Genomic DNA, 71,321 nt, shown 5'->3' on the forward strand with positions numbered 1-71,321 from the left:
AATTATATTTGAGGTCGATGACCTAACTTTGGTGATTGTAGTAACTTTTACCTTTTGGAGATTATGTATGATGTTATTAACTTTGAGATGGGTTTGGTTGAATTTGGGAGCAGGGTGGCTCCAGGAGTTATGGTTGGATGATTAGAAGTGAATTTTGGTTTTCCGCAGGATTTTGGGTTATCCATTTTTAAGGGAGGTTATGCCGAAATTTTTGGTAAATCTCCTTTAAAGGTGGGTCCCGCAGGGCCACTTCGGATTCCAGGGTGGAATTCGGGGTGGGTCTTGTCAACTCGTCATATGGATGATTCGCTCCAGTACGAGTGTATGAATGAAGAAGACTCCAGAAGGCTGTGGGTCTCACTAGAAGAAAGATTTGTCAACGTCCGTGACTCCCTGCTTCCTGACCTAGAAGTGAGATGGCGCGGCATAGCCTCCGCTTTTGTGATTTTAAGTCAGTTATTGACTACAACTCGGAAGCACTTCGCATTAAATCCTTAATGGAATTCTATGGTAAAGAGATCACAAATGCGATGTTGATTGAGAAGACTCTCTCTATCTTCTCCATCTCTGCATTGATGGTTGCTAAGAACTATCAAAACGATGTTACTGCTGGATGAATCACAAGGTTTCATGAGCTCAATAGAACTATAAATATCGCTGAAAAGCATGACAACATCCTTGTGAAGAACTATAATTCGAGATCCGTGGAAATAGAGCATATTCTGGAATCAAATTATAGTCGCGCCCTTAAGAGAGGGCGCCAAGAGTGAAACCCTAATCTTAGGGATACTTCTAGACGTTCGGGTCCATATAATCGCTCTACTTTGGAAGGTAACCGCCAAAATAGAGGGAGGGAGGCAACGCCTCTGGCCATGTTGGTGGCTCCACCAACACTAAGGGTCATCCAAATGACGCTTTTAAAGCGCCTCAATCAATGGAGTTTGATCAAAGTGATGTATATTCTCGATGTGGAGTATCTGGTCATTGGGCACACATTTGTAGAGCTCGTGAAGAAATTGTCACAGCCTACAAAGCATATTGTGAAGCAAGAAAAGCTCACTATGTGGAACAAGAAGATCAAGATGATCTAGAGAGAAGGGTTGATGACTACAAATCTGGCTGGGATCAATAAATCGTCAATTTTGTTTATGTCTTTATTTTTCCAAGAGATGTAATAGGCAATTGCCATATACTTTATAGTAAATTTCGACTTCTTTTCATTATGACTCCATTTTGATTCTCAGCATATTACTTTGTGACTACGATGGCTGGGCCATCAATATTAATTCAAGGACATGGAATAGCCCAAGTTCCCCTGCCAAATGGTACCTTGATTATTGTCACAGAAACTCTCTACGCTCCTAGGGAAAATTGCACCTATGAATAGCCAACTGATTCCATACGAAAAGCGCATATAGAGAACGGAAATAATTTCCTTTGCAATACCTCTAATGATTGCGAATAAAGGTGCATCTTAGAGAAGTTTATGTGTCTCTCTAGTGGACTCTATGTCACTATTCGAGCTATTAAATCTAATAAAGTCATGAGAGAAGATCTCTTGGATTTAGACACATATTGGCTTTGTCACAACAAGATAGGTCATCTTGGTCCTGATATGATGATCCGTCTACTAAAGACTTCGCATGGACATCCATTCTCTCGAGTGAAACGAAGCATAAATTAAAAGTTGATTCTTGAACTAAGTTTGACTGCTGCTGTTGCCTCTGGCGCCGCCGCCGCCTTCCACCACCAGCCTAGGGATGGCACAGTCCCTATCCATGACGCCATGGATGGTGTCCATCATGATGATGGTGCCCTAGGTGATGCTGCAATCACCAACTTTGCTTCAAATAGCGTTTCAAACGCTCAGGCCCAACCAAAATCCTCATTGGTTGCTTTTAAAGCCTCTCGCTCGTTTTACAAAGCCTGTTCCTTAGGGAAATTAGGACAGAGACAGTCCTATGAAAAGGATATGAAAATACTCATTCTGTTCTTACATAGAATCCATGGGGATTCTATGGACTAATTCAACCAACATGCAGATGTTTAAATATCTTATGATGTTGGTTGACACGCAAACACGATGGTCACGTGTTGTGCTATTGTCCACTTGTAATGCTGCTTATGCTACACTCCTAGCACATATCATATGACAACGGGTTCACTCCCCGAATCATCCTATTCAGTCAATTGGATTTGATTATGCTAGATAATTTACATCGAAGACTTTCGATGGTTATTGCAATGGGACTGATGTTGGACATCATATTCTCATGTACACACCCAAATGGTCTCGCGGAAACGACTACGATGGTAGTCAGAACATTGGTAATGCGCATTAATCTCCTTATATCCGCTTGGGATGATGCAATATCGCATGCAACTATGCTAATTCGTCTACGACCCACCGCCACTCAATCTACCTCTGCGTTACAGCTAGTGATTGGGTACAAGTATCGTACTTACGCATATTTGAGTGTGTCATTTATGTGCCAATTGTGCCACCACAACTCTCTGTGATGGGTCCTTAAAGATGAATGGGCAACTACGTTGGATTTGATCAGTAATGGTCCGCCACTTAATGCCCTTGCAAGGCGATCTCCTTACCGCTAGATTTGCAGGCCGGTTGTCACTTTGATGAGATAGTCTTCCCATCATTAGGTAGAGATAAGAATACGAATGTTCAACAGGAACGATAGGAATTGTTATGGTCTGTCCCCACTATGTCTCATCTCAATCCCTATTAAAGTGACGAGATCACACAAATATGCTACAAACATGCCTGCAAGGATGAATGTCCCTACTAGAGGACGTAGCGCCACCCTACACGGAGGTAGGCATGGCGTCAACGCCAAAGAGAGTGGTACTTTGGCGTTATAGGTCATGGCCCCAGCTAGGATGCGTGGGAGGCCCGTGGGTTCGAAGGATACTTTGGCAAATTAAAATTCTTTGATCATCAAGACTCAAAATCTGTCTCATGAGAATCTTCCGGATTATAGTTATCGTTGGGGACGCCTCAACGTCAGAACCTATTCATGAGAATATAGAGCTTTATGAAAATTATACTAGTGTACATGAGACGTGGGATAGAAACTCCATCATAATTGATGATGTAGTCACGTATTTTGTTGCATATGAGTTTGTTGAGTCTGATGACATCGAACCACACTCCGTTGATGAATGAATGCCAACGTAGAGAAATCTGGCCTAAATAGAAAGATGCGATTCAGGTTAAGATGGATTCTCTAACGAAAATGAAGGTTTTTGAGCCAGTGATGCTAACACCTCCTAACATAAAACCTATTGACTAATGGGTCTTTATTAGAAAGCGTGATGATAAAAAGAGATGGTAATCTCGCCTTATGGTGCAAGGCTTCTCACAAAATACCCTGGAATCGACTACAATGAGACTTATTCTCTCATAATGGATGTCATTGCACTCCACTACCCTATCAGTTTGGTAGTTTTCGAATAACTGAACATGCAACTTACAAATGTGGTCACTAAGTATCTCTATGGAGATCTAGATATAGAATATATATATATATATATGAAAGTTCATGGTGAACTTCATTTACCCAAGTCAAGAGGCTCTAGACCACGGAGCGCGTTTACAATAAGGTTGAAACACTCACTAAAGTGACTACTTGATTAGGAAGAGATATGCCCTCACGTTTCCATAACAAGTTCCGGATTCTATCGCTGTTCATGTTGGACATGATCTTCATTAGAAGCCCTTAAAGAGTTAAGGGAAACCGCTGAACACTTGAAATCTGATTTTGAGATGAACGATTTTGGGAGAACACGAGTATGTCTCAGTTTGGAACTTGAGTATCGTGTTGATAGATGCTTAGGCATTTTGACAAGGTCAAAACTTCAAGCACCCCCATGATCGTCTGTAGTCTTGATCCTGAAAATGATCATTTTCGTTTGAAGGATGATGACGAAGATGTGCTAGAGGCAAAAGTGCCTTACTTGAGTACAATAGAAGCATTATTGTACTTAGCTCAATCAATAAGATCGGACATCTCATATGTTGTGAACTTGTTAGCTAGGTATAGCTGTGCACCAATGCGACACCATTGGATTGTTGGAAAAATATATCTTTCGATACTAGAGAGGTACGACTGATAAGGGATGCTTTATCCCTACAGAGAGATGGTGGATTCAGATCCATCACACACTAGGAATGCTGCTAACACTGGCCTCCTTCCTCTATCCCCATCCTAGAAAGACATGTGTTTTAGAAGGTTTTGCTGATATTGGGTATCTTTCTGACCCACACAAAAGTTATTCCCAAACTGGTTAAGTGTTCACCATATATGGGTAAAGACCGTGATATCTTGAAGGTCTATAGAACAGACCCTAGTCGCTATATCTTCTAACAATGCAGAGATCATTGCTCTTCACGCAGTGGTTCGTGAATGTATATGGATTGGATCCATAATTACGCATGTTCGAAAAATTGTGGTTTGAAGTCTGCCACATATGAGCCTACGAGCATTTAGGATAATGCTGCTTGTTTTGAACAAATGAAGCAAGACTATATCAAAAGCGACAACACCAAGGATAATCAGCAACAACAAACTCTCCTCAAGATCAAAGTGAACTAGATTTAATCTGAGGATAGTGTGGCAGGCTTGCTCACTAAGTCATTGCCTAAATTCCACTTTAGAGGAACATGTTGGTAGCATTGTTTGCGGAAGTTATCCGAACTCCCATGACTGTAGTCATCAGGGGGAGATGTCTACATGTATGGTCTCGAAATGTGAAAGGTGTGTTGTGCTCTTTTTCCCCTTCGACCGAGGTTATTTTTGTCCCACAAGGTTTTTGTTACTCAGCAAGGTTTTTAATGAGACAACGAGAGAAGCACCACTTTTAGGCGACGCAAGGGGGAGTGTTTAAGTAAATCCAAATTTTGTCTAGCCCAAACTCTAGGTTACTCGACCTAGTGGTAATAGGGTAATTAACTAGAGATAATCTCGGAGAATCTTAGAGATATTCATTCAATGTATGATTACCTTTCCTTATACGATTCAAATTCTATGCATTGTAATCCTCTACATAAAGAGGCCCCTTTTATCAATGAGAATACACAACAATTTTTCTCTCAATTCTCGTTTTTCTAAAACAAAATTGTTATAATTTCTGCTTTTATATTCAATACATATGGTTGAGGTGAGCAAATACACACACACACAAACACACATACACACACACACTCCTTGGATACTAGAAAATTATGAAAGGTAGTAAAGAGCCAATATGTTCCTTCACGTATGCCGATTTGATCCTGATTGGTGAAATAGCAAGATCCAAGTCAACAAAGGAAATTACTTGGCTAACCAGACTTGATTAGCTTAGGCTGACCTCAGCCAATAAAAGAATGACACATGGCCACTTAAAATATTATATATACATTTTAAGAAAGATCCCCTGTTATGTCTATTGTGTATGGCTCACAACCTTGTTTAAATTGCTGTTAATGCTCAAAGTCCGGCGGTAGCCGAACCTTAGTTCAACGAGGGTCCGGTGGGCGGACCGCTACTCTGAGGACTTGATGATCTTTGCTAGCTATCAAATGAAAGACAGGGTGTCAGAGGGAGACCGCGTTGGGCGGTCTTCACTTCTCCGATGCCTAAGTCAGTCGATGCATATAGACAGCTTAACAATAAATGAGTAGTAAATGCGTAAATAATGAGGAGAGATGAGAGAACCTTTTATAGATGAGGAGAAGGCTGATCTTCTCCTTGTTTTCGATGTGGGATTAATGTGCTTCGATTCCCAGCGTTAGGAGCTTCTGATGCCATCTTGGCATGGCGCGTGGCGGCGCGTCGGCGGTGATCTGGGGGAAATCCGAGGCTCGGGCTGTAGCTTGCTTGGCTGTGTATCCGTAGGTCGCTCCTTTGGTGGGAGTCTATATCTCTAGCGGTACCATGAGCGTAGCTCATTATAGCTAATTATGCTTGCAAATGCACATGTAGGTACAATTGCTATGTGTCAATCCCTTATCCCACAGCCAAAGCTGACCAGACCTGATTAGCCAAGTAATCTTCGTAAACAATAAGAATTGCAGCCTAGAATGATATCAGATTAATCTATTCATAACCTAACTACAAGGCCTCTCACGGTATATCGTCATTTTTCTGAAGACACCCTCCAATTTCTCCATTTTGAAACACTCAATGGACATGCACCGACTCTGTTAGACCAAAGCTCTAAGTCTCACCATTCCCTTTCCGGAATAGTACCATAGAGTCTCTCACGAATACTGTGCATATATCAAATTTCTAATTAAACCTTGTGCACGGCTTTGCATCATTTCAATTGTTCCAAAAACTTCCCACAGTGTTGAGGAAAAATTGCACACAATTTCACTCGTATTCATTTAGTGAACAGAGTTTTAATTATTTCGGGTTGACCCATTCAAGACAGAATGTGTCTCTTAATTACAATCCCTTGTTACAGGGAAACACCCTTTGATTCCATTTTTGAAGAAACCAATTGTGGATGTGTGTTTGTTTGTTTATTTTTGCGGCTGCACCTGGATGTCTGAATGGGTTGCCTATGTACCCTTGGAGAGGGATCAAGCCATTCATAGTTCAAGATTTCCAATGGGTGAATGACCCATTGGAGGGTATGGCTTTTTGGAATAGGAATAGTGTTTGGACGAATTTGGTGTAAGTGAACCAGAGATTCGATTTGTTTGGAAAGGTTGTGACATCCAAACACTATTAGGTCAGGACTGATGAGGTCAGGGATTCGGATGAACCAAGGAGTCATGGATTTTATTTGGAAAGGCTGTGACGTTTCCTGGTGTTTGGCAGAATTTGACTAATGAGGTCAGGGATTCGGATTGGATGAACCAGGGAGTCAGAGATTTTGTTTAGACTTGCGGTTGCATCTAGTGGGTCACTAGATTGCCTACATACCCTCGAGGAGGGATCAAACCGTTGTAGTTCTTGAGAATTTGTATTTCTAGTGTTGGGAGAATTTGACTGGAGTCAGTGATTCTATTTAGGACTGGCTGAATTTGACTGGTGGAGTCAAGGATTCTGTTTGGATTTGTGGTTGCATCTAGTGGGTTGCTAGATTGCCTACGTACCCATTGTGGGATCAAACCGACCGTAGTTCACAAGAATTTGTATTTCTGGTTTTGTACCAACATTTGTGTTCAACGGATGTATGTATTTTTTTTAATCCATCAAATGTATCTCTTTTACAGACATTCAGATTGTGGAGTGTCTGTTGATTTGATCCGAACCCAATGTACTGAGATTTGCAGTGGGCCTTGTGATTTGGAATGGGCTTTCGGCTGCAAATTAATCGGCCTCGAGCTTTCAAAGTAGACGGGCTCATTTTAACAAAGTGATTTGGACACCCACTGCTAAGAGTTAAGCTTTACACCTAGTCATCGCTTGTCATTTTGACGAGTCGGGTTTTCGATTCGGAACTCAAGATCTGAAGTGAACCTTTGTAGACTGGGCTTGCTCCCATTTCTTTTGTAGGAGGCCCAACAGATCGAGGTTTAGAGAATTTCATTTCTTTTTTCCTTTCACCGGGAACTCTTCACTTTTTTAAAATTCTGAGATTAATGATTGTATCAAACCATTGATTTATGTTGGTGTCCACTTTGCCATTAGTCTGCTTCTTTTCAATTTATGAGAAGCCCTGAATCCTAGCTAGTCCTTGTAGCGTCCTCACATTCTTGCCTTTTGTTTGATGAGATTAATAATTGCTACCACATAACCTATGAGTTTGATCTCATTTGTCATGGAAGACGCAATGATGTGTGGTGTATATGGCTAGCAACGTCAATTATTAACGTTTATATGATCATCTTTTGGCTTAGAAGTTCTCATTTTTGTGAAGGCTGTGAGTGAGTGATTTTGGAGTGGTGGCTTCTCAAGGGCATAATTATGCTTCAGGCTGGTTTAGGACAAAACTCATCATCTCCAGCTTGTCTTCTTCCACATGCTTGTTGCATCCACATCTCGGCTTAATTGAAGCATGTTTCGCTCTTAGCCAACAGCTGCTTGCACATGAATTTGGTGGGAGGCCATAATATTGTTTGAGCAAAACTGAGGTCGTGTCATTGGGAATATCAAATGGCAAAACCAACCACCATGTCAACGGACTTTCTAGCATTAAACGTAGCTGTTCGTGAACAACCATTGTTCAATGCAATGAGTTTCGGATCATTGAGGATGTTGGCTGTTCATGAACAACCTCCACTCTATTAATTTTGTTTTCTTGTTTGGAAAACGACCACAACAGCCCCATTGTCAAGGTAATTTTAGCATTGAAACGAGGTTGTTCATGAACAACCGTTTTGTTTCGATGCGTCAAGCATTGGAGCATTTGAGAGCAGCAGCGTCATTTTGACAGGTTTGGGAGGACTCTAATAATTGTGGTCATTCATGAACGACCTATTAGAGTCTTGGAGAAGGCCACTACAAGACATATGAGAATTAATTGGAGAGGCTCATATCATGGGGAAGGCAAACATATGCCTACAGCTTTCTGGTAGTGAAGCTTGGACCTTCCTTCTCTGTTTTCTTTTTCTTCTCTCTTTTTCTCTCTATGTGTCTCTCTCCCTCTCTCTATGTGCTGCATGTGCTCTCTGTATTTTTTTTTTCTCCCCTCTGTAGACTTTTTTTTGCTCGGTGTTTTCTGCCCCTCCTCTGCTTCGTTGCTATAGGGAGCCTTTTATAGGCTTTGAGAGGCTAACGATCATATCATAGCCTTTAGTTCAAATTTCAAAAGCTTTCTACCACCTCATTCAACAGATAAAGGTTTACTTCAACAGCTACAAATCCCAATTTTTACGTAGGATTGAAAACCGTTTATGACTTTTTCTCCTCACCTCTTTTTGTTTTGAGCTTGGACGCTCGTCCCATGTTCTTTGCTGCATTTTGCAGTGTTTGAACACAGCTAGGACTTTATCCTCTATACCAAACCTATATTTAAGGGTTTGTGTTACAAAACAATTTTTATTATTATTATTATTTAGATAATTAAGCAAACCCAATATTTTGAAAGCTACTGGACTCTCTCAATGTTGCATTGGACCCATTTTTGCATTTTAGGTTTATGAAATTTTTTTATCTCAATACACGGCCTACGTTACATCATCAAGTAAACAACACTTAGAGCAAGTTCACCCGTCACTATGCCAAAAAGGCCTTCAGACGACAGAACTGTTTTGTCGTCTGAACGAACCAAAATATGTCGTTTAGTACGGTGTCGTCTCTTGGGGGCATCAAACGACATAAGTGTTCTATCGTCTGATTTTTCAGACGACATAAAAAAATAAAAGTCTTGTGTTGTCTGATGAGTTTTGCATTTTGGGAACATTGTGATCTGTATCTTTAAAAGCATTCAAACAACAGTTTTGTATTGTCTGATAAACAAAACAACCACAGTCTTTTTTAAATACTATTGTGTGAAGCATATTTGCAAGACTTATTTGTGTGGTCTGAATACCCTTAAATAAGAAATATGAAGACTCGTATGTAGTGTCTTCTCTCATACAACAACAATTAAAGGTTGTGCTAATTTACTTTAAACGACAATTATATGTGGTCTTAAAGAGCATAAGAGGACAATAAGTGTTGTTCTAGAGTAGGTTTGTATGACATTTAAGTGTTGTGTGAAAGGCTTTGAAATTATACGTATGTGTTGTTGGGAAATGGTTTAGACAATAGATATCATATTCTTTCTGTTATGTCAGTCTCATTACGACAACAATTTACTGTCGTTTGAGATTATTTAGACAACAAATATTTGTGGTCTGAATATAAAAAGGACCACAAATATTAGGTCTTTTATATTGTCTGTGATCAAGTCCAACCACACTTATTTGTTGTTATACGCTTTAGCCAACACTTTCATCTAATTTATGTCGTCATTTTTCCATTTAGACTACAATTTTCTGTTGTCCCAATGCCAGAAAGACAATAAACTTCTAATTGATTTTTGTGTTGTTTTTGTGCAGCTGCAACCACACATTTTGGTGTGCTTTTGTTGCAGCTTGCAATTTGAAATAACACATATTAGTAGTCCCCTATTGCAATTGGTATGCATTCATTTGGAAATTAAAATTGCATATTCATGAAACCATAAAATCCACATCCAAAATCATTTATTGTAATTTTCATGAATCCATCATTGTCTCATGTACACAAACCTAATCATGAGCATCAGCCCAAAATGGCCCATATCTACTAATCTGGGTAACCAGTAAAATATATACATGCAGTAGTACAAGCTAATAAACTAGAAGCACTACACAATCCGAGCAACTAAGTAAACAACATAGTAAAATAGCTAGCAGTACTGCAAGTTTGACCCCAAGGTTTTATTGATCTTGAACTTGGGTAAACGGGAAAACTTTGACCCTGAACTGAAGCAAAACAGTAGCAGCGTGACACTACTGTGAGGATACCTTATTTAGCACATGGGTAGAGTTTGGAGCGTGACAAGTACCATGGTTATAGTTTCCATAGCTTCCAGGTGGAGTACTGAAGCTTGAAAATTTAATAGTAGAAATAGACTGCCCGTTTGTACACTCTAGGCTAAGTTTAGGCTTCTTTTGCTCTTTCAGTTTGCCTTGGTTCTTGGTCTGCCATTTCTCAACATGAGGGTGACTTTCAGAATATCAATCTTTGTAACATCACCAGCAACCTAGAATGACTTCATAACACGCTGAGTGATTAGAAGAGCATTTCCACATATGATATTCAATATGAAAACATGAAGTTATTGGTGCAAAGGTTTCTATAACTTAAGGACGTTAATTTTGTACCTGGAATATATCATCACCAAGATAAGCCTGGAACATTCATATAACAGCAGATCCCTTTTTATAGCTGATAGCATCGAATATTTCAAGAACTGAACGTGCGTGGTGTAGACCTGACATTATGTAGAACAGTATATTAATAGATGATGGATCAAAATTATCTATTTACAGGATCTGAAATATATAGGAGTGTTAAGCAGTGTTATAATTCAAGTGAAAATATATATTTTTTCCTTGCAGCATATGTAACGTCCCGAACCTGAATTTACCGGTTTACTAGTCATTTGGACGGTAAACAGCCTTTACTTTCACTTTTACTTTCGGTTTAGTACTTTTTGTGGCCCTAAAAGTTGACCTTTTGTTCGGGTCAAAATTTGAGGAAAGGTTCTTCATGGAAGTTGTAGAGGACGTTAAACCGAGCGCGTGCATATGTGGTGCGTAAAAATCGGACTTAGTATGCGAGAGTTATGGCCAAAAATGTGAAGTTACTGTTCATGGTAATTTTTGATTAAAATAGAAAGTTACCTAGGGTAGGTTTCCATTTCCGGAAACCCACCCTTCCCCTTTCTCTCTCCTCCCCCCCCGAGCTCTCTCTTCTCCGGTTCGACCCTTTCCTTCCTCCCTCCGATTTCCGGCGATTCCGGCCACCAACCGGCGTGCCACCGGTCACCAGAGGAGCGCTTCCTCCCTCCGAGCACCCCAGCAGCCTTGGTTTTCCACGATTTGGCCGGAAAACCACGGATCGAAGCCTAAACCACTCCGGCTGCAGTTTGGGACTTTTGCCGATTCCCGGCGATTCCGGCCACCTCCGGTCCCCATTTCTTCGTCGAAGGTTTGGTTTTTACCACTGATCATTTCCCCTATGGTCTTGTAACGCGATTTGAAGTGTAGAGGCCGGATCGAATTAGGGTTCTTGAAATTTTCTGGGTTTGTGTTCTTGGATTGATTTCGACTGTTTCTAGTTGTTATTTGGGAATGTTGTAGTTGAGAAGTTGAATCAGTGTGTTGAGTAGGTGCTGCTGCCAAAGTTTGGTGGCCATCGGAGCTGGTGGCGGTGGCGGCGGTGCCGCCACTGTGGGCGGCGGTAGCGGCGGCTAGGGAAGCTTTTTAATTTCATTTTCTGGCTAGTTAAATTCTATAATTATCATAGGGCATATATGTGAAGTTTGGTGAATTTTGGAGGAGTTTGGAATTGTTTGTGAATTTTCGAAGTTTGGAGTTTTGTGGTGGAATCATGGGACATCCGGCCGTCGGATTTCCCTCGTTTTCATTATTGGAATATGTAAATTGAGGAATTGGAATTGTGGAAGAGATTTGGGGTGAATTTGAGAAGTATTGGAGATAGAGATTTTCAGGTTTCGTTTAGGTTCGTAATTATTTTATCGAATTGCCGTTTACGGAAATTTAATTGTGTACAGGGCAATGTTGCGAGCTACGGCTAGATAAAGGAACTCGTTTGTGTGGTCACCCAATAGTACTGTGAGTGGACCTTTGATTTTAATTGATGCATGCAAATTAAATTCCGCATGTTTTAAGATATTGATTTATCAACTTATTTATCGAGCATTTTATTTTGTTTGGTTTATGATTGATTTATTGGTTTGAACATTTGAATTAAATTTCGTTATGCTCGATTTGAGGACTTTGACTCATGCGGATCAATTTATACTATTTATTTATTTCTACTCGACGATTTGAGATTATTAATGAGTTTCGAGGAAGTATAATTTTATACTTATTTATACCTTACTTATATTTGAACCTGAGTTGAGCTTGGCGTGCGGGGTCACGTCTTTATACATTTGGATTTTTACTTTGTGAAATAAGTGGGGAAATTATACAGTTTTGCTTGGCTTTCGACTATCTTCTTTTTCACCATACGCGGGTCATGTGTTTAGGTCTCCTCCTCACTTACTTTGTGTTTGTGGGTGGCAGTGACGTAGCTTTCTCCTCCTCACGTGGGTGGTAGTCGAGGTTATATTCTCCTCCTCGCACAATCTATGTGCGAATGGTAGTTGAGGTTATTAGTTCTCCTCCTCGCACAATCTATGTGCGAATGGCAGTCGAGGGTAGGTAGAGCCTGAGGGGCTCCATTCCCGTATGGTGAACCCATTTCCCCTATGTTCTTTGATTGTTGTTCTTAGCTAGCGGGGCTAGCTCGATTTTCATTTAACCAGCGGGGCTGGTCTTGTTTTCCTTGAGTATCGGAGTTCCAACTTTTTCTTTTAAATCATATGGGACTAGCGGGGCTAGTCGGTTTTTATGAGTGGAATTTCTCTTGTTTTGTTTTCGTTAATCATTGCATGCATCGGGAATTTCTAAAAGAAATAAATGTGGGAAAGTATAAAATCCATTTGGTTTATATTTGTTTATTTTTGTCCACTCACGCTAACGTTTTTATGTACTTTCCCCTGGGCCCTTCGTTTTCAAATGCCCAGTTTGCAGGCGTTATTAGTTGAGGTCGGGCGTACGTGGTTCGAGGCATAGTTGACGAATAGCTTCCGCACTTCTTTGTTTGGCTCTGATCTATTGTGGGTTACTGTTTTGGGTAGTCCACTTTAGGGGTGACTCGACCAGTTCTCGGTAGAGTTATCACTAAGGTGGGCCCCGCAGGGCCACCTCGGGTTCCAGGGTGGAATCCGGGGCGGGTCCTGTCAGTTGGTATCAGAGCATTAGGTTGTTAGGTTCTGTAGACTCGTTTCTATTCTGTTACCTTATATGCTTGGTGTTGCCTAGTACCTCTCGAGTGATGGCCCGACTGCAGCGGTTCCCCATCGTGTACTCTTCGGTGCTGTGGTATTCATCAAGTGTGTAAGGTACAAAGTTAGTTGGTTCTCTTCTGGTGCTATGCCTCTTGTACGCCGACCTCCTAGGGTTTTCTTTGCGTATTCGATTGGTTAATTACCTTGCGCCTATCCCCGGTGATGGTAGAGTAAAACTACTCTACAGTTTCGAGTTGTGCTACGAAATGTGATTTGAGGAAAATGTTATGGTTGTCTTTTCCTCGATGTCAACAATTTTGTTGGGGCATGGATTAGGGTGCGGAAACCAGAGTTCGAGTTTGTGTTTGAGTGTCTGTGATGAGTGACAATATTTTTGGGTTGTCTCTGCGTACTATAATTGCTTCGGAAATTGGATTGTTACGTGGCGGGACCACTTTCTGATCCGTGTGTTGTGTGGTTTGATACAAGATATTGGACGAGTGCTATTTGTTCTCCATCATGGATACCCTGGTGAATGGTGTTTTGTCGTCCTAGAAAACTGGTTGTTGTTTGAGTTTAATACGTGTAGAGGATTGCTTTGGAGGAATTGAGTAATCTTACTATTTTGGTGCCATTACTGGTGGTAATAGTTAAGTTATTGAGATATTTGTTCTGACGATGAAACGAGTTTCGAAAGATGTGTTACATGACGTGATCGGCTATGTAAGTGACATTCGGGGACGTGTATAGTTGTTACTTGTCCGTGTTAATTTCGAGGGCGAAATTTTTTTTAAGGAGGGGAGATTGTAACGTCCCGAACCTGAATTTACCGGTTTACTAGTCATTTGGACGGTAAACAGCCTTTACTTTCACTTTTACTTTCGGTTTAGTACTTTTTGTGGCCCTAAAAGTTGACCTTTTGTTCGGGTCAAAATTTGAGGAAAGGTTCTTCATGGAAGTTGTAGAGGACGTTAAACCGAGCGCGTGCATATGTGGTGCGTAAAAATCGGACTTAGTATGCGAGAGTTATGGCCAAAAATGTGAAGTTACTGTTCATGGTAATTTTTGATTAAAATAGAAAGTTACCTAGGGTAGGTTTCCATTTCCGGAAACCCACCCTTCCCCTTTCTCTCTCCTCCCCCCCGAGCTCTCTCTTCTCCGGTTCGACCCTTTCCTTCCTCCCTCCGATTTCCGGCGATTCCGGCCACCAACCGGCGTGCCACCGGTCACCAGAGGAGCGCTTCCTCCCTCCGAGCACCCCAGCAGCCTTGGTTTTCCACGATTTGGCCGGAAAACCACGGATCGAAGCCTAAACCACTCCGGCTGCAGTTTGGGACTTTTGCCGATTCCCGGCGATTCCGGCCACCTCCGGTCCCCATTTCTTCGTCGAAGGTTTGGTTTTTACCACTGATCATTTCCCCTATGGTCTTGTAACGCGATTTGAAGTGTAGAGGCCGGATCGAATTAGGGTTCTTGAAATTTTCTGGGTTTGTGTTCTTGGATTGATTTCGACTGTTTCTAGTTGTTATTTGGGAATGTTGTAGTTGAGAAGTTGAATCAGTGTGTTGAGTAGGTGCTGCTGCCAAAGTTTGGTGGCCATCGGAGCTGGTGGCGGTGGCGGCGGTGCCGCCACTGTGGGCGGCGGTAGCGGCGGCTAGGGAAGCTTTTTAATTTCATTTTCTGGCTAGTTAAATTCTATAATTATCATAGGGCATATATGTGAAGTTTGGTGAATTTTGGAGGAGTTTGGAATTGTTTGTGAATTTTCGAAGTTTGGAGTTTTGTGGTGGAATCATGGGACATCCGGCCGTCGGATTTCCCTCGTTTTCATTATTGGAATATGTAAATTGAGGAATTGGAATTGTGGAAGAGATTTGGGGTGAATTTGAGAAGTATTGGAGATAGAGATTTTCAGGTTTCGTTTAGGTTCGTAATTATTTTATCGAATTGCCGTTTACGGAAATTTAATTGTGTACAGGGCAATGTTGCGAGCTACGGCTAGATAAAGGAACTCGTTTGTGTGGTCACCCAATAGTACTGTGAGTGGACCTTTGATTTTAATTGATGCATGCAAATTAAATTCCGCATGTTTTAAGATATTGATTTATCAACTTATTTATCGAGCATTTTATTTTGTTTGGTTTATGATTGATTTATTGGTTTGAACATTTGAATTAAATTTCGTTATGCTCGATTTGAGGACTTTGACTCATGCGGATCAATTTATACTATTTATTTATTTCTACTCGACGATTTGAGATTATTAATGAGTTTCGAGGAAGTATAATTTTATACTTATTTATACCTTACTTATATTTGAACCTGAGTTGAGCTTGGCGTGCGGGGTCACGTCTTTATACATTTGGATTTTTACTTTGTGAAATAAGTGGGGAAATTATACAGTTTTGCTTGGCTTTCGACTATCTTCTTTTTCACCATACGCGGGTCATGTGTTTAGGTCTCCTCCTCACTTACTTTGTGTTTGTGGGTGGCAGTGACGTAGCTTTCTCCTCCTCACGTGGGTGGTAGTCGAGGTTATATTCTCCTCCTCGCACAATCTATGTGCGAATGGTAGTTGAGGTTATTAGTTCTCCTCCTCGCACAATCTATGTGCGAATGGCAGTCGAGGGTAGGTAGAGCCTGAGGGGCTCCATTCCCGTATGGTGAACCCATTTCCCCTATGTTCTTTGATTGTTGTTCTTAGCTAGCGGGGCTAGCTCGATTTTCATTTAACCAGCGGGGCTGGTCTTGTTTTCCTTGAGTATCGGAGTTCCAACTTTTTCTTTTAAATCATATGGGACTAGCGGGGCTAGTCGGTTTTTATGAGTGGAATTTCTCTTGTTTTGTTTTCGTTAATCATTGCATGCATCGGGAATTTCTAAAAGAAATAAATGTGGGAAAGTATAAAATCCATTTGGTTTATATTTGTTTATTTTTGTCCACTCACGCTAACGTTTTTATGTACTTTCCCCTGGGCCCTTCGTTTTCAAATGCCCAGTTTGCAGGCGTTATTAGTTGAGGTCGGGCGTACGTGGTTCGAGGCATAGTTGACGAATAGCTTCCGCACTTCTTTGTTTGGCTCTGATCTATTGTGGGTTACTGTTTTGGGTAGTCCACTTTAGGGGTGACTCGACCAGTTCTCGGTAGAGTTATCACTAAGGTGGGCCCCGCAGGGCCACCTCGGGTTCCAGGGTGGAATCCGGGGCGGGTCCTGTCAGTTGGTATCAGAGCATTAGGTTGTTAGGTTCTGTAGACTCGTTTCTATTCTGTTACCTTATATGCTTGGTGTTGCCTAGTACCTCTCGAGTGATGGCCCGACTGCAGCGGTTCCCCATCGTGTACTCTTCGGTGCTGTGGTATTCATCAAGTGTGTAAGGTACAAAGTTAGTTGGTTCTCTTCTGGTGCTATGCCTCTTGTACGCCGACCTCCTAGGGTTTTCTTTGCGTATTCGATTGGTTAATTACCTTGCGCCTATCCCCGGTGATGGTAGAGTAAAACTACTCTACAGTTTCGAGTTGTGCTACGAAATGTGATTTGAGGAAAATGTTATGGTTGTCTTTTCCTCGATGTCAACAATTTTGTTGGGGCATGGATTAGGGTGCGGAAACCAGAGTTCGAGTTTGTGTTTGAGTGTCTGTGATGAGTGACAATATTTTTGGGTTGTCTCTGCGTACTATAATTGCTTCGGAAATTGGATTGTTACGTGGCGGGACCACTTTCTGATCCGTGTGTTGTGTGGTTTGATACAAGATATTGGACGAGTGCTATTTGTTCTCCATCATGGATACCCTGGTGAATGGTGTTTTGTCGTCCTAGAAAACTGGTTGTTGTTTGAGTTTAATACGTGTAGAGGATTGCTTTGGAGGAATTGAGTAATCTTACTATTTTGGTGCCATTACTGGTGGTAATAGTTAAGTTATTGAGATATTTGTTCTGACGATGAAACGAGTTTCGAAAGATGTGTTACATGACGTGATCGGCTATGTAAGTGACATTCGGGGACGTGTATAGTTGTTACTTGTCCGTGTTAATTTCGAGGGCGAAATTTTTTTTAAGGAGGGGAGATTGTAACGTCCCGAACCTGAATTTACCGGTTTACTAGTCATTTGGACGGTAAACAGCCTTTACTTTCACTTTTACTTTCGGTTTAGTACTTTTTGTGGCCCTAAAAGTTGACCTTTTGTTCGGGTCAAAATTTGAGGAAAGGTTCTTCATGGAAGTTGTAGAGGACGTTAAACCGAGCGCGTGCATATGTGGTGCGTAAAAATCGGACTTAGTATGCGAGAGTTATGGCCAAAAATGTGAAGTTACTGTTCATGGTAATTTTTGATTAAAATAGAAAGTTACCTAGGGTAGGTTTCCATTTCCGGAAACCCACCCTTCCCCTTTCTCTCTCCTCCCCCCCCGAGCTCTCTCTTCTCCGGTTCGACCCTTTCCTTCCTCCCTCCGATTTCCGGCGATTCCGGCCACCAACCGGCGTGCCACCGGTCACCAGAGGAGCGCTTCCTCCCTCCGAGCACCCCAGCAGCCTTGGTTTTCCACGATTTGGCCGGAAAACCACGGATCGAAGCCTAAACCACTCCGGCTGCAGTTTGGGACTTTTGCCGATTCCCGGCGATTCCGGCCACCTCCGGTCCCCATTTCTTCGTCGAAGGTTTGGTTTTTACCACTGATCATTTCCCCTATGGTCTTGTAACGCGATTTGAAGTGTAGAGGCCGGATCGAATTAGGGTTCTTGAAATTTTCTGGGTTTGTGTTCTTGGATTGATTTCGACTGTTTCTAGTTGTTATTTGGGAATGTTGTAGTTGAGAAGTTGAATCAGTGTGTTGAGTAGGTGCTGCTGCCAAAGTTTGGTGGCCATCGGAGCTGGTGGCGGTGGCGGCGGTGCCGCCACTGTGGGCGGCGGTAGCGGCGGCTAGGGAAGCTTTTTAATTTCATTTTCTGGCTAGTTAAATTCTATAATTATCATAGGGCATATATGTGAAGTTTGGTGAATTTTGGAGGAGTTTGGAATTGTTTGTGAATTTTCGAAGTTTGGAGTTTTGTGGTGGAATCATGGGACATCCGGCCGTCGGATTTCCCTCGTTTTCATTATTGGAATATGTAAATTGAGGAATTGGAATTGTGGAAGAGATTTGGGGTGAATTTGAGAAGTATTGGAGATAGAGATTTTCAGGTTTCGTTTAGGTTCGTAATTATTTTATCGAATTGCCGTTTACGGAAATTTAATTGTGTACAGGGCAATGTTGCGAGCTACGGCTAGATAAAGGAACTCGTTTGTGTGGTCACCCAATAGTACTGTGAGTGGACCTTTGATTTTAATTGATGCATGCAAATTAAATTCCGCATGTTTTAAGATATTGATTTATCAACTTATTTATCGAGCATTTTATTTTGTTTGGTTTATGATTGATTTATTGGTTTGAACATTTGAATTAAATTTCGTTATGCTCGATTTGAGGACTTTGACTCATGCGGATCAATTTATACTATTTATTTATTTCTACTCGACGATTTGAGATTATTAATGAGTTTCGAGGAAGTATAATTTTATACTTATTTATACCTTACTTATATTTGAACCTGAGTTGAGCTTGGCGTGCGGGGTCACGTCTTTATACATTTGGATTTTTACTTTGTGAAATAAGTGGGGAAATTATACAGTTTTGCTTGGCTTTCGACTATCTTCTTTTTCACCATACGCGGGTCATGTGTTTAGGTCTCCTCCTCACTTACTTTGTGTTTGTGGGTGGCAGTGACGTAGCTTTCTCCTCCTCACGTGGGTGGTAGTCGAGGTTATATTCTCCTCCTCGCACAATCTATGTGCGAATGGTAGTTGAGGTTATTAGTTCTCCTCCTCGCACAATCTATGTGCGAATGGCAGTCGAGGGTAGGTAGAGCCTGAGGGGCTCCATTCCCGTATGGTGAACCCATTTCCCCTATGTTCTTTGATTGTTGTTCTTAGCTAGCGGGGCTAGCTCGATTTTCATTTAACCAGCGGGGCTGGTCTTGTTTTCCTTGAGTATCGGAGTTCCAACTTTTTCTTTTAAATCATATGGGACTAGCGGGGCTAGTCGGTTTTTATGAGTGGAATTTCTCTTGTTTTGTTTTCGTTAATCATTGCATGCATCGGGAATTTCTAAAAGAAATAAATGTGGGAAAGTATAAAATCCATTTGGTTTATATTTGTTTATTTTTGTCCACTCACGCTAACGTTTTTATGTACTTTCCCCTGGGCCCTTCGTTTTCAAATGCCCAGTTTGCAGGCGTTATTAGTTGAGGTCGGGCGTACGTGGTTCGAGGCATAGTTGACGAATAGCTTCCGCACTTCTTTGTTTGGCTCTGATCTATTGTGGGTTACTGTTTTGGGTAGTCCACTTTAGGGGTGACTCGACCAGTTCTCGGTAGAGTTATCACTAAGGTGGGCCCCGCAGGGCCACCTCGGGTTCCAGGGTGGAATCCGGGGCGGGTCCTGTCAGCATATGAACAGACAGACAGTCTATCTTTTATGAATTCCAGAGCATTTTTTGCAAATATTAACATTAGTATTTGATTGTTACCTGAATTAGATGTGAATGTTCCAGCGCATCCATAATTAGTCCACCAGTAGTTTGTTGAAGAGAGACCAAACTTTCCACTCAGGAAACAAAAAGCAGTTCATTTTCACGGTATGTGATCAAACCATAATTCTCCATGGCCCCACCAGAAAATTCAGGAACCGCAACCATATCAAGTTTGGGGAGTGAGTAAGGCATTGAGAAGTATCTAGATGACAAAACAAGGTTAGAAAGAGTTTAACACCGCAATGAACAGTGAAAGAAATCTTATCAGTCTGTATGACTACTGAATTGAACACCAACATTTGAGAGTGAAGGAAATTACTTGGAGAAAAGATCGAGGGTCTTAAGAGCAACATTTAAATCAAATTCCCCTTTTATTACTCTTCCCAACAGGGCAATATACAAAAATAGTAGGCACTCTGTTGCATAAAAAGTAAAACCTCAGTATAAAAGCCACAGACATGAATAACTAACCTTTAGAAAGTTAGCATCTATGTTGCTTGCAATTGCTCTGGCTAGCAATGTCTTCCCTGTTCCTGGGGGTCTATAGAGAAGAACACCCTGGAACAATTCAATAAAATAAGAAAGAAAACTTCTTAGCATGATAACATTACTAGGGAAAGCATGATAAAATTATTGAACATGTCACTAATAGTATGAAGTCAGCAAACTGTAAGGAATATAGAACATGCCTGGGGTGGATTGATGCCCACTGTAAGGAAGAGCTTAGGGTTCATTAGAGGCAGCTCCAGCCTTGAAAATGAAAGTTTCGAGTTAAAGTTCACTGTATTTCAAATAGTGTAACATTTTAAACTAGTTGTCATTGGGTAGTGATGTATTCAAAGTTCTCTTGTTTTCCATGAGCAGAAGTATAAAAAGAAAAAAATAACTAAAGGGGAGGGAGGGGGGAGAGGAAATACCTTGTTGGTACAATTATGCGCAGACAAATCAATTGTACTATTGTTGTCTTGACACTAGTCAATCCTGACCTTAAATCCAGCGTCTCCCCAGTAAAGGGCTGATCAAAGTCATGGAGCAACCTTATGTTTTGCCTTTCTTTCCAAAGCTTGCAACAGCAAGGTTGCCAGTATTTTCTAGTTGTGACATTGCACGACACACTATCACCAGAGCTTCAATGGCAACATCCCCACAGCAACTCTCAGACATACTGTGGGAATCATCAACAACAATAACAACTTGACAATCACGTTTGTTAGGCCGGGTCCGTCTTGGCCATATTTTATCTTTCTGGTACTCACTTGCTATGTAGGGTATCACCTAATAAATAAATATAACAGTGCAAGAAAAATCAACAAACACTAAACATTAGACTAAACACTAAACATAAATATAACTATCCTCTCCCCTGTGAAAAAATATAACAGCACAAGAAAAATAAATATAACTGTCCTCTCCCCTGTGAAAAAATAACATTAGACTAAACACTAAACATCTAGAACCATGTTCTCATGCAACATACGGGTTTATATCAGCTACAAGATTCACATTTCAGTAGATTGACTTGATATTACTTTGATTTTAGAAGCACCAGATGAATCTTTTTTGGGAAGCAACAGATAAGAAAATTGGATGTGAATTTTTAGATGCACCTGTTGGATCCACTTCACGAGAGATTTTAATTGCATCAGATGTAACAAGATCTTGATTAGCAGGTGAAATTGCTAAAATTATACTGTTGGGCTGCATAAAATGTTGAACAGATAAGATGATTAAACATAGAAACAACTTCAGGGGAAAAAAGAGAATTATAAAAAATAATAAATAAAAACAAAGAAGAAGAAGAAGAAAGCAGATCAAAATTTCAATGGACTTTACCTTCTCAATGTAGGAGCGAACCATATTTCAAATGTCCTGCACAATACTATCTGGCTGACCTCTACATTTACCAAGGCAGATTGTTAAGAGTCATATTACATATACCATTAATAGAATTCAATAAAAATTAATATGTACAAGGATCCCTAGGAATGTGTTAATACTAGCTATGCATTTATGTTCTACCATTCCTTTTTCTATCCATAGCCCTTCGGCTTCTTTACACTTTTCCACAGGTAGATACAACGACAAAGAAATACATGTAAAAACATGAGAGCCTTGATACTTACATTTGTTCTCAAATCTTTGAAAATTGAAGTAAATCACTAAGACATTCTCCATCTTAAAGCCTGAACCTGGAATTTCTCCCCCTATTGGAACCCATATTAATAAACATCTTCTTCACCTCCTTACAACACAGTTTATTATTAATATATTTCTACTGCATAGAAGAAATCAGATAAAAAGACTTAGAAACAAATTCTGTTAAGAGGAAAGAGACAAATGTTCAATAGAGATGGCAAGGAGTCTTAACAACCTTCTTAATCTTCATCATCATTATAAAGTGATTAAATATAACAGGATTCTAAGGACAATAGCAACAGAAAATACAAACTAGAAAAAAGGAAGGCAGTTCAAACAAATAATAAACAAAGAAGGAGGGTGCACAACTACAATACCTAGGTTCCCAACCCAGTACTTCTGCCATTCCAACAAATGATAAAAACAAATAGAGGTCCGACGTTTGAGGCTCAACTAGCAAGCTCTCGATGACCAATATGAAGGGCATCAAATTTTCCCAGTGCAACTATTCCTCCTAGGTACAATACCAAAATAAAAGAAATAATAAGTGCATGGCTTAAGATAAATATGCTTAACTAAGCAGATGGTTATACCAATTATAAATTTTCAGTACAGAAAGCACATATGCAAAGCCTATACATCTATAAAGAAAACTTAGTGAAAGAATGTTAGGAGTGCAGTGATACAACTTGCTAAGTGACCGAAAAAACTTGGCAATATCAGAATGTTGCAAATGAATCGAAAGGAGAAATTTAGAAGTTCTCTCAATTTCACAATACTCGAGAGTGTTCTATGTCAATAAAAAGGATTTGCATTGCAATTACTTGGGTATGAGAAAGCTTGTCGTATTACACTGATTTTGTATTAGTTTCTACTGCTCAGCAGTTGGTTAATTGATTTTAAATTTGAGCTTAGTAGGGTACTTTGAAAGTGGTGTCTCTAAGTTATCTAGTCATGAAGCTACTAAAAGAAGTGTGATAGAGTACTTGATGAATCAGCTAGGAGTAATTTCACCGGCTACAACACACAAAAGGGTTCTTACAGATAGACTAGTCCTGTACTTGCACGACTTAGCAACAAGTTTCTTTATATAATGTGACGAACATGTTGGTGAACAAATGAAACAGGGAAACAGGTGGAAAGAAAGAAACCTGCCACTGAGGACAACACGTCAGAGGGAAGCTCGCATTCGTCTTCTCGTTGGCTTTGCAAAAGAAAAGGAATCAGAGGTTTGACCACATACAAAATATTTACATACATTGCATGTGTGTGTATCTGAAGGATTAAAAATCAAAACCAAACCATGATAAGCACAACTGAATCAATTGATTAACACTGATCCCTACATTGTATCTCTCCATTGAATCAATAAGACTAGAAAGATGATAATCCATTCTGGGTTACTTGCTGCCCCACAAGTCTTAACAAATACTAGTCTTACATCTAAACAAGTTGTCAATTTCATTATTTGATAGACTATATATATCGAAGAAAGATCAGAATAAATAATAGCAAAGGTTGAATGGGAACAGAAATAGTGGAAAGGGATGGAGGAGTAATTAAGTAGTTGAAACAGTGGGAGAGTGTAGGAATGTCGGGAGGAGACTTGGAATGAATGATAGAGCGAAAGGACGAGATTCTATGAGCAGACAAGGATTTGAGAGAGCGTCATACTCGTAGCCCAGCGATTCGAGTACCCAATCCAAAGCCAAAGACGAACCCAAAACCAAGTTGGGGTTGGTGGCGGCGGCGGAGGTCGCGGTCTCGCAGCTGTAGGTGATTCGAGACATAAGAGCCACCACCACTAAACATTATTTGCAATTCGCTCACTCCCTCAAAACTCAATCCACTCACTCCTAAGTCACAACTCACAACAAAACCTTTTCAACATTCGTCCCCCTCAAATTAGACAGTGGGGAGGGCGTGAGGGTGGCGGAATTGGACAGCGGAGATGATGGGTGGGGAGAATCGGTGGTGGGGAGTGGGGGAGAAGTGAGGGAGCGGAAGAGAGAGGGGAGATGAGAGAAGAAAAGATTGGCTTCTAAGAGATAGACACGAATACAGAGGACTGATTTCACAGGCCAATCTCACGCTCCTTTTCAGTCCTCTGATTTCACTAATGGTGTTATTCCAACTGATTTCACAGTTTCGGGGACTGGATCTGAACAAAATTTCTGAATTGAGATATTCTAGGGATTTTGGGTTTCGGGGAAGCAAACGAGAGGTGGAGAGAGAAAATGGGGATTTTATGTGGCTGAAAGAGTGAACCGAGATGGGAAGGAGTAAATGTGTACAAATGCCAAAAATGACTTGGAAAAAAAAAAAGTGAAACTCACTTCTTCACACAACACAATTGTGTTGTCTGAGTATCACCCCTATTGACTAGTCAGCTAGGGTCTCGGCATTTTGAGAGGGAAAGGACTAGAATTTTTTGGAGGGAATTCTAAATATTCTCTCAGGGTTAGATTTGAAATATCCCCATATTTTACAACAACATATAAGTGTTGTCTGTATCTAACCATATTTTCAAAATGAAACGATCTTTGAGATAGGAAATCATCATCTTTTACAACTACACAAATGTGTCGTTTGAATGCTCACCATTTTTTCAAATTAAACGAGTATGGCTTTAGTCTATATTCAGACAACACAAAAAAAAATTATGTCGTCTGAAAAACTCAGACAACATAAAACAAAACTTATGTCGTCTGAAGCACATTTTGGCATAGTGCGTAGTCAAGAAATGTCAAGGTCGAAAATTTAAGAATTCGACCAATCAAGTTACTGTTCACTGACACTGGACATGGGTTTCCACCCGTTTTTTTTCTTGACCGGTCAAGACTGTTCAGCAGTTGTTTTTTTGTTTAATTTTCACTGTTCTTTTTTTATTTATTTTACTATTCATTGAATTTATATATATATATATATATATATATATTTGATGATAATAATGGAGATTTATGGATAATTATGCAATTTACTTTTTTGAAAAATATTTTCGGTGGACAAATTATGAGCCACCGACAATTTATCTTGAAATGAGTGAAGGCACAACCGACAATTTTCCTTGAAATGAGTGAAGGCACCACCGACAATTTTTTTGAAATGCTTGAAATAACCACCAACATCTTTGAACAGACCAGATCATTTGCATACTATTCAATCTAACAGTTATTGTTGATGTAATCTTATCTAAGATTTTGGATTAGATTACGGATTAGATTACGTCGAACCAGGAGTGGACACGTGTCCTCGAAGTATGATCACTTTTTATGGGAAAATTGTAAATAAATAGAGCAAGAGGCAGCACACCATTCCTCACAAGCTGATATTCACAAATCTCCTTCTTTTTCATATCTCCAGATCCAATACATTTCCTCTCCTTCCCTCATTTCAATGAAGAGATTATGGGCTAAGTATCGAAAATCTCGAGATGAAGATCATGAAGAGCTGTGTACGACTAATGCTCTTGTGGTAGCAGCAGTCGCTGAAGCTGAAGCTTCCTCCAGATCACGACGACGAGGTTCTCAACTATGGCTTGCACCGAATGAGGAGCGATTTAGGGAATCAAGAGGGAAAAACATGATGGAAAATTACTTTGTGGAGCGTCCAGTTTTCAGTGAAGATGTATTCTAGACACGGTACAGGATGAGTCACAATGTGTTCAACCGCATCTCTAGTGACCTTTGTCGCTATGACCAGTACTTTGTCCAGAAATCAGATGCTGCTAAGAAAGTCGAACTACTCCCCCAGCAGAAGCTGACATGTTCCTTAAGAATGCTTGCTTATGGTGCCAGGGCAAATCAATGCGCTGAGTATTGTCGGATGGCGAAATCTACCTCCATTGAGGCTCTGAAACGATTTACAAGAGGAATCATTAATCTGTACTCGGCAGAATACCTCCGGACTCCTACTCCGGCCGACCTCAAAAGACTTCTCACCAAAGCTGAGAGAAAAGGCTTTCCTGGGATGATTTGAAGCATAGACTGTATGCACTGGCAATGGAAGAATTGCCCAACAAGTTGGGCTGGAGAATACTGCGATCAAAAACGTGTGCCCACTATCATCCTCAAAGCAGTCGCTTCTTATGACACATGGATATGGCATGCCTTCTTTGGAATGCCTGGATCATGCAACAATCTCAACGTGCTTGCTAAGTCCCCGTTGTTTGACGAGCTCACTGCTGGTCGAGCCCCTCAGATCTAATTTCAAGTGAATAACAAGATTCACAATTTAGGGTACTATCTCGCTGATGGTATCTATCCACAATGGGTGACTTTCCTGAAATCAATTCCAAGGCCTACACGACCCAAGGATCTAAAGTTTTCCCAGGCTCAGGAGGGGTACAGGAAGGATGTGGAAAGATGTTTCAGCATTTTACAGACGCGCTTTAGTATTGTTCGAGGAGCGGCTCATGGCTGGGATAGAGAAAAGCTTCGATACATCATGTTGACGTGTATTATATTACACAACATGATAATCGAGGATGAAAGACCAGATGACAACGATGAGGATTTGGAGTCCGATGAAGAAGAGGATAACAATATGAGGCCCAGGTTGGCCCGGGTTTGGGAAGGACCGACCGGTGATGACTTCGATCCCGTTGGTAGAGATGGTTATTACTTCAACGGATTCATGGATCGATATGATGCCATTAGAAGTGCAAACAGTCACTCAAACCTTCAAGAAGATCTGATAGAGTATTTTTGGAACGTTCAAGGCAACATGGAGATCTAGATCATAATATAGGTTTTTTGGAATAATTGGCTAATATCTATGTTTTGTTATGTTTGTGTGCTTTGACCAGTACTTGTATTATGTTTTGGGAAGTTGGTGTGCTTTTAATTTGGCTAATATCTATGTTTTTTATGTCAGTGTGATTTTAATTTGGTTTGTATTATGTTTATTATGTGCTATGATTTTGAATATAAGGTGTGTGCTTTAATAAGAGGAATTTTCAAATACAACTTTTATTTCATTAAATTGTCGCTTACATAAATGATAAATGAAAAACTAGGAATAAGTACAATACAATTACACAACATGCATAATCACCTAATTATTCAAATCATGACCTTCATCCTCTCTAGGAATCCAATTTGTGTTTGAAGGTTCATCATTAGGGTTAGGGTTAGGGTTGGTGGAATCACCCGTAGAGAAAGGTGAAAATTGTGGTTGTGTAGGATATCCCCCGGGGTAAGGTGGTTGCGGATAGTATCCACCGAGGTAAGGGGGTTGTGGGAATCCACCGGTGAATGGAGGAGGTGGGAATCCACCAGTGAAGGGAGGTTGTGGGAATCCATCGGGGCAAGGTGGTTGTGGGTATGCACCGAGGTAAGGTGGTTGTGGGTATGCACCGGGGGTAAGGAGGTTGTGGGTATGTACCACCAAAATTTGGTTGTGGGAATGCACCACCAAAATTGGGTTGCGGATAGTATCCACCCATAGAATGTGGCGTCTGCTCGCCAAGTTCTTCTTTCTCCACTATCTTCTTTTACTTTCTTGACCAATAACGCTTTTTATTTGGCGTCATTTGACTTGTATCAATCTCCATAATATGCTATTCCCTCTCTTTATTTCGCTTTTCCCTCTCTTGTAATAGGAGTTGCTCTTTTTGCATTTCGATTTGCAAGAGGATACATGCTCGTTGATTTTCCTCTTGGAGACTTCGAGCGAATTCCTCATCGAGTTTTTTCTTGCCCGCAGTTGCCTCTAGTTGGTTGTTCGCTATACTCTCGAGTGTGCTTGACAAAGGACTTTAATCTTTCGCTGCCTTCTTTCCTTTCCGTATTGCTTCTTTTGCAGTCTTCCTTCCTTGAGGCCTCACATTAGGATATGCAGTTTCACCTGCAATTACCTCATCTACATCCATGTCTAAGTAGATGGGAGAACTTCCAAGAATTGGTTGTGTGCGCATATGTTGATTTCCTTCATTTGACATTCCTCCGGATGTATAGCTAGGGATGTCATTAAATTGTGCAAAGCCCTTCACAACAGCGTAACTATAAAAACTCTGAAAATTGTGTCTTTTGGACTTCCCACTTTTTCTCTTCATCCCGGCATGCCACAATTTATGTGCTTCATCTTGCTACACAATTAAAACAAAACAATCAAAAATGCAATTAATACAAATATAAACGCTATTATGAAATATCATCTATTATAAAGGTCATAATTTTAATAAGAAAGTATCTCACCGTTTTACAATAAAAATCAATAAGTACAAATATAAACATCGTTGTAATTACATCATTATTTATCAACTAATTATTTTAATTATAACGAAAAACAATTATTACAATTAAACGATATTATAATTACTACATTATTTATCAAGACATATTTTACTATAATGTATAACAAATTAAATGATTTATCAAAAAATATAAAGGTCATAATTTTAATAAGAATGTATCTCACCGTTTTACAATAAAAATCAATAAGTACAAATATAAACATCGTTATAATTACATCATTATTTATCAACTAATTATCTTAATTGTAACGAAAAGCAATTACTACAATTAAAACGATATTATAATTACTACATTATTTATCATGTAATATTTTACTATAATGTATCAACAAATTAAATGATTTATCAACAAATACATACCTCATCAACCACATTCGAACCGCTCTTGTACAAATTTTTCGCTTGCCTTAATGCACAATGCCACTCAAAGTGTTCAACCTTCAAAATTTTCCACCTTCCCTGCAAAGATTGGCTTGATCGGCTCTTTGGCCAATTTGCGTCAAAGTGTCGCTTCACGCGCAACCATAAGTCGTTTTTTTTCTTATTTGTGCCCACAGCCGGACATTGGCTTACAACTTTCCAAGACTTGCACAATTGAACATCTTCCTCATCCATCCAACTCCTTTTCTCTTCAGTATTTTCATCTTCACTTTGATCTCCCACGTGTCTGGCCACTGGACATGTGTTTCCCCTTTATTCGGCTATATTGGATAATGAAAATTTTGGATGATGAGCTATATGAAGAGGAGGAAGGTGTAACTATGAAATCTAATTTTTTGGGTGTGAGATGTTAGCAAAAATTGTAGGTATTTATAGAGAAATTTTTACAATTTTTTACAATTTTTTTGTTACCATTTCTAACCGTTAAAACCAAATAAATATAAATTTGGTGGCAACCGTCGGATCCTCCAATTGGTTTGAAACCAACGGCCCAGATTAAAGGACCGTTGGATTCAAAAAACTGAATCACCAACGGCTATCCCGCACGTGTCTCCACCTTAAGCAGATTTGATGTCGCTACGCGACAAAAACGTGTCCTTCACGTGCTTCTTTCCTTTCTGCTTGGTCCGTGTCTTTCACTCTCTCTTCCGTCGCGTGCAACAGTGGGCGTAAGTTGATGACGTCACCCATGTGTGGAGGTCGGGCCGAGCTAGCAGTGGAAATGACTGGGTCATGGAAAATGTCATGGGCTTGCCCGATTTTTTGCCTCTAGTCATGCAAAGCCAAGATTTGGCTGGTCATGCATGGGCCGGTGGAAACAAAAAATTCAATTACCCGGTCAACACATCAGCAAATCCCTGCATTTGCCCTGTCAAAGAGCAACCGCTGCACTTGCTCTTAGTAACGTGTGATGGAATGACCATTTCAAAAGAAGATTAGAAGAAAGTTTCACATTATAGCCTATCTGCAGCTTACGACGTACATAACTAACAAAATGGATCATTAATAATTCATGCTAGTAGACTTGTTAAAAACTTCAAATTAGTTTAAAATGGTGGTGCAGGAATTTTTCCAATCATGCATATTTTGTACTTGGATCAAGAAAAAACCAATGAAAGACAGAAGCGTTCAAACTTAATCTATTGAGTCCTACGAAACTCGAATAAGCATTGACCATGCAACTAGCTAGGTATTCATAATTTCATATCCTATTATCCATTAATGTGTGCCGATCAAGACAATGGCAAATTAATTCCATTGTTTTTTGCTTCAAAATTCTGTCATTTGGAAAGAGCAAATTCGTAGTGATTAAACTAATGCACGCCTTAACAACTCCACCGGTTTCTTAGAGTTACATAGTCAACAATCATTTTCTTAATATAACTAATACGTTTCATTCTATATTTGAAAGTGAGAAAATGATACTAGGGTATGGGAGGCTATATAGGGATGTACCTAACCTCTGCATAATGATGTCCCTTATCTTTTGGTAGGTGGAATTGATAAAGAAAGGATAAAAGTATATGGTGATATCATCTAATGACATATTGAAGTTTAGAGCTCCCTTTAGCTTCTATGTATTCCATTGGGTTGGGTTGGGACTTGGCCAGCTTAATTAGCTGTATTTATGTGTAAAGTTTTCAATCATAAAGTTAGTAATGTTGGCTTAGCTGCTAAAATAAACGTTATTGGAATGAAATGGTGTCCATATAAGATTGAAACAGAGGGTGAAATAAAAACTGAAAAAGAATAAGATTGGTATTGTTCATCACGATTGGGCTGGGTGGATCCACACAGTGCGTAAGGCTGAGGGTCAATTGATTCCACCAAGCCATGCTCTTTCTATTAAATTTTGGTTATTGTCCCTTAGCTGTATGGATGGAGCCAAAGAAATGTCCAATAAACTCTCTTAATCATGGGAGAGAAGTTCTCAATTAGGCCCCATATATAAGACCAATTTCCAGTTGGATCCATTGACCTCATTTTAAGCGCTTATTAAAGGGGGAAGGAAGTTTGTTTGAGGTGAGCGAGTGTTTGGAGATTAAGTCTTCATTATTATAACCTTGATGAATTTTATATATGTAGTTACACTTTTTCTAATATTAAAAAGATATATTTCACGTTTCACATTTCCTATATTCTGAGCAACATGATCCGAATGTATTTAGGTTTAAATAATTTATTGGGTTCGTTATGATGTGCAGTTGGGTAGAGAGATCGAGTCTTTTCCAAACATGTATCATAATTCTTACTAATTAACTGCATAGGGAGCTATGTAGTGTAACTTAAATTCTTGATAATAGTCATGATTTAAGTTTATGAATTGTGTTAGGATTTTTGTTGTTTGAGGATGTGTTAACTTGCGTAAGAATTGAGCATCTAATACTTCAAAAAGAAAAAATTGCAAATTTGCATCCTTCTAAAACCACATTAAATTCCTTCTAATTCACTGAGATTTTTTTTTTTTTAATTAAGAGAATCAAAGAATTTTACTAATTGACTCAAGCCTATAACCTTGATCTTAGGTAGTGGGTGCTCTAACCACTTACCATAAATTCACTTAGATTAATTGGTTGCGACTCCTTCAAATTCTATAATTACAGATTTTGGTGATTTGTTGTTTAATTACAGAAAATTAAAACTACAACGACATGGCTGAGCCATCAACAAACTGAAGCCAGACCCATTTTGCTAAATATGCCACAGCCAATTAGCTTCGAGCCAGAGAGGAAGAGCTAGAAAGAAAAGTCAGAGAATGCCTCGTATTTTGTTCCAAGTCTGAACGTGCTTTTATGCAGTAGGTAGAAAGAGCTGGCCAAAAATACAAAAAATGGGGTGTGGGGGAAGAGTTCTATCTAGACAGATAACTAGGGAAGGAAAACCACTAAGTCCACACCAACTAATACTACTCTGTATATAAATTCTTTTCGTTTCAGAAAAATTGTATACTATGCACCTTAACCAATTAAAGATGTTATGGTAGGTGCATGACTTTTCCACTTCATATTATATAATTGTTCTTGGCCTATATATCTTTGTGCTTATAGACACTTATCCCACCTCTCTCCCTCTTTTTCTCTGATCTCTGCAACATTCTCAGAGATAGAAATGGCCCTGGCAATAGCGTTCCTTATACTCATGGTGGCAGCTCCGGCTGCAGTTTATGGAGCTGAGCACACTGTTGGTGATACCCAGGGATGGAACCAAGGTGTAAATTATGACACTTGGGCTTCCGGCAAAACCTTCACCGTCGGTGACACTCTTGGTAAATATCTTTAATCTCTTTAACTGGTCTTATATTTTACGATCACTCCGATATCAAACTTTCATCCACTTCTGCTCATCAGGTTCACATACTAACGCTAGAAATGTTACTTTTGAATTTGCCAGTGTTCAACTATGACAGTAGCCACAAAGTTGATGAGGTAAACCTAGCAGACTACAACGGTTGCAGTTCAAGTAATTCCATTAAAACCTATGAGGATAGTCCCACAAAAATCACCCTCTCCAAAGCTGGTCCAAGCTACTACATATGCCCTATCCCAGGTCACTGTGCTAATGGCATGAAGCTTTTGGTCAATGTTGTGGCGGCTGGCACCCCAAGTGGCACCCCGCCTACTACTACCCCCGCCACGCCAGCTCCACCCACCACCACAACTCCTGCCAATAATGACTCGCCACCTCCGCCACCGCCACCGCCTAAGATATCACCAGCGAGTAGTCTTCACATGAATTTGGTTGGGGTTCCACTTGTGTTGGCAACCTTGATGGCAGTTATGGGCTAGGGAGGAGGCAGTGCTATTCATTATGTTTTTGCTGTTGGATTCTTAATAATTTGACCATGTGCTTTGTGTATTTTGTTGACTTTGTGTGATCATAGATGAAGGAGGTAGAGTTTACGTTTATATAATGGTTATTGTTAATGAGAAGTTCCAATTTTATTAAATTTTTTAATCTCATTTCTATATCAAAAACTGAGTTGGCCTCCATCATCACGTTCTTTGATCCAAGCGGCCTCAATTCCCTAGAGAAGAAGAATCCCAAAAGTTCTCAATATTTGGTCATCAAATGCTAGGATGGGTAGAGTGAAAGATCCTTTTTTTTTTTTTTTTTTTGATCGGGTTAGTTGTTAGTAACTCACACACCCATGCAGTGGTATCCCAGCGTCAGGACACCTGCACCGACACTGCGAGTGAAAGATCTTAGACATTAGAAATTATGTATGTTTTATTTTTGAGGGGGGAATGCAAATATTTTATTGATAATATTAGATCAAGCAACTAGCGTAATCAGATTGCCAAAACAGTTTCATTATAGTGTCGAAGCCGGCCAGACCAGTAACCACATTAACAACTGGTACTTAATATATACATGCAAATTGAAAATGTGCACTTGTTTAAAAGCTTAGCTAACCAAAAAGAAATACTAACAAAAAAAAAAAAGTTAAAAAGCACAAATAAAACCCAACCAAAACAAGACTCATCCTCCTAAATACTAAATGCAGTCGCCTCACAATTATGTTGTACGTTAGCATAATGCAACAGGGAAGGCCACCACAAGCCTAGTTAAAGTCAGAAAGTGCCATTCCCCTAAATGACCTAATCCAGCCTAGCTTAAATGAATGAGAGAGAGAGAGAGAGAGATGGGCTAGCCCTAAAGCCCAGCCCACCAGGCTATATGGTTGCAGCCCAAAGGCTCAATACCCAAGCCCTCCATCTCTGCCACCTAAGTTCGGTTAGAGCTTATCCTCCAAATAAGCAGACTGCCCATCACTGCTTCGGCGACCACCATTGACTCTTAACCATCAAAACAACTAGAATGCACCACATTTGGCCCAACCTGGCCACCAACACAACCGGAAGATTGCTACACAACCCCACTGCCTTGAGAGAACCGGATTCCAAGCAGCCTCCATTAAGATAGATCGCACCGATGAGCTCTACACCACTTCCACAAGAAGACCAAAACCTGATACTACCTTACACCAGCAAACGTTGACTACGACCAACACCCAAGAAAAGGATCTGAACTCGGTACAAGAATCTGAGCTCCACACCGGCCAAAATATCGCCACTACGCACGCCGCTGTTGCCTGAAGGACCGACGGCGAAACGTTCTAATCCCAGACTTCGCAGTCGGAGGATCCGCGAAGCAGTTGCAACACTCCTCCACAAAACTTAAGATTTTGGTATTAGAAATTATGTATGTTAGAAGCCCTCTAAAATATTGATTTAATTTAATGTCAAAATTCATATGATCAATTATCCAAAGTTTTTCTTCAATGATTACACATGCAAAAAAAAAAAAAAAAGTAGTGATATATATATTTTTAAGAATATCATGTCGATATATTAATATTTCTCAGGCCAGAAAGGACCATTACATATCCTCCCTCTACCATCTCTGAGTAGAAAAAGAGTTTGTGGTAAAAACCACAGCGATACATAGATTAAGTCTGATCATTTAACGGTACCCATGCTCACTTATTTAAAGAAAGCTTAGAAACTATGTTACAATGTCAAGTAAATAGGCTTAGTTCAAAAGAAAAAAAAACTAAATTTTCTCCTTGCCCTTAACACTAGGGCTAGGAGGTTTTCTAGAGCAAAGCATGCTAAGCACCTCTTCAATTGCAATCTTCTTACTCTGAGAGTTCTTGTTTTTCGAGCCCAGAGGCCAGCCACTTTTCTTCTTTAGTTCCACTTTGACTAGTTGCATAGATTCCTTCGGGAGTGATCCTTCCTTAGGAACTAAGACACCTCCCGGAGCTTCAATGAGACCCAGTGATTTAGTTGAGAATTTGGTGTGGAACTCTGAAACTTTTAGCTTCTTAGGCATCATAGTTGAGCTAGCAGCAGTCTCACCATCATTAAACAGAAATTTCAGTTTCTTTGGGGACGTATACGGTGATGCAGGCCTATTTCTTTTCACAGTTGATGACTCCACGTCCACAAGAACTAAGGCTAGGGCATTGCCTTCATCAGCAAGCCTTTGGTTTTCACTACGTACAACAATAGGCTTGCGGTGCTTGTTCATAGCAAAAGTGCCAAATAGGTTCCGCATTACTAGAGGCAGTAGCGGTGTTTGCAGGCCCTGAAATTGGAATGCTCCATTCTAGAAACGAAGATCAGACAAACCCGAAAAATGGGATGTGAGCGACTTCCCTGATGTCTCCGATCGTGTAGCTGTGTCATGCACAACCTGTGCATCAACAATAGGGCAAACGTCCTGTTCATGAAACAGAAGATGGCAATCCTTGCATTTTCCATGCAAATTTTCATAGAAAAAAGTAATCTCTTTCACCACTCCAGGAATGATCTTGAGAATTCGTTTAAAGAAGAATGGATGGGAAATAGCATGAGCTACATGGACCCTAATTTGACCCTTATTGTCATACAGTCTTTGATCAAAGTCCAGGTACTTACCCGCAACAGAAGCAACATTCATGATAATCTTTCTCTCTTCTAGGGCTGGAGGGATACCTGTGATTTTGACCCAAAAAAAGAGCAGATTCATGGGGATGACGAGAGGATCTTCTAGGCCATCATATTGCTGTAGCAGAACCGGAGCTTTGTTAAAATACCACGACCCTCCCCTAAAAACCTTATTTCGATCTCGTTTCAGATCAAAGGAAAAAACAAAGCGCCCTTGGGTATTATCTTGAACCTTGAAGGCTCCATCAATGACCCAGATGCGCCGGAAATGGCGTTGCAGATCCTGAGTGCCAAATTGTTTCTTTGTCAATGGTTTGGGCAAAAGAAAAGCCTCAGAGTTTGAACGCCTGTCGGAGTTGTTCAAGTGCGAGATGTCAACAACATCAGAGCCTGCTAGGGCGAGAGATGTCGCGAAGCTAGCGTTAACGTCGTCAATGGACGTCATTGAGCAGTAAACAGGGGCCGTAGGGTGTACCGCCTTAAGGAGGAAGAATAGGGTTTTAGTGATATTGAAAACCGTTTAGTCTCTATAATTAAATAGATACAATCCGTAAAATGGAATTTGAGTAATAATGCTTGTGATTACATAAGGAAAGAGTGTTATTTTTTGTAGTTTTTGTATAATTGAACATGAATTTCAGAGGTTAGGCATTTTAGTTTTTGGATTAATTTCAGTTTACCCCCCTGAGGTTTGGGGGTGTTATCATTTCACCCCCTCTACTTTCAATTTTGAATTTTTACCTCCTAAACTTTTCAATTTCAATCAGTCGTGTCCAATTTTTACTGTTCCGTCCAAATTGGACGTTAAGTTTGACTTTTGAGGGCTAAAATGGTCATTTCAACATAAACATTTTAAAAAAATAATTTTTTTTTTTAGTTTTTTTTTTCTGTTTTTTCTTTTTTTATTATCATTTTTTTATTTTGTCTTCAACCTATACACCACAAATTATAATAGGTTTATAAAAACAAAAAAATACTCTAGGTGGTTGAAAGCCGCTAACTGGTCTACGATATTTGTAATATATTTCCGATAAAGTTAAGAATTTTAGAATATATCCCCAATAAAGTGAAGAAATATTTGTAAAAAATAATTTTACACTTTATCTGTAAATAAATATCTGTATATCCCCAATAAAGTGAAGAAATATCTGTGTAAAATCATTTTTGGTCTACGATATTTGTGATATATATCCAATAAATTGAAGAATTTTAGGATATATCCCCAATAAAGTGAAAAAATATCTGTAAAAAATGATTTTACACTTTATCTGTATATCCCTAATAAAGTGAAGAAATATCTGTGTAAAATCATTTTTTACAGATATTTATTTACAGATAAAGTGTAAAATTATTTTTTACAGATATTTCTTCACTTTATTTGGGATATATCCTAAATTCTTCACTTTATCAGAGATATGTCACAAATATCGTAGACCAGCAAGCGACTTTCAACTACCTAGAGTATTTTTTTGTTTTTATAAACCTATTATAACTTGTGGTGTATAGGTTGGAGACAAAATTAAAAAAAAAATGAAGAAACAGAAAAAAATAAAAAATAAAAAAAAATTATAAAAAAAAAAAACTAACAAACAGAAAAAAAAAAAAAATTATTTTATTTTTTATGTTGAAATGACCATTTTAACCCTCAAAAGTCAAACTTAATGTCCAATTTTGATTGAACAGTAAAAATTGGACACGGCTTATTGAAATTGAAAAGTTTAGGGGGTAAAAATTCAAAATTGAAAGTAGAGGGGGTGAAATGATTTTACCCCCAAACCTCAGGGGGGTAAACTGAAATTAATTTTTAGTTTTTCTTTTTAATAAATTCAATGAACCTCATTACCTTACCAGTCACAAAATTGTTCTCCTTTTATAGAGAAGAGAGCTTTTGGTCAACTTGAAGAATGCCTAAAATGCTTTATTAGTGAAACGAGAAAACCACTTAGATAATTGATTAGTAATGTACTTGTGTATCGATTCTAGTATAATTGGAAGAACATGTGATTATTAGTACTATTCTCACCTGTAAAATACAGCTATGTTGTTGTTGTTGTTTTTTTCCCCTTGAAATGGGCTTGGTGCAGCTACACTAGAGTCTTTATTAATGAAACTGCATAATACAAAGGGGGAATGTGAAGCCTGAACCCCAAATTATAGTAAGCATCGAGAGAACATTCTGAAATAGTATCAAGAGTCTCCACAAAATCTATATATTCTAACAAACACAGATTAGCAAAGAGTAGTCGAATGACTACTCCATTTGCTTTGATATATCTATGTATCATAAGTGAGATCATATATAAAAACACACTTGATGAAAATACCTAGCAAAGTGCCAGGGTTTGGGAGCATCGCCTCACACGGTATCGGAGCGCCTGCAATTTCTCCATTTTAGTGGAGCTTCTTCTAGGCTCTAACCTAATTATCCTTGGCCTCGTTAGGTTTACTGGCTGAGGGTGGTTCTCAGTCACAATGAGTTGCCGCTCATGGTTATGGGATCCTTGGATCTAGGATTAAGATCGGGTCGGTCTTGAATCCGTTTAGATTTTGAGGCCTTGCATGATTTGGCGTTTGAGTCTAAGCTGACATGGGGCAATGGAAGGGACTGATACTGATGCTATTTTCATAAAGGGTAGCGTTTAGGATTGGTATGGTGGTGAGCTGCCATGGACCATGGTGGTCTGCAACGTGGTCTAACTTCAAGAATCGCGATATCAGTTAGGAATTAGGGTGGCACTGTGGATACAGGGATGCGGCATCAACATCAACGAAGTGTTTTAAGCCTGGTTATGGATTTGAGGACTTGTGGCATTGATGCTTGTGAAGGCAACACTAGCGGCGGCGTCAGATTTGTGGCGATGGTGCCCAATTCATTGGACCTTCATTTGGGTCTAGGATTCAAGCCTTAAGGTTTGGGATCTAGTGTTGGGCCTTGGTCTATTAGGGCCTAATTAGGGTTTGTATTTTTTTTTTTAGTTGGTATTAGGTGACTGAAATTTTAGTATTTTCTTTTCTTTTGGAGAAGGAGTCAGCACATTCTCAGCTTTGAGATATGTCGTTAAAAATACTTTCGATGTCTATGCTTTGAATTAGTGTAGGGTAATTCCGGATGTGCTTCAAGGCTTTGTTAATAGGTTTAATTGCTTAGGTAACAAGTCTTTTTAACAAACCTACTGGGTGGGTAGTTGTGTGAAATTTCACCGATCGATAAAAGAGTTAACATTTTCTCTAAAAAAAAACATGCAATTATTTGGTCTAATGCAATAAGTCTTGCGATTATTTGGTCTAACGCAATAAGTCTTGAAATCTTATATTCAACTTAATAATGTGTACAACTAAATGACAACTTTTTTTTTTCATTGGTCAAATGGGACATGAACTAATTAAGACATCTACCAACATTTTATCGAGATAAATGCTTTATTTGAAGTCGGGAAAAACTTGCATATTTTTCTTTTTCTTTTTTGCAATGCGAAAAATTTGCATAATTTTGAAATATGATGTTGTATTTTAAATTTTTAGTGAAAATGACAGTATCTATTAAGAAAAAGAATTACAAGCCTTTAAGCTTGTAATACACCATACAGAAAGTGTTAGATCATGAGACTTAACAAAGAGACCATGGAATTCATGAGAGCCTCTCTATCTAACTAGAGAGAGAAACTAGATCTCAAATTCAAACCCGCCTCCCATCCCCCCCCCCCACCCGGATCTTGATCCTTCTAGATCTAGATCGATAGTAGAAGAGTTAGGGGAGACCATACCAACTCTGGCTTTTGACCAATTTCTCTCCATCCCCACTGCTCATCTCTTTCATCAAGCTATTCCAGCTCCTTTCTCACCATTGTGGTGATTTTGTTACCATCTGTGGTGTAATTCTGGCGATGTCCAACATGGGAGGACTCTGTTTCTCGTTTTTTCTCTTCTTTTCCTCTCACTGTCAAACAATCCCATACGTTTTCAGGTCAAAATTCAATCAATCCCACAACACATCTCCTATCTCTACCCAGAACTTCCAAGAGGGTCCTTATGGCTACGATCACAAAGTGCATGTCACTTACCTAGGAGAGTATGGGTGCTCACGCATGGGTTTTTCACCCCCCATTCTCCATTGTTACTGTTTTTGTTCTTGTTCTGGTTCTTTGTCCTTGATCTCATATCCTTGTCGGCAGCCATAATTACTACATTGTCTCATTGGTGGAGAAAATGATGCTTTTGTGAGGGATCTCATCCCTTTGGTTGTTGGTTCTCCTTTGATCTGTATTTTGGAATTGGTTTGGCATTGGTTTATCACGAAGGAATTTATGGGTATTCTGTTTCCCGCGGCACCTTGATGACGGTGCGTGGCTCACGGCGCAAACTGGACAGCAGCAACTAGGGTTTCTCCAACGGGCTGGGCTTCTTATCGGGCCTATGTTTTAGATTTTATTGTTTTAAGGATTAATTTTTTGATACTGGCTCTCTTGGAGTCCAAAAGAAAATTAATTTTCCTTTTTAGTTTTTGTCTATATGGGCCCATCCATTAGACTAGTTAGGTGTTTTTTTTTATAGCCTGTTGGACTAGCTTAATTGATCCTAGGGATGGCAATGGGGCGGGTTGGGGATGGGGATCACAATACCATCCCCATCCCCGGGGTCATTTTCTACCCCCATCCCCGCCCCAATCCCCAATAAAAATATATTGGGAATTCCCCCTCCCCATCCCCATTGGGGACTAAACCTCCAAACCCGCCCCAAATCCCCAATAAGAATTTAATAAATAAAATAATTTTTTCTCATATTGCATTTTTTAAAATCAAAATCTACAACAAATAAATTTAAAATATGATTAAATTCATAAATCATAATTTAGAGAGTGCAAAAGTCAAAACACCATTAAAGTAAAAGTGTAGCCATTAAAGTAAAGTAGTAAATGTATATATTTGTGATTTATATTATAAAAAATAAATTAAAATATATATATATAAGTTAAATTAAATATATGTATATATTATTGGGGCGGGTTTGGGGATGGGGATGACAATACCATCCCCGGCCCATCCCCAATCTTAGATAGCGGGGATTGGGGATCCCCATCCCCATTCCCCATTTGTCCCCAAATTCTCCCCCCATTAGGGGCGGATATCCAATAGAGCTCCGCCCCGCTGGGGATTTTTGCCATCCCTAATTGATCCCCTCTTCCAACAAAAATAATAATAATAATAATAATGAATAAATAAATAAAATAACAAAGAGACCATGGAACTGAACAAAGAGTACGTTAAAAATTATTCATAGGAGTTTTGATAAAGAGATCAGATCATGGAACTTAATAAAGAGTCTATGATCTCATGCGTGACGTCTCTTTATCCATAGAAGATGAGCTAGAAGAGAAAATTAATTTATAGTCCTGAATCATGGTACATGTGGTAGTTCGGATTAATGTTATTGGTTCATATAACATGTACTTATTGTTGATCGGTTCCCATAATTATTTTTCTTCTTCACTCCCTGCAATGCTTTCCAATAAATTCGAGTAATATTATTGACTCAGAGTATCACATGACAATACCACATAGTAGTTCAAAATCATTAAATAAAGAACCCATCTCCTTGAGAGAAAGACGTAAATTGTCTTTATATAGAGAGAGAACTCCTAATTTTGGTAAAATTGGGGAAGCATTAGCCTCAGATACAGTTTCGCTGTTTTGGACTCGTAACCTAACCCGGCCCAAACACTTGATGCCGATAAGAACGAGCCCAACAAGAGGCAATAAATATTCATTCCCACCCAAATCCCCCACCTATTTACCTAAATCCCAAACCCTCCTCCTTCCTTCGCTTCATCGTTTCAGAGAAGCAGAGAGAGAGAGAGAGAGCCATGGCCGGAGAAGAAGAGAACAGCGAGTTCTACCTGAGGTACTACGTCGGCCACAAGGGGAAGTTCGGGCACGAGTTCTTGGAGTTCGAGTTTCGACCCGACGGGAAGCTCCGATACGCCAACAACTCCAACTACAAGAACGACACCATCATCCGCAAGGAGGTCTACGTCACCCCCGCCGTCGTCAGAGAGTGTCGCCGTATCATTACTGAGAGCGAGGTCGGTTCAACTCTCTTAACTGCTCATCGTCTCTCTGTTTTTTTTTTTATTAGGTTTTAGGGTTTATGAATTTTGTTGATTGATTTGGGCGATTAGGGTTTGTGTTTGGTTAGGGAAGATTTGATTGTGCTGTGTAATGGCTAGCATTGAAAAAGTTGGAGGTTTTGGTTTTGTATGAGCTCATGGGCACCATTCTCTTTGGGAGAATTAGCGTGAAAGATTATGCATTGAAGTTACAATTTTTTTTGGGGGTTTCTGCCTGGTTAGGGAGACTTTGAGGGGCTGAGTGTTTGGATTTGTGCTGGGAAATTTTGGTAGGGTGGAGAAGAATTTTGGTGTTATCGAATTTTAGGTTTCTGAGATTCCGAGGAGGGAATGGAGGTGGAGGGATGGAGCGTCAATGGATGTTTGAATGAGGCTTTTTTTTTTTTTTGGGGGGGCGGGGCGGGGGGGTTTGGTTTGGAGGTTTTAATGTCTATAGTTTAGTTATCTGTTTATATGAAATTATTGTTTAAGTTTTAGGCTTTGGATTTCTGTTACTTTACTTCTTGTTTGAAGGAAATAAGGTCTGATCGACTATTTTAGCTGTTAAGTTGATGAAGGGTTTTCTATCCGGTTGTTGAGGAATCAAAGTTTTATGGGAGAATAAGGTCTGATTGTTTGGAAAACATCTTTTAAGTTGCCTTCTTTTGAGGAACATGAATTCACTTCCGTCAATCGACTATTTTAGTTTTTAAGTTGATATAGGGTATTCTATCTGGTTGTTGATGAATCAAATTTTTCTATGCTTATTAAATGAGATCTTTGGGTTTATAATGAATGCTGGAAAACTGGAAGGATCAGTTTGTGATTTGGAATGATAAAGACAATTGCTGGAAGCATCAGTTTGTGATTTGGAATGATAAAGACAATTGCTGCAACTGTTATTCTAACTCATGGGAATGCCACTTGCAGATGAGCACTGCACATGAAAGCCACAACATTTACAATGCTTATGGTTGTTATGACTGTCCTGTATATTCATTTTGAATTATGAATGTGCTTACCTCTCTATGATGAGATAAGATTTGAGTATTTGCTCTCACCCTTATTTTCTATTTTAATAGATAAAAAAGAGAATTTTGTGGGTGCAATAGCAAAGTAAAAAGTGACAGAAGGTGCAAACCGTGTGTAAAATAAGCCTATACAGAAGTTCTATGACAAAAACCATGGAGGGTTATAGTTTATTTTCTTCATGCTCTTTCAACCATCCAGCATACTGTGATTGGGCTTTACCCTTGAACTGCATAGAAAATGTTCCTTTGCATTTAAAATGAAGCTATTTTTCTCTAGCCAAAAACCCCAAAACATATGGAAACTCCCTCTTCTCTACAATTCTTTTTGGCTGAAGGTTTTCTGTGTAGTTCTTAGGGTCATTTTTTATTTTCATTTTATTTTCCAAAAACTTCAGTTCCAGATTGATTTACTAATTGTTTTGTTGCTGAGAAATGGAGGAAGATTAAATTAAGTTGAATGATTTCCAGGTCATTAAGTTAATCAACTGTTTTTTGGTTTCTTCATGTTGTTTGATTCTGATTTGATTGAAATTGTATTGCTGGACTGTTGTCAACACTTTCTCTTTGGTTGATTATTCCTGCAAATTGGTTGAATCTGTGAACTGTGTTCTTTTTAAAATTTGATCATGGCTGTGAGTGGTTTCTCATCATGCTGTCTCTAGGCATACATACTGTTGCCTGGCTTTCCTAATTTGGGTGCATCTTTGCCTTTGTTTAGATCATGAAAGAGGATGATCAGAACTGGCCGGAACCTGACCGTATTGGGCGGCAGGAGCTTGAGATTGTAATGGGGAATGAGCATATCTCCTTCACTACTTCAAAGATTGGATCCCTCGTTGATGTCCAGGGCAGTAAAGATCCTGAAGGTCTTCGCATCTTTTATTATCTTGTTCAGGTCAGTAAATATGCTCTTTTTATGGTTTTAGAATATGCCCTTGTCTATTTTTATTTTTTTATTATTATTGGATATGCATGGTCCATGGGATTTTGGTATTAATTACTTGTCAGTTTTGTAGAACATCTCGTGTTAAAATGTGTAGGCAATTGCTTCAGTATTTGAGTTTGTTCTATAGAAATTCATTTTAATTATCAATCGCATTTGACCCATTTGTTGCGTTAAAAGTTACCAGTCAGGAGTGTAACAGGGTCAGTTGCTTATTGAGCCCTATATACCTTTTCATGGTGAATGTGAATGGCTTTTCTTGGGGAGAATAATAGATAGCAGCTCTCCCAAACTGCTGCATAGGTGATAGGTCCATAGCGGTGTTTCTATTTCTGAGACATTGTAGTTATTTCAGCCTCTTAAACAAGATTTATTTTACGGGTGGGGTGTGGATCTGCATTGTTCATGTCTGTCATGACAACAGTGAACGTCACTTTTTCACCCATTACTCTTACTTATGATGTTTGTATGTGTTTTCAGGATCTGAAGTGCTTTGTGTTCTCTCTCATCTCGCTCCACTTCAAGATCAAGCCTATATAAGTTGACCACCACAAGTTGTTGCATTACAGCGTTGTGTATGCTTTTAGATAGAGTTGACATTTTCTATGTAGGCCAAATCATTTGACAGTTTCGATTATTTAGATTTGGATGATTATGGGAGTGCTTGGTGAATTTTGGAATGTATGCAAAATGGAATGCTACAATCTGTTTCAAAATGCTCCAGTTTTTCAGTGTTTGTGGTTGAGGTGGTTCATTATGTTTGTGTTGTTGACTAATCGTATTAAATATCCGTAACATTTTTCGCCATTTCTAATGATGTTCTTCTGAACAAGTATTGATATTAGATGCAATTTTTTTTTTCCGATATTTTTCTATATCATTCATGTGCTCAGTTGGAGCTGATATTGCAGGTAATTCTTTCTTCCGCAAGGTTTTAGTGTGGTTTCTATTCTTGCCTCCTTGTACGAAAATTTAAGAACATACATTTCAGTACTCTTGCGTCTTCAGTATTTTTATTAAGCATCAATATTTAATAAAATTTCTTGCCTCTACGCTCATCATATTTGAGATACTGTTAAGAGGTCAAATATTACATATGGTTGCTTAAGCATTTCCGTTGGATTAATATATAGTCCATCCAGCTTACATTCAAGCACGTTGTGTTCGTGGCCGATAGGTGGCACCCCAACAAAACCAAGACACTTTGTTTATACCACCAACAGAGCACGACTTCGACAAGAACACTACATTCCTAGAATGCTATTGTCAATTACCATAATCTTCAAAGCCTGATCATTATATTTAAGGGATTATATATTGAACGTCAAAGCCTGATCATTATATTCGAGGGATTATATATTGAACGGGAATATTTGAGCCTAGATGTATCCACGAATCTTGCACATTGTTGTCTCACATGTGTTCTCATCTACAACAACGGACTAATATGTCGTGGAAATTAAATAATCAGTCGAATTGTTGGACTCGTGTTTATAGCCAATTAAATGATAACACCTGTATTTGGTCATGTTTGAGATTTATGTTTTTTATTTTGAATTTATAAGGACCGAGGCCGGATCGTTTGGTATAACCATAACTATAGCTCTACAAATTTTACCTAAATCTTGAAAAACTTTGAAGACATCAGACTGGACCAATTTTCAAACTTTGGAGCTAAAATGCCTAGACCTACTTCAAATTAAATAGGGCAAGCCATTCCTACACTTGAATCCAGGTATCCCCCCAAAATTCCACAGAGACCATGAACTACAATTTTTTCAACCATCCGCCTAGGTTTTAATTGAATCTAAAAGAAGGGGAAACTGGAAACCCTAGGCCCTACTCAGAGATATTATATAAATTCTATATTATAAATTCATAATAATCATAATCATAGGGTAGCTTTCTCCTTATCATTAGGTAACTAGGAATTTCATGTTCACCTGTTATTGAATTTAATTTGATGGTCGAGATCAAAACAATTAGAATATTTTTATTTATTTTTAAATTTAGTTAATTATTGAATCATAGTCACTGAATATCTACACTAAATTGGCCAAGACAAGGGAAACAACTAAAAATATATGAACCCTGGTAGAACTTCTGCTATCTCCAGTGCGGCGTAGTTCTTGGTGTTGTTCTTAGGCTTGATATCTCTTGAAATCTGCAAACTTAGTGATGCATTTTCAAGCTATTCTTCATCATCAGGTTAATCTTATCAATCTTCTCTACCCTCCTACTTCATGCCTGCAATCTTGCTCTTTCGTTCGCGATTGGGTCTCAGCGTGGTTTCGAAGGTTTTTGGCAAATGGTGCTGCGATGCTCGAAGATACACATTGAAGGATTGTGGATTGCTTGTACTAGGTTTGCTATTGATAGTAACTGTGCCATTGTCTCGATTGGTGGGGTCCGTGGGGAGAGACTTTTCCTTGGTTGGTGGTTTGATAGTGACCGGTGACCTTGTCATTGTCGCGATCGGTGGGGAGAGATTTTCCCCTGCAACTTCTTCCTTGGTGTCTATCAAAAAGACTAAAACTTGACTGACAGTGGCGGAGGCAGGAATGTATATAAACGAGGGCAAAAAAATTTCTTTCCTTTCTGCCTCTCCTCTACCCGGCAGAGCAACTTTGGGCCGGTTTTGAACAAGCAGAGTACCGGGACCGGCCTAAACCCGAACCGAGACAATACAGTCCGGGTTTTTAGGGCTTTCGGTTCCTGGCAGTAGCACCAAGGCTGCGAATAGTACCATTCTGCAATTTGCAGTACCAGCAAGGGTACATATGAAACAAATCAATTTTCTCTACTTGGTCGTCGCCTTTAGAAGCGTGGCTGATGTGGAGGAGATCGAGACGCATTAGGGGAAGAAGGGTGTTGTGCACTGAGGAACCAAGGGAGTGCCAAACTGAAGGAAGAGGAAGAAGATGAAGCAGGAAGAGACAAAAGAAAAAACTGAAGAAGAATGAGATAAAGAGGAGACCGAGAGTTGAGAAAGATTGATAAAAAAAAAAAACAAAAAAAAACAGAGAGAGTGAGAAGGTCGATCTCTAGTTTTTGGAGGAGGAGCACAGCTGGGGTTGACTGGCTGAGAAAAAAGAAGAAGAAGAACCAAAGAAGAGAGATAAGAAAAGAGAATGAGAGGAATCGTGTTGGAGGAATAATGGAATATTAATTGCCACTTGGAGGAGTGCCCCATATTATTAATATATGATCAGTGAAGTATGAGGGCACTGAATCAAAAGAAGTGGGGGCAAAAAGAAGATCAGTGAACAAAATATATGATTTTACTGGGGCCACTGCCCCACTCGTTCTTCATTGGCTTCTCTGTTAACATCAATCTCAATTGTTTAGACTTTAGGGCAACTCCAACCATTGGGTGCCAAACTAAAATTTGGCCAATTATGAGACTTTGCATCTCCAACTATGGTTTTTTGGTGGATTTGGTCTTATAAATATAAGACTTGGGCTCATTTGGAGTCTCATATTTGAGACTTTTCCAATACCAGAACCGGCTACAGTGACACGAGACCACATAAATATCATACCCAGCCCAATAAAGCAACTAACGCGCTGGAGAGAGAGATTGATTGAAACGCGCTGGGGTTTACGTCAGGCGAGGAACGCACGCGCCAGACCTGTGCTGGAGAGAGAAGAAACACAGCAAATAACAGAAGACTGGGCCCTGTGCTGACTGAAGCTGTCGACTCTTGACCGTTGGGATTTACAACGGTCTTATAATGAATGGCCACAATCTATCCATTTTGAATATGGACGGCTATGATGTCGTCCTATAATTTTTATTTTTTTTAATGTTACGGATCTATTTGTCATCTGACGGCTCAGATTTGAGGAAAAAACATTAATCCACAGCTCTTATTAAATAGCGGGTTAGTAATTTCATTTTTATTCAAAAAAAATTATTTTAAAAATCAGAAAATTGAGGAAAAATATAGACCCGTTGGAAAAGTAAAATTTAGAAAATTCTATAAATACCAACCCATTCTTTTCTAATTCCTCACACCAAATATTCTCCATCTCCTTTTTCATTCATTCACCCATCTTCTTGTTCTTAAATTTTTTTTTTCTTTTCTCTTGGAACAAAATGGCTCCAAGAGGGGATTCTTGGAGGCACAATGAAGAAATTATTCTTTGCCGAGCTTGGATCACCGTTTTTTTTTAATTCATTAAATAATAAGAATAATTTTTAACTATTATGATAAAATGTTAAATTTTTTTTACCTTATTTAATTAAATTAACATATTTTTAATATAATATTCATCAAAATTATACTCATATTATATTTTAGTAAAAAATAGTAAAAATAGCACTCCCATATAGCACCTCATGGTTGGAGATGAGAATTGAGTCCTATATAAATAGTGCAACAAGGGGGTGCTAAAATGAGAATAGCACCCCCAAATAGAGCCAAGGGTTGGAGTTGCCCTTAGAGAGAAACGGTCAAAGTTCATTCAATATGCAAAATAAAACTAAGAGCTAATTAAATTAGGCAAAGACTCAGGCCCAAAGAGACCCAAACCTTAGCCTAATTCAGTGCAGCAAATTCAGAGGGCTCTAGCTTGCTTAACACGTCTAGCAAACAAGTCCTTACCGCCATCATAGGACTTGCAGCACCTTCTCATCCCTTGTTGGCAGCCACCGCCACTAGGCGTGGACACAAGGGTGTGCTGAGGTGTGCTACAGCCCACCTCAACATTTTGGGGGAAAAAAATAATTATATATATACCAAGTTATAGCACCCCTAAAAAAAAAATCAAACATATATAATTGACTCAATTTCGATTATGGATGAGTTTTATGCTTCATTTAATTGAAGAGCACAACTTGAGTAATTGAATTTCTTATAAAAAAAAACTTAAGTAATTGAATTTGTATTAACATTGAATATTTAACTTTCAATTGTTTCAATTTTCCATTGTTAGATTTGAGTAACAAAATACATTTTGTGGATGATATTTTAGCAAGTGTTATGCAATTAAGATATTCCATCAAAACAAAATAGACTTCACCAAATTTTTAAGAATAATTTTTCTTGCCAGCATAAGGTAAATTTAGCCCACTTCAAATCTAATTCCTGATTCTGTCCCTAACCGCCACCGTCACAGTCCTCCAGGACTGGTTACTGACCAACAGTTTTTTTTTTTTTTTTGAGGGGAAATGAAGATATATTCTTGTGATCAAAAAGATCATACGACTGTACAAGGTCAAGCTAGGAGATCCGAAGATCACCCATTACATTAGTTGCTCAAGTAGTGCACTGACTACACATTAAAAATGACTACTAGCCTAGACTACTCCGCCTTGATCAATAAGAAGCTACAACACCAAAAAAACAGTACATCCACCTAAGACCGTCTTGGTGTACATTAGTACTGACCCTTGGACACATTGTAACAACCCAAAGAAACAAGGTATATAGGGCCAAGGCCCACTGCACCCACCAGTAAAAGATGGAGCATTATTACACAAATAAAATAACAAACAAATAATAAAATTGGACCCAAAGCAAAGCCCAGATCCAAGAGCACTCAAACCCTAGCCAAACTCCAAGTTGTAGCAGCCACCACGGCTCCACCACGTTGATGAGACCCTAGCCACCGCCACAGTAGACGTCGGACGACCATCCACCCCACCATCATCGCCAGCACGCCGACAAGAAGCACCACCTCCCCCAAAACACCTCCTCCCCGCATGGTTCCGAAGCACCCATACCAGATCGGAAAACTCCTATCCAAAACGAGCCCGTCGAAGCCCCACCTCACGCCGTCCTGCCAGTCGCCGTCGTCGATCAAGGGAAGAGAATGCCGATACCACCAGTCTGCCGCCGCTAGAGCCTCCAAACGATTAGAAGACGCAGACCCACCACAGGCTTGCAAGCTTGTCAAGGTCCAAGCCACACCGCCGCAGCACAGGCTGAGAAACGGCCATCAAAATATCCCCGCCCGACCGCACTCACCGTTTACCGACAAGGCTAATAGCCTGGTACGGCACGAGAGCCACTGGACGAGAGCCTCCAAGCTTACCTAAGGAAACCTAGCCGCCCTCTCCTTGAGAGAGAGAGAGAGAGCGAGAGCGAGAGGGGGGGGGGGGGGGTGTGTGTTTGGTAAAACCTCACTGACCAACAGTTTTGATTGTTAGCTTTGTCTATAAAGGTTTGATTTAAGACATAAATTGAAGTACGTGTCGCTCTGGGAATGAAACTATTTCTTATTCTAAAAAAAAATCTCCACTAAATATTATCCATTTTAGGGGGGGCTTTCTTGAAATTTTGCTTTTCCAGAATTCGAAAAACCATGTAAAAGAGCGGGAAAACCCTGAAAATCCCAATGCACCATTACTTTTCCCGCCTCTCTTAATTCCCAATTCCCTATTCTGTAAATTTCCCACAAAATGAAAAAAATAAAAAAATAAGCTCCAGTTTACCGGTCAAGAAAATCAAAGAGAAACTCCAGGTTCTGCTTCATCTCCAAATCAAGATGAGAGCTCTCAAACTCTCAGATCCCGATTAGAAATCAGAAACCCGCTCCGATCAGATCCACACCATGCCCAATCCCCCAGTCTCAGATCACCGCCGCCACAGAAGCACATCGGAGACGGAGAAAGCATGGCACGTATTATCAATTCTATTCACTCTCCGCCGCCCCGCTACTCCGGAAGAGCTGGCGTCGCGGTGCCGGTTGTTCGACGCCACGGCGGAGTTGGTCCTGAGCCTCTGCTCGATCCCTAATTCTCCGATTTGTTCGACGGAGGAGGAGGACGGACTGGTCACTGTGGCTATGGCAACGGTTTCGGCTTTGGAAGAGTTTGCGCCGGAGTCGAGGATGGTTATGGAATTGTACGTGTTGCGGAGTTTTTATCCGAACGCCGAGTTCAGGAAGAAGAGAAAGGGGCCGGATTTGGACAATGAGGCGGTGCCGATGGCGAAAAGGAGATTGCGGTTTCGAAATGAGGATGGTATGAATTGTTTTGAAGATTTTAAAGTTTTGAAATTTTGTTGCGAAATTAATTTGTTGGAGTTGAAAATTGTAGCAGGTGAAGCAGATGGAGTGTTAGCTTGTCAGCATAATTTGATTGAGGTATTGTCTTGATCATTCTATATGTTATCTTTCTAGTATTTGTTTTATTTTTCTTTGTAGTATTGATCATTGTTTCGATTAGTTCATTACTGGGAGAAGTTGGGATTGATTCGAGTAAACTGTATTTGTTGACTTTAGTTTACTCTGCCTGGTACTAATTTGAGTAGGGAAATTCAAATAATGAGAGAGCTTTGGGCCCTTTACTTCTTGACTTCAATGCTGAACTTTCGAGTCTTCAAATGACACTTTTTGAACATGAGGAAGAAGGTGATGGTGTTGTTTGGCCGAGTGCTTTGATGCGTGAGGAGAGCCCTGGATCGTTAGATGCATACAATGCAGTCAATAATCTGCTGAAAACTGAAGCAGATATATGCAACGTGCAGCCAATTCAAGTTGTTCGAGGTGAGGGATGCTTCTTTGATTTGAATTTACCTCCGCCAAGTTCAAATCAGGATGCCTTGGCTGGTAACGAGAGATTAAAGCATGAGAAAGATTTTACTGGCACATTTTTCTTACAAGAAGCAGAAAGCAATATTGGTGCTGGCATTCATGACACTCATTCTTGCAACGCTTCAATGGATCAATCAAAAGACGATGAAGAACCTCTAGTCGAAGGTACTGTGAACGAAGGTTATGATGAAGTAAGAGCAGAAGGAGATGGTGAACAGTTTGTTTTGTCAGAGAAGGTTGACGCATTTGGTGAAGCACCCACACATTGCTTGGACTCTGAAAATACAAAGAATGTTATAGCCTTGGATAAAGACCAGAGTATGAAAAAGGCAGAGACAAAGACTGACTTCCCATCAGCTGAATGCCCTTCTCCTGAGAAGCCGCTTGCAAACTCTTCCGGAAAATTGAAGGGCATGTACACAAATTTTCCTTCACAAGAACGATTTCTTGTGGATTCGTTAGAAGATAATGAAGTTGTTGACACTCCCAAACAGCAGAATCAATGTAAAAGTGGTCAGAGATATCTCTCTGTAGAACATAAATTGAAGAAAAACAACACAAATAGCATGCATCCAAAAGAAAACATGGTGGATACTACCTCTGTATCTCCTAAGGTAATTAATATTATTGAACTGCTTTTGTGCTGTTCTTGAATTTGAAAGTTATATTGGAACGATTGCCATGATGACTCCATATTGGTTTGTTTGTTGAATCAGTTGGAGAAAATAAAACTACCTCGCTTTGAGGATTTTATAATAGAGGAAGAAGAAGGTTCAGGTATTCAGATTTTAGTGCCTTTGTCCTGTTTATTGATGTATATCAGATGTTCAGACTTTTTGAATGTTGTTCTGCTGTTACTCAATTGTCCAGGTGGTTATGGAACTGTTTACAGGGCTCAGAGGAAGAATGACGGGAAAAGGTTTGCCATAAAATGTAAGCGAATGTATGTTTCATGTATCTATGTTACTTTTGACCATTTCCGTATCTGTAACCAGATGCTTTATATGGTGTTGACTAATAAGAAGTAACAGCTTATTAGTTGAAACAGAGTTAGAAAAACTAGAACAAGTCTTATCAGTATTCTAGCGTAGAAACATAATCTATCAACTTAAGTGCAGTCTGAAAGCTTGTGCACTTGTGTTTTTGTTGTTGACAATAAGCACTGACACTCCCTGTATATAAGAATAAATTTGCAATGATTGATGCTTAACTTTTGTTTTCTTTTCAGGTCCCCATGTTAAAGCTCATAAACAACATGTTGATAATGAGCGGAAAATGCTTGAGCGTTTTGGGTAAGTTTTCAGAAGCTGATCACAGATTAGATAATGCAGTTTCATTATGATATGCAACAGAACTAATGCTATTGGAATTTATTGATGCAGGGGTAGGAACTTCATTATAAAGTACGAAGGTGCTTTCAGAAGTGGTGACAGTGAGTGCTTTATTTTGGAACATGTTGAACATGACAGACCTGAGGTACTTACGAAATGCTTCAGTTCAGCTATCTTCCTGACAGTGCTCAAGTCTCTTTGAGCTACTGAGCCAACTCATTTTCTGTACGTATAAAGAAATTTGAGTTGTCAATGGACACTAATATTGCTATGCTGTGACGGAAATAAAACCTCTTTAGCAGAAATGCTTGGCATAACTATCACATTTTTCGTAGGTCTTATTTTAGTTTCTTCTTAACTGCTAGGTCTTGAAGAAAAAGATTGATCTATTTGAGCTCCAGTGGTATGGCTATTGCATGTTTAGAGCCCTAGCATGCTTGCATAAGCAGGTACTATCTTACTACAGTTGCCATACATCAATCTCATGTAATATTTGTAGAATCCACTTTAGTTTTTAATTTTTGATTGCAGGGTGTGGTGCACAGAGATGTTAAGCCTGGAAACTTCCTCTTCTCTCAGAAGCTAAGCAAAGGTTACCTGATTGATTTCAACCTTGCCATGGTTAGGATCTTAATCTTGATAGTGCTGCCTTCTGCATATGAGATTTTTGTTTCTTTTTTGCATTCATTAGCTGAAGGTTTGGGAATGTTTTAAGGGCAATCTGATTGTGTGCAATTTCTACTTTTTGTTTCACAGGATTTACAGCAGAAGTATGCAATTAGAAGTAAGTGGTCTTTAACTTTCAGCTATTATTTAGCTATTTGTCGTACCTGCTTCCTATTTCATTGCAATAGTGGTGAGTCTGGGAAATCCATAGCACTAACGTTGATTTCTACTGACTAGGTCTTTGGACTAAAAAAAAAAATTTGAAAATAATAATAATAAAAATTCTCAGATATATAGACACACACCATAGTTAGAACAAACAAAAGATCATCACTTACCAAAGTTTACTTTCCAAATATTGATTTTGTTGTTTGGTGTCCTCTAAAGTCATAACTGTAATGTGCTTGAGTTTTTATCTGATTAACGTTGGGTTTATGCATTTCTCAGATAAATCAAAATATAATCGCCACGTGTCCTTTGGTCATGTGCCTCTCCCTCAAAGTAAATCTGCTCTACCAAACAGAGAAAAGAGGTTTGTGAGAAGTGATCTTGTAGATCCAAAGAAAACTGTTGACCCTAATAGGAATGTGAGGAAGAGGGCTCAGGTTGTTCCCTTGAATAACGATCCTAAGATGAGTGTTGGGAATAAATTTAAAAGCCAGCGTGCGGATGGCTCAGGTATAACCTCCACTAAGGATGCGACAGACAAAACTCCATCCACAGAAAGGGTGAGGGAACCTCTGCCTTGCCTAGGAAGAAAAGAGTTGATCAGCCTGGCGCAGGATGTGATTCGTAGTCCAGTCCATGATGTACTAAAATCTCCTGCTTCCAAAAGGAAAAGGATTGCTGCTTCTCCAGGCAAGATCGACAGCAAACTAATCTATACAACTCCAATGTCTCTGAACTTTACTGGTGCAGCTATTTCTAGTGCCAATTTACTGAAAAGCAAAGGTGTGTAGCCAGTTAATGTATGTTTAAGTAAACTTACTAGTAACTTGTTTGCTAATTGCTTCAGTTGTCTTAGGGGACGGGAAACAAAAGAGTGAAGGTCCATGTGCTGGAACCAAGGGATTCCGTGCTCCAGAGGTCAGGTTTTGCCTTCCTTATTTCTCAGATGCCTCTTGGGATTATGCATATGCACTACCTAATGCTTCATTCAATTGTTGATATGTACGTTTGTTTCATCCTTGTGTTCTGTTTTGGCATCAACATTATGAGTTTTCTATTCTGGCTCAACCTGATAAGATCCCAGACATTATTTATAGAGAGCAAATCAGTCAATGGCCAAAAGTAGACTTTCCACATGTATATATAGCACATAGGCAAACCCAAATGTTCCATAGTACCGGTAGATCTGGATCGAGGCAATCACATATCAATGGTTCAGTGATGATAATTTGCTAGGCAACTTTAGTTATAGCTGAACTAACAGCATTATATATACAGTAATTGCTTTGAGATTATTATCAGTGAATATGATATTACCTAATGAAATGACTCAGACCTTAGCTCACGTGTTATTTTGTTACTCTGATACTTGATTTACCATTTTACAGGTCTTGTTCAGATCTCTGCATCAAGGCCCTAAGGGCGATGTCTGGTCAGCTGGAGTTACCCTGCTTTACCTGATGATAGGAAGAACTCCTTTTACTGGAGATCCTGAACAGTAGAATCCCCATCTTTGTAGTAGCATAATTGATTAATTCATTTTTTTTTTTTTTTGCCCAAATTCTTCCTAATCATATATATCAACCATGACAGGAATATAAAAGATATAGCAAAGTTAAAGGGCAGTGAAGACTTATGGGAAGTGGCCAAGCTACATGACCGTGAATCCTCGTTTCCAGTGGTATATTATTAGTTCTTTGTTTAATCTCATATTCGGTTCAGCAGAAACATGCATCGCTCTTTTTGTAAGATAAAATATGGGTGTATGATTCTTCATGAAGTTTTAGCTGCACTGTATTAACTGCATTGGGTTGATAATTGCTGATTTTTCCAGGAGTTATTCGATGTCAAATCCTTGCCATCAATGAAACTACAAAGTTGGTGCAAGGCTCACACAAAGAGATCTGAGTTTTTCAATCTCATTCCAAGATCGCTATTTGATCTTGTAGACAAGTGCTTGACAGTAAATCCAAGGCTGAGGATCAGCGCAGAGGAAGCTCTCAATCATGAATTCTTTGCCCCATGCCACGAGAGCTTGAGGAAGCACAGGATGTCCAGGCGGGGCAGTATGGGCGCCCAGAATGATCTTGTACAAAGTCTAGAATAATATGATTCTGAGATTATACTTGAGCCAGTTTGGTAAATTCAAAGGATCCAGAGGCAAAAGTGAGTGCTCACCGGATTTTTTGGCTTTAAAATTGCCTAGTTTTAATGTTGTAAAGGCAACTAACCAATATGATGAAAGTAAATAGAAAATTCATCGCTTTTGAAAACATATTTGAATTGTAATGCTGATATGCACAAAAGGACTCTGTTCTGCATTAGGTTAGAATATTAAGCAGTTCAAGAATAACCAAAACTCCATGGTAGTCGTCTACCCAATGAATGCATGCTACAATAAGTGCCATCATTTCTTATTTTTGGTCTTATGTTTTAGCTTTCTGAAAAGTTTGGTATGTAAATTCACAAGTTATTTTTTAATCTGGAGATAATATACAAGCAAATACTACTGGAGCTGAAAATATACAAACAACGAACAGGAGCTAAAACTGTTTCAAAGGAAGATTTACTCGGGCTGAGGATCCGACCACCTTCTTTTCATTTCTGACTTCGATCGGATGTCCTTGAGTTTCCCATCTATTCCATAATCCCTCTCCATAACAAGGTTGATTCCTTCATCTGAGTACCACCCAACTCCAATACAAAGGATGCCATCCTTATTTACATCAACATAGGCAGTGACACCACCTGGAAGCCAAAGCATAGTCGCATCTTGCATGTCTAGCATCTCTTCCTCACCAAAGTAAGCAGCATGCCCAGGCAAGCTCCTTTTCTTTAAAGCCTCTGTGCAAAGGTAGACATAGGGAACGCTATTCTCTTGCTCCAACACCATCTGGTCCATCTCCTCACCATAAATTGGAGTAGCACTGACCTCAAACACCTTCCATGGCCCAGCCAGCTCTGATGACTGAGTTCGTTTCCGCTGAGAAAATGGTTTCAAATCAAGCTCCGAATCACTGTTTGGTGTATGATAGGAATTAGTTCTTCAATTAAAACAGAAGGAACAAAATAACTTTACTAGAAAACACTGAAAACTAAAGAAAAACCTAAGCTACGTACAGAATACCTTTGGTCCAGAAGATTGACAGGGCTAACCCACTGTTCCTCATACACAGCAACTCTCATTATCTGAATGTTTGAACCACCATTGCTGAATTCTATGGTATGAACAATTCGAAGTCTCTTGTGGCAACCTTTAACCAAACACTAGACACAGCAATATGAAGAAAATGAAAACGTAAATTTTAAATTAGAAAATTTGAAATCAAATATGAATCCATTTTTCTTTTTTCACAGCCTTTAGCATAAAGCAAATGTTGTATATGAGCCAATTAAGTAGGCACAACACCATTGTTCTTGAAGTATCAGATCTATGATCTTGTATTGGGTTTTATAGCCAAGTTGAAACAACTAGTTTACAAAAAAACAATGGTGTCGTTGCCCCTGTTCACTGGCACATATGAGTACATATATGTGCATACACATATATTACACATTGTGAGGGGAATTCAACAAACTACATCTATATGATACTTTCAAAATAGTTATGTGTCATGCCATGCCAAGCTTTACCTGTTCAAATTTGAAAGTTGGTGAAAGGTAATAGTTAGAATCATCAACTTCACCAACTGGGATATCAACAGGACCCCTAGAATAAGATCCATCCTGTATATTACACAATCCAAACAAAAAGTAGTTCCCTGTTAGTAGTCCCAAAAGTATACAATTTTGTACATTAGAAACTATAACTGGATGATTTATGAATAGAACCCATTGTAAAACCACATTTCTGACATACTGTGGATACACTGTTAAAAACTCTCAAGCTACTCTTGATAATAATAAACATTCGACTAGATAAAAAAAGACAATAATAAAGATTCATATTTCTGTAGTATTTTCAAAATAAAGAGATAATATTGCAATGCATGCAACACGAAAGTCCAAAAGTCTGAAACATATTAGATAATGTGATGACTTGTTTGTGGTAAAGTATTTGTGTGCATAAACTGATTACTGAATGATCAGAGAAGAAAAAAGGGAATCAAGCATACCTCAAAGAAAACAAGACCAGGTTCTCTGCCCATGACATCTTCTTCCATCACGTCACTTCTTTCAAAGTTAAAGGCCTCAAATTGAGGCAACACATGATTTCTTCCACTTTCATTACTATTGCTTTTTTCACCATGAGGATTTAAAGTCACCCAATTAATTTTCCTTTGGACATGTGATGCTGGCCCTCCAGAGGATGATGGCACAGCCTCAATGCGAGAAAGAGTATAGCAATCATAAAGTTGTTCATCCCTGCTTCCAAAATCAATTGGCTCCATTTCTGCAGTGATGGGTGAAAAAACTGCTCCAACACCCTTCCATATCCCACTGACACTACTAGAAAATGTATTCCATGAGGGTCTTATCACAGGTTCCTGCAAAATTTGTATAACAATTTCACCTACTGTTGTGATTGATGGAAATAGGTTCCAAAAGCATCTCAACAATTTCAAAATTTCACATATTGTTGAAGGAAAACTTCAAAACTAAGATACTCGGAGAAATTTGAAGAAATTTCAGTTTAATCAACACTCCCAACAGTGACGTAAAAGTACTTTAAATTCAAAGGGTGTCAATTAAATGGTCTGGCCTAAGTTTTATTTGACAGATCAATGTCTTGGAATCTGGAGGCCTCCTTATTATTTTCAACTTTAAATACAACATTAAGTTCACTAACAAAATGCTCAAAACATACATACAACCACTTCACTATGAAAATTTTAACCAATTCCAGCTCCTAGGACAATGAAGACACCCGAAACCCAAATTCCATATGACCCATTTTTCAATCAAGGTACCAAATCTCAACACCAACTAGTTACTTTCGAAGTCTCAATTGCTCTCTCTCTCTCTCTCTCTATCGTCCTCACAAAACTTCTCAGCAGCAAGCAACAACTTTCTCATTCAACCAGCAACATAATCAAGCTGCAAAGAGTACCCGACTAGCCGATACAAGTTAATGTAAACCATATAATTTCGTTTTCTCGTTCTGTTCCCACATTTTCCCAACTACTCCAATCACCCAATGCCAATAGGAAAACACAAAGTGAAACTAGGAATACTATTTTTGAGAAAAAGACTTAAAATTTCTACACCAAGTACCTAATGTAATTTGCTCATTCATTTCTACTTCTGCCATTAACCCACTAACCCAAATAGCCTAAACACATAACTCAAACCCATCAACCAAAATAAGCCTAACTACATAATCAACAACTGAAAATGAAACTACCTGAGTTTGAAGAACAGTCTCGACCTCCATTAACATAGCACCAGAGACCAGAACAGCTCTGCCACCACCACCTCTACTTCTCTTCCCCTTCACAACTCTCCTTCTCCCTCTTCTCTTTGTGGGCTTCCCTTTCTCTTGAGCAGCCAGCTCGTTGTCCACGCTCCACACATTTCCCGGTTTGCCCTTGACCTTGATCGACCCCACTTCATTGGCTTTGCCTTGCTTCTTTTGGGACCGGGCGGCGAGCTTCCGAGGGTGTTTTGGGAAAGTGGAAGTGGGGAAGGAGAGTAAGGTGAAGAGGTTTTGGGGTGTTGAGGGGGAGAGGGAGCGGTTGAACCCCAGGTGGCGGTGGGCGGTGGTGGAGACGCGGAGGGACGGTGAGGACATTTTGGGGATTTTGTTTTGTGTTTTACAGGAGAGAGAGGAAGAGAGAAAAATGGATATGAATAATTTGAGGTTTTTGGATTGGGCCTTATCTACTGTTTCTTTTTGTTACAGCCCAAAACTTGGAATTAAGACCCATAAAGATGGTAACAATGTCCCTTTTTTTGGATCTAAATCCAAACAATAGGGGTCCCCTAAAGAAGAAAAACTAGGACGTCTAAAGATTTTATTTTATTTTATTTTTCCCATTTATTGATTTGATGTAGTTCGGTGTCTTAACGATTAGTAATTAAAAGGAAAATTTTCAGAAGTGTTCTACTCCATACATACATAAACATCTAACGATTGATTTGCCGTAATGTAATCGAAAAGTGAGTCTCCTAATCATTGATTAGAAAGTCATCATGATGTCCTCATTGGAAGCTCTCCCTCCTAATCTAGTGGTTAGTTTTTAACCGGGTGAACATCATTGAAATTGAAAATAAATATTCTCACAATTGAGCTAGGTTGGCCTAATTATAGTACGTTGAATGTTAGTTTGTTCACGCTCACAATTAGGGATGCTTCGTAACATACTAGTTGATTAGGTCTATTCAAGCCTACAAGAAGCTAGGCTTAATTGGACCAAAATACCAGATACGACCCATCATAGGTCAGTCGTTGGCGCAAGAAATAATACTTCAGTTTCGACTTTCGAAGTGTTTCTCCTTCTGGCCACGGCAATGGTCAGGTCAGCAATGACAATAGTGGTTGGGTCTGCACGGCGACGACTCTCCTCCTTGGATTGTTACAAGTCCTGGGATTTTCCCTCTTGAAATTTCAGTTGGGCCTTTCGATAGTTACAAGTCCCAGGGTTGGTCTAGTCCTCCAGCTCTGCTTGCATCATATTTGAATTTGATCGTTGGGGGATCATAAGATGGAAGAAATGGTTTCACCATCATCTTCCATTTTGTACGAGAAATACATGGTTTGCCCAAGTGAGATCATGAGTTACTATTTTTAACCTATTTACGGTTTTATAACTTGAACTTTTTTTTTTTTTTTTCATTTTCGACCTATCAAAACTTACGAATGTGAATTTTAATGTTAAAAAAAATAATATATTCCTCTCCAACATCTCTTTTTAATTCCAAATACCTCTGATATTATTGTATAACATTAATTAAAGCACATGTCCATCTATCTCTTTCGGCACAGAATGGGGACCCTAACTTAATATACCATTAGACAAAGGTTTTTGTTCATTAGATAAATTTCATGTGCTTGAAATCTTGAATAGCGAAACCGAACCATGAAAAATATCATAAATGTACCTTCGCTATTGCTTTTTAGAAGATTAGACATGCAGATTAGAATCATTAGATGGGTGTGTTACTTTCAAAGTAGACAAGATCTTGAAGAAAATTGAATTAAGAAATAGATGGACAAGCAGATCATATAAATTTGGTTCACTTTTTGGTCCACTCCACCTTTAAACATAGGAGCATATGGCATATGGCTCCACCATTGTTGTGCATGGAAATGGAGGATCTTTAGAACTCATTACTTAAGCAAAGCTTTTGTGAAATGGTAATCTATTATATGCTCTTGTACGTGGTCATGGGTAATTCATGTGATGTTTCGTAAGATGGAATCATGAAACAAAAGCATGGTTCTTGAGTACAAAAATAGGTTAAGCTGCTTAGCTCCTTTTTTGTTGATTATTTTAAGGGAAAATCATTCAAATAGTGTCTGAACTTTTACAGACTATTAATTTTCATACCTATACTTTGAAAAACATCAAAATGGTACCTGACGATTTAAGCCCGACCCAATTTATGTACCTAGCAATAGTAAAGTCGTCAACTCTGTTAAATTTTAAGGGGTAAAAACAGTACTTCATGTATTTTGATACTGTAAATCAATTTTAAAACAATGAAAATCCAAAATAAACCCCCAACTTTGAGGTTGGGGAGACTCGAACCCATCCCAACACTTCAGCCCCGACCACCAGAATACTTGCATGGTATTAGTATGTGGCAAACAAAAATTATATATATCATTTAGCACAAAATAATTTTTTCTTTGACCATTCTGTCATATTCCTTATTGTGTTTTGCATTCTCTGCAAATATCTCTCTCTCCTCCTTCTTCATTCCAGATTCCCAGCCACAAAGTTTCATACTATTAATTGGAGAAGGAACACATGTTACATGTACATCTAATTCAACTCTTCGATCCAAAATCAGTTCTTTTCGACACCATAAACCAACAACAATAACAAATCCTTGACAATTAGATTCTTTAAGCTGCTGGTCTGATCTGGCCCAGAGAATCCCAATATCCTTTTAATCATGCACAAAAACAAATAAAAGTTCTACCAATGCTCATACTCAATCATCAAATCTGTATACACAAAATTCTCCAAGAACAAAATCATTTTCTTGCTAGAGAAACATGGAAAATGAAAGACAAAAGCCTAGAAAATTAGGCTCGATAGAACTCTTCTTGGACCCAGCCACTGAATCGAGCAATGTAAATCTTGAAACTAAAATTGAGGAAGAAGAGTTCAAAGAGAAAGCTCCAGATCAAAGAGAAAGCTCTCTCGATCGCTGGAACTCGTCCATTGGTGGGAGGCGGTGTAGAGGAGATTGGCGCCGCACTGGAGGAGCCCTGAATCCAATGGTCGGAGCACCAATCCCAGCTCACAAAACCTAAACACGACTCATCATAATCTCTGCATACACCTCACCCTTCCACTTCCTCTCCCCTAGCTTCTCCGCCACACCCACCGCCCCCTCGGTGCTGTCGTGCACCGAGTCCACTATCCCATCCTCATCGCCTCCTCTCCCTTCCCCTTCATCCCCATAGGCAGGACGAGACCAACCCGAACTTGGCCCGGAACGCCGCCGCGAAGTAGTCTGGCTTTGTCGATCCCAAATTGAGCAGAATGGATTTCTTAGATCGGCGGTTACTACAATTCAACCGTCGATCCCAAATTTCACTAGTGATAATCTCGAATTTGACCGTGACAAGCTTCTCAATCTTTGTCTAAGGAAGCCATTGCTGGGATCTTTGGCAACTCTCTCGACACACCCACCAAACCTCGCGCCATCACCGTCTCTGTGGTCGGGTTCTGCGTGCTCTGTTGCAGACATCTCCGGCTCCAATTCCCTTTCACCATGTCCAAAGCCTGCGACGTCTACAACGCCAATCTCAAAAGCTGCCTCTTCCTCTCCATCGCTCTCTCCTCCCTAAATTAAGGTTCTGGAGACTGATTTAGGGAGAAATGATTAGGGAAGTGAAGGGACGAAATTACCCTTGAAAAGTTAACGTCCCTAACGTTGTTAGTGATTTCAGGTATGAATATTGGGTCGGGCTTAAATCGTCAGGTACCATTTTGATGTTTTTCAAAGTATAGGTATGAAAATTAATAATTTGGAAAAGTTGAGACACTGTTTGGACGATTTTCCCTTATTTTAATTTATTTTTCTGCAAAAAAGAAGAAGAAGAAAGTAATTTACAATAAGTTTATAAAGCTTTTGTTTATTTATTTATTTTTCTTGTTCAAATTTTAATTTACACTTTAAAAGAGATACATTAGGAAATCCAATCTTGCTTTCAAGGTTGGTGGCATGGTATTGGATGGGATGATGGGGTGACTTTGGTGGTTTTGGCAATAAAAGATTGCCAGGTGGAGCGACCGTTTTTGCCTTGTGGTTTGAGTATGGTGGTTGATGCAGCGGCGGCCTTGTCTGGTGGCTAGTGGTGATGAGACTGACATTAGCACCAATGATATTTGATTAGGGACTTTAACAAAAGACTGTTGTTCAATATGTGGTGTGCTCCTACATGGTGGAGATTTTGAGGTGATGAAGGTGGATGCTTGGGAGACAAATGCTCCATAGATCTGGCTTGGAGGTTTGAAAGCTATGGAGCGGCGGGTTTGTCTAAAAAGCAATCTAGACATAGTGCTTCATCGAATTTGTCAGGGACAATCTGTACGGTTCCAACCCAAGTACCATTAACTTTTACGCATTATGATGTCATCTTGTTGTGCGATATATATAGTTTTTGGCTTTAATCCTTGTCCTAGAGGGAAATGTTGATTTCCAAATCAAGCTACTGACATCAATTGTTGTCCTAAGAGAAATTATTGAGTTTAAGTTCAAGCTACTGATATTAATCTTTACCCATGAAGGAAACATTGACTCTGTAATCATGCAACGTTTTACTTGATTTGTCCCATTTGAGTTCATTTGGGCCTGACTCGCGTGTGTCACAACATCCTAGTTGGTTACAAAGCAGCATGATCATTGTGTGATGAAACTCATAGGCTATGTAAGAAAAATACATGTGAGCATGTTATACGTTAACATGCACAGTAACTTGTTTTTGACTACTTGCTAAATAAGTAATTGATAAGTAAATGGTTTCTCTATAGCATCTAACCTAACGATGTTAAATTATTGTTGTGCAAGGTTTGGAAATATGTTGATGGATTAAATCCACATGGTACATGACTTTCGATTACATATTTGCACAAATTAGAACATATATCCTTTAAGGGATGAGCTAAATTTTGTGCCTATAAATAAACGCTAAAGGTCCCTCCCCTATCACCATACAAACATAATTCTTCTCATCCCCATCGTGAGTGCCTAAAGGACTAGTATTTTCATTTCTAGAGGGACAGGTGGTAGGTTCCTAGTTGCAATGGCTCTCTCTCTTTTGAGATTGTGGGTGGGTGCTAGTCACCCCAAATCGGTTTTCGCAGAGAAACTAATATTGCTTAATCATCTATTTAATTTATGAAAAAAATTCAAAAAGAAGAAGAAGAGAGTAGTGCCTAAAGGACTACATAGGGCACAAAATCTTCGATCAGGGCCGACCAAGTGAGATTCTCTTGGCCTGAGTGCAAAAGAAAATCTTCCACTGCACTAATAATGCAAAATGCATTATCCATGATGAGAGAAAAATTTTCTATACACAGGTAGTGCAAATGATCCAACACTTATTAAGTGATCTCAGCTATTGATATATAGATTAATTGCTACCCATGCTTGACCTCGAGAAGACGATTACTTTGCTTGAGGAGATAGACAAAAGGTTGAGATCCTTTTCTGCGTTTCACTTACTGGTATTGGATTCTAAAGTCATGATTAATCTTGGCATTCGACATGGAAAAGATTATTCTAATTGTGCAAAAGTAAGAATATTTACAATCATTTAAATAATATGGACTAAGTACTAGTTACTACTATGAACTTTAAGGGGAAAATCACTTCAGTACATGTTCTAATTTCATAAAAAACACCATTGCATTTTCAACTTTTAATCTAATAGGTACAATTTGTTAGTCTTCTGTCAGATGAAACCGTTAACTTATGTGGTTCATGTGAGCAATAGCGCACCCAAGATTTTATCTATGTGGGGGAGTGAATGAAATATTTTCTTTCTTTCTAGGTTATAGGTTTATAAGGAAATTGAACCAAATAAAAAGAGGCTAATTGAAAATACATTTCAAGATTGTTGTGACTTTTCCATTATCAACTTTGTTTTATTATTATAGAGGCCCAAAATAAGCTTGTATATGCCTCTGTGGGGGCTTCATTAGTAATAGATATTATGACTGAGTTGGCTATCCAGTATATATCACAACTAACATACACAAAGAAAAAAATTCACTAGGCGCCAACTAGGGCTGGGCACGGGCCGGGCCCAAAAAAAATTTGCAAAAACCTCCCCAGGCCCGAAGTAATCGGGTCGGGCCCAAAATGGCATGTAACAAAGTAACAAACTTTAGGATCAAGTTGGGCCCAGACCGAATTAAAACGGGCCGGTCCCTTAGTTTTTTTCAGGCTCGAAAGACAGCAGGAGACCTGCCTTTCTTTCATTCTTTTTGGGAAAAATTTTAAACTTCTTCCATATCCAAATCTTATTCTATCATTCTATGCACGCAGAAAACTTGCATCAAATTCAACATTCAACATTCAACAATCAACAATCAACAATCAACAATCAACAATGAATAAGTTCCAGGTCCCAAATTAAATTAACACAGCAGTTCACAGTTCAAAGTTCAAATACAGAATGACAGAATTTAACCAAGTTAACATAAACATCAATGTTCCAAACTTCCAAATTATCCAAGCTTCTAAGTTCTAACTTCAAGAAGCACTGAAGTAGCAACTTGATAGCCACGAATTCCAGATATCAGCTAGACGCATAGACAGCTAGCTTCGATGGGCTGCTTCCCTGATAGAAAAAAAAATTCAATACCAAACAGCAACATTCAACAACTCAACTTTCAAATATGATCACCAATAAAATATAAAAGATAGACATATCAACCTTACTCTGAAACATCAGCTTTCTTATGTTTTTTGGTACCCTTTGGGGACTTCGCTGCATTTTTTTCCTTTGCATATTCTGTGGATAATAGCAAAATAGTTAATACATGCATATTTAAATGACATTACAATTTGCATAGCAGCTTAAACAAAAGAAAAAAAAGACACAAACTTGAAATGATAGTACCTATTTCAGCTGACTCATAGAATTCCATCTCTTCTATTGTCGGATAGTATACAATGGAAGAGGCATCTTCTAATTTGATCCAATTCTGCAAGCATATCAATGCTTCAACAGATTTTGGAGTCAATGGACTCTAGTAAGGATCAATAACCCTCTTCCCTGTGCTAAAACAGCTTTCCGATGTCACTGTAGATACTTGAATGGCAAGAACATCCCTTGCAACAGCTTGGAGGTTTGGATATTTGGCACCATTGAGCTTCCACCACACCAAGATATTAAACTCAACATTCTTTGGAGGCATCTCAATAGGATCTAACAGGTACCTATCCACCTCACTCTTGACAACCACTTCACAACTATCTTGGAGCTCCCTCTCCCAATCTGCAAGAATTTCAGCCATCTTTCCACTCACTGATTTTGATGCCGAGGAGCTGCAGCAATCACTTGGAGCAGCTTCTTTGTTGTTGTTTTTTTGGGAAGCAATAGATGAGGCTGCATACAAATCCGTCAAGCTTATCAAAAACTCTTTGAGATGCTTGCTCTTCTCCTTCATAACATTGACATTAAAATTCAACTGCTTCACCAATGTATACTCAAAGTTTCTAAGCTTGTACCGGGGATCCAAAACTAATGCCACTAGAAGGAGCTGATTTAGATCTTCAATGGCACTGAAGTACTTCTTGAACTTGGATTTCATTTTCACAGCCATGTTAACCAAAATCTTCTCTGCCTCGCTACCCGCGGCCATTTCAGGCTTCACAAATAAAGCATCTATCTCTCCCTCTATAGCCACAATGTCATGAAATGCCCTATGGGCAGTTGGCTTTGTCAATGCACTAATTCTGAGGGTTACATCATAGAATACCCTCAGAAATTGCACAAAGACTACTGCCCTCTCCCAATCACTTCCATCAGGTGGCCCAATCTTCTTCCTACGCTTCTTGTTCTTTACCTCACCTAGTACTAATTCATTGTCCTCATCAAACTCATCATCCTCATTAAAATAACTACTGAACTTTTGCTCCTCTTCTTCTGCCATCCTCTCAAAAGCCCTTCTTAATGCCAGCGCTGTATTTAACATCAAATATGTGATGTTCCATCTGGTTGGAACATCAAGCACATATATTTTATTGCTTTCAAGCTTTTCTTTTACTACAAACCCTAAAAGCATCCAACCTCGCTAGAGAACTCCTTACATACTTCACAACATTTCTTATTGCAACCACTGACCTATCTAAAATGGTCAAACTTGATCTCACAATCAAGTTTAGAACATGAGCAAGGCACCTAACATGCAAATGACTGACTCCCAAAACAGGGGGAATAGCCCAACCGCCCATCTTCCTCCTCAAGTAATCTATCGCTACCTTATTAGCCGATGCATTGTCTACACTCACTGTTAAAACCTTATCAATCTTCCACTGAACCAAACATGACTCTAAAAGTTTTCCTATACTTGTGCCTTGGTGGTTGGGAATGACACAAAGTTTAGGGTTCTTTTGTGCATTCTCCAGCCATGATCAATAAAGTGTGCTGTCAAAACCATATAATTTACATTTTGAACCGATGTCCATGTATCGGTTGTGAGTGAGACTCTGTGCTTGGTTAATTCTAACCTTAGTTTCTTTGTTTTTTCCATCATACAATGCAAAAAACCTCTTAACAATTACCCGCCTAGAATGAAACTTCCACATAGGCATAGCCACTTCATAGAAGTGTTTAAATCCATCTTTCTCGACGTGAGAAAACGGAAGCTCGTCCATGACAATCATCTTACAACAAACAGTGTCACAACATCAGCGGACCATTTCCTCATAGCTAAAGATGCATCTTTTGTTTGATCACTACCTAAAACAGTTTGTTCTAAGTCTAACCTACCAGGATACTTTTTGCATACTTTCTCAATGTGCCTACTAAGTGTACTAGTGCCATTAAAACCAGAATCAGCAGCAAAATCACTCAAGCAATAATTACACTTAGCTCGTAATTCATGGCCAACCTGCTTCTGCTTTCCTTCTACTTTCTCGTACAGGGGATTCTCATACTTCTCGAAGTGCTTCCAGACCCAACTCCTTGAGGTTGGTTTCAATGGCCACACTGGCTTCTTGACTTTCTTCTCTGCCCTCTTTCTCTTGTTCACTTCGGTTGGAGGCTGCTGTTCTTCTTTCTCTTTAGATGTTGGCACAATTTCTTTCCCCATCCTTGAATCATCACTGGCCATAGTCAGCTGCTGACAAAGATTTGGAGAAATCGGTAGTTAATAATCACAATTTGGATTAACACTAGCAATATGCATATAAACCACAAACAAAAGCTTGATATTTCGGTGAAAACTCCAAACAGAAGCTTCAAATCTATCAGAGAACAAGAAGCAGCAGTACAAGAGGCATGCAATATGGAATACCTGTTTGATGCCCTTTAGAATAGATTGAACTGTAGAAGGCTTAGTAAGTGATTTCTAGAATTCTAGTTATGCTCTTCAGATTTTGTAGAAGTAGATCTGTAGATGTCTAAAGAGGACTGAACGGAGATGATCATGAAACAGTTTCTTCTACAAGTAAGCAAACAAAATGAGAATCTTTCTTTCTATAAATGAAAGAAAAAATAAGCAAATAAAGATAAGATTGATTGAAGCTACAGAGTACAAACCCTCTAAGCGAGAAGAAGAAGAAGAAGAAAAGGAGGTTGAGAACTGAAAAGTGAAACGAGGCTGCGATGAGATTTAGAAAGAATGAGGGATTGAGTTGTTCATAGCATTTCTGGAATCAGGAATCTTTTCGCTTGGGTTTGATCGGATCGGGACTGGGGAAAGAGAGAGAGAGAGGGAGGCTGCGACTGAGTTGTGAGATAGGGTTTGATCGAAATTGGGATAGACGGTGCGTTTAGGTTTTACTTGGGTTCATAGTTTGATCGGATCGGGACTGGGGAGTGAGTGAGTGAGAGAGAGAGAGAGAGAGAGAGAGAGAGAGAGAGAGAGAGAGAGAGAGAGAGAGAGAGAGAGAGAGAGAGAGAGAGAGAGAGAGAGGGGGGGGGGGGAGGCTGCGACTGAGTTGTGAGATAGGCTTTGATTGAAATTGGGATAGACGGTGCGCTTAGGTTTTACTTAGGTTCATAATCCCCTGCTGTAACTCTATGGTAAGCTTGATTTTGGACAAGTAATATACGGATATATGCTGAAGTACCAATGATATCAGCCCTTCGGGCTTTTTTTTTTCTCACATTCTCAGGCCTAGGCCCAGATCGTTTAATAATGGTATCGGGACGGGCTTTCAATAACTTTCAAATTTTTTTTAAAAAGCCCGAACCGTCAGGTTCGGTCCCAGGCCTGTCAGGGTCGGGTTTCAGTTTTCGGGACTATTTGCCCAACCCTAGCGCCAACAATCTCTTACTAGGTCCACCAATGGATGTGAAGCCCATATTTTCTGACGTGATAATGAGTTGGCATGTCTAGTTAGCATAAGAGTTGACATGGACTTGATAGACTTATTTTTTTATAACATGTCACTTTTTAATTGTATGAGTGGGTCCCATTATTTGAAATTCTGTAAAATTTTTCAATAATTGAACTGACCGGTTCTTGAACAGTTGAACCCATGACCTCAAGAATAGACATGCTACCTCATTGCCTTATTAACTCATATGTTGATTAGGCATGCCATCTCATCACCACGTCAGCAAACATGGGCCCCACATGAGACACGTAAGTAAGTTAATAGATTCATTTGACTAAAGACTAATGGATTGAACATATTGGATCAAAAGTGAAAGTGCAAGGGTGTTTTGATGAAATTAGAAGAGCATGGATTGAAATGATTTCACCCTTAAAATTCAGAATAATAACCCAGATTTAGTCATGAAATATAAAAAATTCAATCCTTCAAGGTCAGGACCTACCTTGTCTTCAATAACCACTGGAGGTTAATAGCTCAATAGCACTTTACTCGTAACTAGAAAGCATATTATAACAATCATATGTTGTTTGCATAGACGTATTCTAAATATTGAGTACATAGTATCATAGTCATTGTGCTCAATTTAAGAATCGTTTTCCCAAAAAATTTGAAAGCTATGTTTGATCAAATCGTTATGTTTGATTTAACAAGAAAACTACCACATTCATCTGTATGATTAATTTCCAAAAGTTCTTACTTCTAGTTTTGATTCGGCTTCTTCTCATTTGGCTGTTAAAGCTCTGGCAATTGAGCTTGGCCTCAGTGTAGCCTCTTCCCTCTCTCTCTCTTCCTTTCAGCTGGAATATGACTCTTTGGTTCTGATTTCTGCTTTCTTAAATCCCCTTTCAATGGTGGACTGGTCAGCCTCTCAAATTGTATCTCGATTCAAGTTAAAGTTGGTCGTCTTAATCATGTTAACTGGTGCTGGGCCAGTAGGAACGCTAATGGTACTGCTAATCTGGTGGCGTGTTTGACTCTGCGTCAGGGTGTGTCTTGGTGATTGGTTTTCCAATCCTCCTCCCTCCCTAATGCGCATTTTACTATTCGATGCTGCTGCTCCCCCCCCCCCCCCCCCCCCCCCTAGTTTATTGGTCTTTCAATTACCCTGTTCTGGTGTGCACTGGTGCTGTTTCTAGTTTAGTTTGTTGTTCTGTTTTCTCTTGTATTTGTTTCTTCATCACAAAAAAAAGTTCTTACTTCTAGTTGATCCTTTTTAATATGGCCAGGCTTACGGTATAAAAAACACTTGATACCTCCAAGTGTGAACTTTTTAGAAATGTTGTCAAATTTCTGAGAGGTTTTAAAGGTAGGAAGAGCACTTGACGTTGAAGCATAACCTGAATTAGGCCTATATGGTCTTAGAGCATCTCCCATGGTAGGCTAAAAGCCAAATGGTTTTAGCCTACCAAAAACAGAATATTCCCTCTAATATACTTTTTTGGCCTACCAATAAAAAGCAGTGCTGCCACCGTAGGCCAAATTCTGTAAGCCAAAAATCAAATATCATCACATTCAACGACTATAATTTGAAAATGACTATAATTCCCAGTTCAGAATATATTTTCGAGTATGGTTTTGACGAGGCTATCAATAAAACTAGTCGTTTTAGTTAAATGAAAATAAGTATATCATAAAATTAATGATTACACATTTATTTTAAAAATTCTAAACATATCAAATATTGGGCTCATATTGAAGATCTCAACAAGATATTTACAATGATGTAATTTTAATATTTAGTAACATTATAAATAATCTATGAATATAGGAAAAATGATTTTTCTTAAATGTAAAATTCATGTTCTTAAATAAACAAAAAAATAAAGTCAGCAGGGCCCACCATTTAACTTACTAAATCTGAGCCCAAATTTGGCCTAACAAATTTGAGAAGGCCAAATTTTTTTCTTGGTCCATGGGAAACAGCTTGCCATGGGAGGATGTTTTAAGCTATAAATGGGATTATAGCCTACAGTGGGAGATGCCCTTAGGTACATCCTTGAGCTGAGGTTTGGACATAGGTATCAAATGTTTTTTCTGCCGTAAGCTTGTCAATTCATGTAAAAAATGGTCCACTAAAAATAAAAAAATTTTGAAAATTATTCATATATGTATATTTTCTTGTCAAACCATATACATATTTGGATTAAGTTATGCTTACTCTTATACTTTTAGGGTTTAATCAATTTAGTTTCTAATCAGTTATTCACTGTACTCCTAATTATCATCAAATAGGTCTATATGTCAGACTCTTGTCCAACTTGAACGTTAATTTGCTAACAAGACAAAAATATTCACTCCAAATCAGCTCGATGGAGCCCAAATTGAAAGGTAAAATTCTCATTCCAGCCATCTTTCCTTTCCCCCTTCCTTTATTATTTTTCTCTTTTTATTCCTTTTTTTTTTCTTTTTCTTTCTGCCTACCTTTAGCGTGTAGGCCTAATCCATCGACAAATTTTCAAACCTATCACACTAACGAATCAATAACCATTTACTTATGGATTACGTA

General features: G+C 39.2%; 5 protein-coding genes and 1 long non-coding RNA gene across 7 annotated transcripts; 4 read left to right on the top strand and 2 right to left on the bottom strand.

The window, feature by feature from the left end:
• Positions 1 to 21,719: 21,719 nt before the first annotated feature.
• On the bottom strand, positions 21,720 to 22,635 carry LOC121052540. Its single transcript, XR_005809397.1, has 3 exons — positions 22,585 to 22,635; positions 21,905 to 21,965; positions 21,720 to 21,769 (listed from the first exon to the last, which is right to left on the bottom strand). It is a non-coding gene; the product is annotated as an uncharacterized LOC121052540 (long non-coding RNA).
• A 3,220-nt stretch (positions 22,636 to 25,855) lies between these two features.
• On the top strand, positions 25,856 to 26,944 carry LOC112166892. Its single transcript, XM_024303821.1, has 2 exons — positions 25,856 to 26,165; positions 26,445 to 26,944. Exons 1-2 carry the CDS (start codon positions 25,856 to 25,858, stop codon positions 26,942 to 26,944), a joined length of 810 nt encoding a protein of 269 aa, XP_024159589.1.
• A 5,000-nt stretch (positions 26,945 to 31,944) lies between these two features.
• LOC112181552 (uclacyanin-2) lies at positions 31,945 to 32,858 on the top strand. Its single transcript, XM_024319924.2, has 2 exons — positions 31,945 to 32,169; positions 32,295 to 32,858. Exons 1-2 carry the CDS (start codon positions 32,013 to 32,015, stop codon positions 32,687 to 32,689), a joined length of 552 nt encoding a protein of 183 aa, XP_024175692.1. The 5' UTR covers positions 31,945 to 32,012; the 3' UTR covers positions 32,690 to 32,858.
• An 8,252-nt stretch (positions 32,859 to 41,110) lies between these two features.
• On the top strand, positions 41,111 to 44,226 carry LOC112182131 (protein mago nashi homolog). The gene is made up of 3 exons (XM_024320573.2): positions 41,111 to 41,414; positions 43,188 to 43,364; positions 43,893 to 44,226. Exons 1-3 carry the CDS (start codon positions 41,196 to 41,198, stop codon positions 43,950 to 43,952), a joined length of 456 nt encoding a protein of 151 aa, XP_024176341.1. The 5' UTR covers positions 41,111 to 41,195; the 3' UTR covers positions 43,953 to 44,226.
• Positions 44,227 to 49,818: 5,592 nt separating this feature from the next.
• On the top strand, positions 49,819 to 55,526 carry LOC112174818. 2 transcript variants are annotated; one of them, XM_024312632.2, is made up of 15 exons: positions 49,819 to 50,382; positions 50,458 to 50,504; positions 50,672 to 51,568; positions 51,671 to 51,731; positions 51,825 to 51,887; positions 52,183 to 52,246; positions 52,337 to 52,430; positions 52,651 to 52,734; positions 52,817 to 52,906; positions 53,042 to 53,069; positions 53,399 to 53,902; positions 53,976 to 54,037; positions 54,508 to 54,617; positions 54,713 to 54,800; positions 54,954 to 55,526. In XM_024312632.2, exons 1-15 carry the CDS (start codon positions 49,971 to 49,973, stop codon positions 55,224 to 55,226), a joined length of 2,877 nt encoding a protein of 958 aa, XP_024168400.1. In that variant the 5' UTR covers positions 49,819 to 49,970; the 3' UTR covers positions 55,227 to 55,526. The 2 variants fall into 2 exon arrangements, with proteins under 2 accessions (XP_024168400.1, XP_024168409.1); XM_024312641.2 differs by having other exon boundaries at positions 50,461 to 50,504.
• LOC112174833 lies at positions 55,513 to 58,898 on the bottom strand. Its single transcript, XM_024312652.2, has 5 exons — positions 58,464 to 58,898; positions 57,235 to 57,606; positions 56,753 to 56,845; positions 56,247 to 56,386; positions 55,513 to 56,136 (listed from the first exon to the last, which is right to left on the bottom strand). Exons 1-5 carry the CDS (start codon positions 58,848 to 58,850, stop codon positions 55,686 to 55,688), a joined length of 1,443 nt encoding a protein of 480 aa, XP_024168420.1. The 5' UTR covers positions 58,851 to 58,898; the 3' UTR covers positions 55,513 to 55,685.
• Positions 58,899 to 71,321: the final 12,423 nt, after the last annotated feature.

Source organism: Rosa chinensis, chromosome 1, assembly GCF_002994745.2.
Source record: "Rosa chinensis cultivar Old Blush chromosome 1, RchiOBHm-V2, whole genome shotgun sequence".
Classification (NCBI taxonomy): Eukaryota; Viridiplantae; Streptophyta; class Magnoliopsida; order Rosales; family Rosaceae; genus Rosa; species Rosa chinensis.

Coding starts and splice junctions, on each gene's coding strand:
- LOC112174833 (XM_024312652.2), bottom strand. CDS start 58,850: ATGTCCTCACCGTCCCTCCGCGTCTCCACCACCGCCCACCGCCACCTG. Junction 56,846..57,234: donor CTGGTCTTGTTTTCTTTGAG/GTATGCTTGATT, acceptor TGTAATATACAG/GATGGATCTTATTCTAGGGG. Junction 56,137..56,246: donor GTCAATCTTCTGGACCAAAG/GTATTCTGTACG, acceptor TACACCAAACAG/TGATTCGGAGCTTGATTTGA.
- LOC112166892 (XM_024303821.1), top strand. CDS start 25,856: ATGAGTCACAATGTGTTCAACCGCATCTCTAGTGACCTTTGTCGCTAT. Junction 26,166..26,444: donor CACCAAAGCTGAGAGAAAAG/GCTTTCCTGGGA, acceptor TTCACAATTTAG/GGTACTATCTCGCTGATGGT.
- LOC112174818 (XM_024312632.2), top strand. CDS start 49,971: ATGCCCAATCCCCCAGTCTCAGATCACCGCCGCCACAGAAGCACATCG. Junction 51,569..51,670: donor CTACCTCTGTATCTCCTAAG/GTAATTAATATT, acceptor TTGTTGAATCAG/TTGGAGAAAATAAAACTACC. Junction 54,618..54,712: donor TTTACTGGAGATCCTGAACA/GTAGAATCCCCA, acceptor CAACCATGACAG/GAATATAAAAGATATAGCAA.
- LOC112181552 (XM_024319924.2), top strand. CDS start 32,013: ATGGCCCTGGCAATAGCGTTCCTTATACTCATGGTGGCAGCTCCGGCT. Junction 32,170..32,294: donor CACCGTCGGTGACACTCTTG/GTAAATATCTTT, acceptor TGAATTTGCCAG/TGTTCAACTATGACAGTAGC.
- LOC112182131 (XM_024320573.2), top strand. CDS start 41,196: ATGGCCGGAGAAGAAGAGAACAGCGAGTTCTACCTGAGGTACTACGTC. Junction 41,415..43,187: donor GTATCATTACTGAGAGCGAG/GTCGGTTCAACT, acceptor GCCTTTGTTTAG/ATCATGAAAGAGGATGATCA. Junction 43,365..43,892: donor TCTTTTATTATCTTGTTCAG/GTCAGTAAATAT, acceptor ATGTGTTTTCAG/GATCTGAAGTGCTTTGTGTT.